The sequence below is a fragment of the Gobius niger genome, assembly GCF_951799975.1.
Source record: "Gobius niger genome assembly, chromosome: 16".
Taxonomy (NCBI): Eukaryota; Metazoa; Chordata; class Actinopteri; order Gobiiformes; family Gobiidae; genus Gobius; species Gobius niger.
The window spans coordinates 5,273,300-5,345,388 of record NC_136867.1 but is presented as its reverse complement, the minus strand read 5'-3'; the positions used below and the strand labels follow the sequence as shown (position 1 = coordinate 5,345,388).

Here is a 72,089-nt window from a genome sequence, read left to right as displayed (position 1 = left end):
TACAAAACTGATCTAAACGGATCTTGTTCCTCACGTTGTTGCCGTGTTGTCACTTTTTTCACGTTATTTTTTTCATCTAATTTCTACCAGTTTCTTGTTGCTCTTTTGTTGCTTTTTTATTGCACTTTCGTCACAATTGTTTGTTGAGTTTTAGTTCTTTTGCTGCCCATTCATCGCTTTTTCACAAAAAGTCTTCAATCTGACCCAAAATAAGGCTAAAATTGAAGTAAGTTGGGAAAATCATGACTTGTTCTGAACTTTTTGCACATTTTCAATTTGTGATGCGTATTTGTTTTTGAGCGATGTCGTGTGTAAGCCCTCTTATTTACCCAAACATACTTGTGTGTTTCCACTTCAATGGTAGAAGACACAAATATAGTTGTTAGCAGTACTTTCCCTGGTGGGTATACCCCCCCTCCTGCTTTGGTTGTCGCACCCACCGGAGTTTCCTTAAAGATTTTTTTTTTTTTTTTTTCCTTAACCCGAGAGCTGCACCGCTCACGTTTTGTGCTATATTTGATCTTGCGCAGGCTGTAATATACAGTACTTTTTGAAGTTACGGTAAAGTGCAGTGTGAGGAAATGCACTGGAGAGTTCCTTGTCTATGTTTGGGAACAATATGATGTTTCAGCGCGTACATCATGACAAACGGATTAGACGAAATAGCTGTGGCCTATAGATTTTTACACATGCTGCCTGATCAAAATAAAAGTCGCTAGAAAAAAAGGTCACGCCTTTAGCTTTGAATACTGCACACATTTGCTGTGGCATTGTTTCACTAAGCTTCTGCAATGTCAGAAGATCCCGTGTCGCATTAATTTTCCCCCAAGATCTTTGCATTGATGATGGGAGAGTGTGACCACTGACAACGGAAAAAACCTGGTCATTCGGTAGTCGGCTGATCTCATTCTTTGGGCACATAGTTTTGTTTTTGGTCAGGCTGTGTTGTAACGTAAAGCCAAACCGCTCATGCTTTGTGATCAAACTTTAAGAGAAAGCGCAGATACTTTGAAAAGTTACACTCATAGTCTACGTCCATGTCTAAATGTAAAGAGTTTTGAAATGACGTGCGAATGCTTCAATCCAATCCAGTCACATCCTGTCGCAAAATCCTCTGTTTTGCTGGCAGTCTCTCAATGTGCTGAGAGTGTTGACCCATCTTCTCAGAAACTTGCCAGCAGTGCAGTGCCTGGAAGTCCCGCAGAATCCTACAGTTTGGTCAGGAGAAGCTGAAGGCTGAGGTTTCATAGTGGCATAAATTGATCATTTGTCATTTAATAGGCCAACAACAAATCTGTATATTGTAGATACAGTAACTGGTGGTCAGGACATAAGCTACATGATTACCCTGCTGTGTGTGTTTTGGGTTGAGGCGGAAAAAAAACAACGTGTTTTGGAGGAAACTCAGCTAAACTCCCCACAGAAAGTCCCACTTAGACACTTGAAGTGTTTGTAGATATTTGTGTTAGAGAAATGGAGGTCAGTGTGGGGGTCTAGTAGTGTATAATGAACTATTTTTAGCGATAAACCCGGAAGCAGCACAGAGGCGTAAAACATTACTGTAATTTACTGTGCCACTCTGCTTTCTTTTGAATGGTGTGAAATATCCTATCGAGTCATCCCGGGGAAGAGGTGCGTGTTTGGAATGTGCTGTGATAGTTGGTAATGAGTTTTGACAACAATAAACTATTTAAAGTAAACTAGCATTGCTATGGTTTAAAAAAAATCATGTACAACCCCCAAAACTCGTATAGTAGATACAGTTGGCAATGCTTCCCACTATAGATACAGACGGCATCTCGTCATAGAAGGGGGCGTGGCTTCGCCGAGGGGGAAAATAGAATCTTTAGAGAAACACAATTTTTCACTCTTTTTAGCCATTTTCTGGTGGAATATCAACTTATTTATCACACATAAATAAAGTCAAGTGTAAATCGGGTCCATGTGGATATTTTGTCGCAACAGATTGTTCAGTAGAAGTGAAAAAACGGCAGTTGTAGCTAGCGCTAGCTAACCGTTAGCATTAGCCCGATGCTAACATGTAGCATCAAGTTAGCATTCTCCGTTATTCATGTATTTATGGGCTGTTGAACCACTTTGCTCCTCCCCATTTCTTTGTATCTTTATTTAGTAGAAAAATATACTCATAATACAGCATTTGTTACAGTAGATTTGTAGCCTGGCTAACACCAGACTAAAATCACAAGTGATATTTAGTCTGGGGACCACCAATTCATTTTCTCGTAGGAGAGGTGTGGTTTACGATCGTCCATACTCGTTTATTGGGCGATACGAAAAAAAAAAAAAAAGTCTCATGCGTCTACACGTAGCCACAGCCAATCGTATCATCGTATGAGATGACGTATGACGTACCCGCTGTAAACTTTTGAGCTAAACTATTTAGAACAAGGTCTAAAGCTTGATCGAACAATAGCATCGCGTCTGCTGCTGTCATGTTGGATCCGTAAATAAACTTTTTTTTTTAATCCGTAAATAAACTACAAGCTTTCGAATAGCGCGTCATCGTCTTGCCGTCCCTCCTCGCTCTGTGATTGGTTCCCAAATCCACCGGAAAATTGGGCCATGGTCTCCAGGCTGTTGTGCAGTTCGAAATAATTCGAGCGCACACAGCAGCATGGTGTTAGCCAGGTTAGGAGATTTGAATAATTAGAGAAAATTTACATTTTTTCTAAATTGTTTTCCCCCTTAACTGTTTTCAAAAATGACCATATATGGGCGATTCTAGAGATGCTGTCTGTATCTATGGGGAGTAGGTGAGGAAAAATGTTATGGAATCACTATTGTCCACTCTTTCTGGACATTTTTAAGTGGACAATAAGTGTATTTAGCGCCGTCAAATAAAGTCAAGTCAAAATCGGGTATTTATGAATGTTTTGACATTTTGTTTACATCAGAACATTTAGCAGATTTTCCAGTAGTTTAGTGAAAAGCCGGCACTCCCTGCTCGCCGCTAGAATGTAGCGTGCTACTGTTAGCATGATCTGTAATGTACTAATTTGGGCCGTTGACCCACTTTGATCCTCTCCTTTTCTCTGTATCTCGGTCTGGTAGAAAGTACATCCATAATTCAGCATTTGCTAAGGCGGCTGTGGAGCAGTACTTTGTGGGTGTTCCCAAAGATATCCTGTCTAATACCTTTTAAAGTATAGTTGTATCCTTTCTCGACCACACATTTTTCTTGATTTTTTTTTCCCCCTTTACATCTCCACCTGCTTAGCCCCCGCCATCAGCCTCCAAGTAATGGAAAAACACTTGAACATGAAAGGGGAACCCCAACCCTGCTCTTTTTTCATCTCCAGCTACTATCTAAACCATCTCTCTCTGAACTGTACATGTTTTCCTGTGTGCAAGGAGCATGTCACTTTGAAAGCACGATTTAGCTCAGGAGGAAGTTCTCAGACGACCTTTTTATTGAAACCGCACGGCCGTTTCGGTCGCTGCTGAATCTCGCTGCTCTCCCCGCTCCGGCGCGCCGCTTTGGTGTTGGCTTGGGAACAGGAAGACATTTGCAAAACAATGTGCAAGAGACAATAGACAGTGGAATTTTGACTTTGGTGAGAATATGGCCTTGGAGTAGTGGGATAGAAGCGGTGTGTGTAGTTGAGAAAGTACTAGCTATGCAGCAAAAACCTTGTGTAAACTACTTTTGACGCCTTCACCTCAGTAGTTTCTGTGTTCCACATTGTTTCATTGGATGCTTTTGTACATCTTTTCTGTGTTTTTGTGAGGTTCAGTGGACTTTTTACTGCTGGGAGGTCCGTACTAGCCATGAAGGACCCAGTTGTTGTTTTTTTAAAGACAACGAACACCTAGCTTTTGAGCTAAAAACATTCGACCAATAGCCCTCCACACCTGCAGCACAGTAGAGCTGCTACAGGAAACACAAAAGGGACAAACAAGGAGGTATTCGGGCAAGACTCGCAGCTAACCCACACAAACCTTCTATCCCTACACTGTAAAACATGTCCATGAAATTTACTGAAAATTTCGGTAAAATGGTGACTGAAAAAAATGTAAACGGAAAAACGATAAAACACTGTAATTACCAGTAATGTTTAGTTAGATGTTTAACCACACAAGACTGTTACTTTTAAAGGAACTTGATGTTAAAATAATCAAATTTCTTTGTAGTTTCAACACAGAAAAACTGCAAAACAAAAACCTAGCAAATACAGTTAAATGTACAACGGGAGTCTATTACTAAAAAACTTAAGGACTTGAAACTAATGTTTACGAGCAATTAACTTAACCATTACTCGTGTTTGACATTAATCATCAGGTAAATTGTACTGAAAAACGTGTTTTAATAACGGGGTGGTTTTAGTAAATATACAGAAAAAAACGGCCAAAATAGAAAGCAGTCAACAGTTTTATTATGTTAAATATACAGGTCATTCCGTAACCTTGTTTACATGTTACTGTATTTTTTACAAAGAAATTCTGGCAACCACAGCTGCCAAAGTTTTTTTGTAAAAACAACTGATTTTTTTTTAGTGTACTACAGTTCTGGCTAATGTTCGTTCACTGGAGAATAAGACCGATTCTATTCGTAATGCTATGCTCTTCCCAGAAGATACTGAAAGACAGAGGAAGGGGGAGGTGGCTGACCAGTGCAGGACACCACGCTCTGAAACGGGGAGAAACCCAGGAGGAGCCCAACGCCTGAACGTAGTTTTGTAAAGCACTGACTTAGAGTTCTTAGTCAAAGATTAGATCCCTCTAGCGCCAATAGGACTTTGTTATTTTCAAATGTAGTTCGACACAATCCCAGCAGAGGTCGCTAGTTTTGCAACCGAACTGCAAGAGAAGCAATGTCAATCTTGGGCCGTACTGAACTTTGACCCATGCTTCAGAGGCGCAGGGGGTATGATGTAAGGTCAATTGAAAATGCAATCCTCCAGCTGCTGATTCTGAATGTTTGGGGGCAATGTGGGAAACTGAAGCACCCCAAGGAAGCCTTTTCCAGCATGGTCATCTTTGAATATAATCCATTAACGAACCTGGTCATTCAGGATGTTCAGGTAGTCGGTTGATCTCATTCTTTGAGCACACAGTGTTCCCAATCCTAGACCTGACAAAACGCAGCAACCCCGGCTCAGAACAGTTGGCTAAATCCGGGTGTTGACTTTTTCTTTTGGTCCGTCTGTGTAGATTATTTATATGCTGAATGTCCCGGCATATCTATGGCTAAAGTTCCAGACGCACAATAGCCGTATATATTTAGGGGACGATTTGAACTGGCGTCCCTATGACCAAATGGTGACTGCTTCTGTTCTCAATAGATGACACACCAAAGAAACAATCCTTGTCCAAATGAAAGAACCATAATGTCGCAATAAAAACGATAATAATGTCACCACGATCAGCTTGCTCCCTGTGTGTTCACTGACTTTCCCGGGCCCGCCCCTCTCTGTGTTGTTTGTTTCCTCCCTGTTCTTCTTATTGTGCCCCTTCATGTTTTATTAGGCCGTGCACTGTTATTCTTAGCCGAGCAGGATGTTTATAGGATCCCTGTACAGAAATATGACTGGCAAAGCCTCCATGTTTATCTTTTTTCCGCACTCATCTGCTCAGGTCTTCACGCTCCCGCCTGGCCCAGCGTCCCATCTGTTTTCTCTGCACAGCCCACGGGACGACAAATCCGTGCACAATATCCTCCTCAGCCCCGTGTTTTTGGGATTTCCGGGTATTGTCTTGAGAAATGCGGACAGTGTTTGGGATTGTGCTGTAAAAGGTTATTATAGCTCCCAAAAAGAGCAAAACGACGAGGAGTATGTTGGTCTTTACCGTGTGGTGGAGTTGAGTATCTTCTGCAGTGGGACGTGTTATCAGCTCATCAGAGGGTGAACAATCCAGTGCCTGGTTAATTACGCTTGACAATGAAGGGAAGAGCCGAAATTGAAGGATCAAACGGCGAAGTCAGTGTGAGCGCATGGCCGCCACGAGCCAGTTATCCCCGGGGTAACTTTTCTGACATCTCCTGCTTAGAACCAGAAAGTCAGAAGATAAATCCATCTGAAAAGTACAAGATTGGATCTGTAGTACAAGATCTGTAGAAGCTACTAAAGCTACTTGGTTCATGCTACACATGGATACCAGACATGCCAATATTTGTGAATGTCTGGTATTTCTGGTCATCTCTGGCTCGCTTGCAGACAAAACGTCTTAAAATTAGCATTGCAAAGGGGGAGTTTTGGTCTCTTTTTTTTTTCATCTGACATTAACCTCTTAACTCCCGCTTGGAACTGAGAGGATCTTTTTTCTCGCGTCATCAGATTTTTTTTCATAATTTTTTTGTTGGGTAGTCAACTCATTTTTGTCATTTTTTTTGTCATTTTTTTGGGCAAATTTTAATCACATTTTGTCACATTTTTATAATTTTTTTTGTCATTTTTTGTCACATTTTGTCACATTTTTCTCATTTTTTTTGTCAATTTTTTTGTCAATTTTTTATCACATTTTTCTCTTTTTTTTTTGTCAATTTTTCTCATTTTTTTGTCACATTTTTCTCATTTTTTCGTCAATTTCTGGTGACATTTTTGTGACATTTTTGCTACTTTTTCATCAATTTTTTGTCACTTTTTTGTCAAAGTTTTCTCACTTTTTTGTCACATTTCCATCATAGTTTTCGTCTCAGCTTTGTCGCTATTTTCACAGCTTTTTTCCAGAAGCTTTTGGACTGGGGTAAAGCCAAACTGGAGAAAATGTGCTCGGTTCAGGTGGGAGTTAAGGGGTTAAAACCAAGATGTTAAGGGAGAAAACTAGCCAAAAAAAACACGTGAAAAACACAATGTTTTCACCTGCAGAGTCTGGCTACTGCTTTGTTATTTACCTGTGGTTTTTTGAGATGAGCTGTGATTGGCTAAGACGAGGTGCACTTGATCCAATCAGCAGCAAATATCCCCATAAAAGTCTGTCCTCTTCACAGACGATTTAAACCAGCGCTTTTCTATTGATGTTCCTGTCCTAACATTATTTACACTGTAATATCTTCATAGCTTCAGAATGAGAATAAGTAGGAACAGCTTGTGCCTGTGTCAATGTGCAGCTCAAGGCGACCCAGGCTTTTCAAACACAGAGTAACAAAGGTGAATTCTCCTCAAATGCCATCAGCTACTAATAGGTGCCAACCCTGCTTTTTTGCATTCACAATAAGAATAGCTTTGGTGTTTTGCTTTTGCATACTTGCGCCCTTACTCGTTTTTGTTTTCTCTTCTGTCCTTGGTTGTTTTCCTGTCTCCGCTCAAAATGCCGCGTCCCGTAAGATTTAAGACCATGGAGCAACGACGCTAACCCCGACCACAGTAATGGTTACCTTCAGTAAGACGGGGCCGTGCAATGAGTTACAAAGAGCCGTAAATTCTTCACTGCCCTTTCTCTCTCTCTCTCTCTCTGTAGAAGTTAGTGTGCACTTGACGTAAAGTCTCCCCATCTCCTGCCCTCATGCCTCATGGTAATGTCACTGTTACCTAACCGACTTTGCATGCCTTAAGTGCTTGTGTTTACATAATTGTAAGCCATCGCTTGGAAGGAAGAATCGCACAGGGCAAAGGTTTTAGTTCAAAGGGGATTTGAAAAGAAGTGGTGACCGGGGATGTTGGGTAATGTCTGTATCGTCGACTTTCAGCCAGGACTTCACATCTTTGTAGGAGTTGGTCTCCCTCAGACTTAGTCAGGACTTAAGTCAATTTAACTTCATCTGCTTAGGTACTGTGCTTGGGTAGAGTTTTTGAGGAAATGTACTTTACATGAGTCGTCTTGAACTTGCTGCTTTTACTGCACTTAATTTGAAAGACATTACTCTGCCTGGCCCCCCAAAAAAGCATCTGCAAACGATCCAGTGTTGCATTCATTTTAGGGCTGCAACTAACGATTATTTTATAGTCGATTAATCTGTCGAATATTTTTTACGATTAGTCGATTAATCGCTTGGCTGTGAATGGTGTGGAAAACTTTATTTTTTCCATTTTTTTTTATCACATTATAGCTTAAGTGGTGCTGTTTGAGGATGTGTTGATGGAGTAAACTAAAGGGAAATGTTTTTTGAAGGAACTATTCATGAAATTTACAATGTACAAAACACTACAGACCCTAAATACAAAATTGAAGTGAATTGAAGAAGGTTTTCATCAAAATTGCTAATTTTTTTATGTCATTTTTGCTCCACTTTAGTCTGTGTGAACCAGAAACCGATTAATCGATTACTAAAATAGTTGTCGACTCTTTCAATAATCGATTAGTCGCCGATTAATCGATTAATCGTTTCAGCCTTAATTCATTTTCACCAAAATCTTGTATTAATGATGGGAGAGTGTAACCACTGTGCAAATAATAATTATGCATCGGTTTTATATATTCAATTTCAATTCAACTTTATTCCGGACTCGGATATAGCGCTTTTCTGGACACTCAAAGAAGCTTTGCATTGCATTATTCGTTCACTCCATACTTGGTGGTGGTTAAGTTACTATTGTAGCCACAGCTGCCCCGGGGTTGACTAACGGAAGCGAGGAAACCAGTCTGCGCCATCAGGCCCCTGACCACCACCAACCACTCACTCACTCACTACATTCACCCAGGCTTCCAGGTGTTACCAAACGGTCTTCCCGTGTCATTCTGTGTCAGAATGTCTCCGGCTCCACTCTTTCACCATGTGAGCACGATGAATCCTGGCATTGTTATTGATGGAATAACCTGGTCATGCAGGAGGTTCAGGTAGTGCTGATCTCAGTAATCTCATTCACACAGTGTTGCTGAACCTAGATCTGATCAACCACATTCACTCCAGATCAGAACAGTTAGTTACATCTAGGTGGACACTTCTAGTCAACTACATGATTGATCTGATTTTCACTAGCGCTTGGTCGTGACGTATGTAATGCGCCCGAGTGAGTGAAGCAGCTATTATAACTCAATCATAACTCAATCATCACTCAATCATAACTCTATTATAGCTCTATTATAACTCTATTATAACTCTATTATAACTCAATCATCACTCAATCATAACTCTATTATAGCTCTATTATAACTCTATTATAACTCAATCATCACTCAATCATAACTCTATTATAGCTCTATTATAACTCTATCATAACTCTATCATAACTCTATCATAACTCTATCATAACTCTATCACTACTCTATCATAAGTCTATCATAACTCTTCAGGACGTTCCTTGCACATTCCAAGGCTTCAATTTTAATTTCTGGATATTTGGGAGCCGAGCCAGGATGTATTGAAGAGCTTCCATTACTTTTGTATCCGCCGCCATTGCCAAACTACAACGCGCAAATGCTTGATGTCATCTACAAGCCCCGCCTCCCCCGCTCCCTGAATGGTTGGTAGAAAGTCAACCGATGTGACGCGGCCACTGAGATCAAGCCCAGACGTACATGTAGGGAAATGATGATTGACCGGAGTTTACGAATGGCTAAGGCCAGGCTAGTTCTACCCAAATCTAAAAGCTTTTTTGTTGCCTTTTTTTTTGCTTTATCTTCATCTTTTTTTTTTTTTTGCTATTTTGCTTTTTTCAATACGTTTTTGAATATGGGTAAAGTCAAACTGGAGAAAATGTGCCCGGTTAGTACGTAAAATGTCCAGTCAGATGTATCCAAACTCCAGTTTCAACTTGATATCACCACATGTATTTCCCTCCCATTCAACTGCAGTGTCTCACCTTAAAAATGAATCAGTTGCACCAAACTGCACTTACCAACTGTGCTTTTATATCTTGCATGTTTTTGCTCCGACCAAAAATAAAACCCATTTCCACGTCTTTCCCCAAAGTGGGTAAAAAACTGGCCGGACGGTGCGCAGCGACCCGTCACACTGCGCGACGTGACTAAGCTTGTTGTTGTTGTCGCATTCATCTTTGTCCTTTTCCCTTTTCAGAAGTCAGTCGGGCTGGCGCACACACGCCGGGCCCCGCGGCCACTGACCAAGATGCCCTTTTCCCTTTAAATAGCTCTCGTGAGAAGACCCGCTGACGTGCCTGCGCAAAAACAGCCTATCCGTCATTCCGGAGGACTGGCTTCTCGGATAATAATCTCAAAAGTGGATGCTCTCCCACTTGGATAAACTTGGTCTAAAATGGAAAGTTTGATGGAACGGAGGACATTGTAGTCAAATACCACAGCCCGCCCCAGTGCTCTCTCTCACAATATGACTGTCGGGCTAATGCGAGGACTAGAGGGGAGCGTATTAGGCTCCATTTACAAGCACCTTATGTAAGCTAGTGTCTAGTAAAAAAAGGATGAGAAACTTTTGACTTTTGTGGTCGGATAGAAAGAGAAACTGAAAAAGCTTGCATGCATCTACGAAGGATACTGTACTTTGCAAACTGTTTACCTTCTCGTGTGTTTTTTTTTGTTTTGCTCTTCCTGGCACAGATGTCTACATTGTTGTTCGCTGCAAAGTGGCTTGAATGGAAATCTCTGATAGGCTTTTCTATTTATGTCTTATCTTTCACCAAGAGGCCACAAGTCACACTGCAGTGTTGTATTGCTGTTCAATAGGGATCAGGGCTGGACTGGAGGAAAAAAAATCGGCCCTGGACTCATGGGTCAAGACAGGCCCTTTAAAAAATCAGTCATAGGCGCTGATTAATGTTCAGCTCGGTGGATGCTCCCAAAAAAAAAAAAAAGAGGGGGTTTGGATTGATCTCACAAGCTCGTGGTTGTGAGCCCGGCGCTCTACCTATGGAGCTAAACGAGCGGCACGTAAATGAATGTTATGAACCACCCTGCGCTCGCGTTTTCATGTTTTCAGCGCAATAGTCGAGGTCATTAGCGTTACAATAAGTCCTTGAACTAAAATAGTATGAGCTACAAAACCAAGGACAACAGCTGCATGTTGTTTTTGCCGAATTCAAGCTAACAAAGCACTCACAACTTTAATGTTGTCGTTTACAACTTGCTGCAACATTTGTAATATGCCTGAACAATGTTGATATGCATGTTTCGTTAAAGAGGGGGTATTATGCTTTTTTCAGCCACATAGCACCAGTCTATAGCACACTACAATGATGACCAAACCTTCTGTTGGTCTGTAAATGCAGTAAATTAGAAAAACTGCCTTGTATGAAATTGCTCTCTCAAAATGGCTGTAGTGAATGTCTTGAAATAGGCCTCTGTCTCTTTAAGAACCTCTGACCCTTTCCGACACGCCCCCTCCACACGCTGTCTGTGGCATCAGTGGGGAGGGGGTTCTGCTGAGGAGCAGTGGTTGGTTACTCGGCTGGTGACGAAAGCTCGGAGGCGTCTCCAGGAGGTGGGGGCGTTCCTAGGAGGACTCAGGCAAAGCTCTCCCTAAAATGGCCGCCATCAGAGTTTTTACAGATTACTCACAAATACGTGAATGTGCCAAGGCAACACTTCAGGCATGTTTTTAATGAGGGAGTGACATAACAACATGATGTAAAGCTTGAAAAAGTCGATTTTGCATAATAACCCCCCCTTTAAGGAGGTTCCTCACGCAACTGCGACACAACTAAACTTCACAAAACCAAACAAATGATCACACTGTAGGTTTGGGTAATGAAATGGTCAAACTCACCACGGGGTTAGAGAGGTGGAGAGTGAAAATGGAAGTTCCTAAATGGCCAAAACATTGTAAATCCTTTCAATGGAAACCAGAAGCTATTTCCATACCGTTTTGGAACTTTGGCTTCATTACAGGTGTACAGAAAAAGGTGGAAGTGCACACTCTACTGGCCTAAACTATAACTGCATTTAATCATATCATCAAAACTATCGAACTATTTAGCGGACATAAGTTGTTTGAAGAATATTAAAGCTAAAGGGTGTAAAGCTGTCGCAAAAGCCTGAACAGAGCACGATTGTTGAACCAAAGAGAGCGCAGTTTGTCTCTTTTGTTCCCCATTGTCACTTCATCAGCTGACCGAAGTTTAGACATGGCAAGGACGGCTCTGAAAGACTGTAATGGAACACTGTTCAATAGTTGCGTAAGCGCCACACAGGGCGACGGTGTCATCTCAAACTGCTGAAGAGGCACTTACTGGCTGTTCAGCAACTGACAGCGTTTGAACCGTGCGCAAGAGAAGAGGTTTCATGTCATACTTGTTTGTTAGAAAATGAAGGAAATGCCGTTCAATTGCAGTCGCCACGGTTAACCTCTTAACTCCCACCTGAACCGAGCACATTTTCTCCAGCTTTACCCCAATCCAAAAGCTTCTGGAAAAAAGGTGTGAAAATAGCAACAGAACTGAGACGAAAACAAGGATGAAAATGTGAAAAAAGTGAGAAAAAATTGACGGAAAAGTGACAAAATATTTACAAAAAATGGACAAAAAAATGACAAAAATTGACAAAAAATTTACAAAAAACGGAGAAAAAATTGACGAAAAAATGGATGAAAAAAAATCTACAAATTTGACGAAAAAGTGACAAAAAATGTACTAAAAATGGACAAACAAATTGACAAACAAATGGACAAACAAATGGACAAACAAATGGACAAAAAATTGGACACAAAAATGGACAAAAAATTTACAAAAATTTGCAAAAAATTTACAAAAAACGGAGAAAAAATTTGACGAAAAAGTGACAAAAAATGTACTAAAAATGGACAAACAAATGGACAAACAAATGGACAAACAAATGGACAAACAAATGGACAAACAAATGGACAAAAATTAACAAAAAATTGACAAAAAAATGCGAATAATTTGACAAAAAAGTGGACGGGAAAAAAATTGAATAATTTGACGAAAAAGTGACAAAAAAAATCACGAAAATTTGACAAAAATGAGATGACTGCCCAACAAAAAAAGTGATGAAAAAAAATGTGATGATGTGAGGAAAAAGATCAATTTTAGTTTTGTAGGTCTTTCAAATGAGGCGTTACACTGGCCTACAGGATTTGGGTAAAGCTGAACAGGAGAAAATGCTCTCGGTTCAGGCGGGAGTTAAGAGGTAAAGTGGATGGGATTAAATAAGTCGCACTCCTTTCCACTCCTTTTGTGACATGTTCATTTGCGAGCTGTGCAAAATAGGTTTAGTTTATACTATAGCCTTGATATTGAAACCACCGTTTTCCGTGCTTGGATTCACCAGCTTGTATTCCGTCCAATTAGCTTTCAGGTTGAGTTCAAATGTTTTTTTTTGTGTGTGTTCTGACCTCTGTAAATCTCACTCAGATCCACGGAGACCAGTCTGTGTACAGAAGGTTAGAGCGTTGTTGGCCTATGAATCTCGCTCTGACATCATCCGACCAAAATTAGCCGTGACGCACTAGATGGCAAACTCTCTACTTGTATTTCACTGCGAACGATTTCTTAAGGCGTTTTTCCAAAAGTAATAAATCAACCAAAGAAGCTAAAAACAAAACAAAAACTATCATAATGTCGAATTTATGTGGATGAAAATGTATTTCCTTACCATGCAGTGTGTTGACGTTGTTGGTTAAAGGATGTTCTCTTTTTTTCCCTTCTCTACAGCCCAGTGTTTGTGCCCTGCCCAGACATGACTGAGGTGATGATCAACAGCCCCCCCATGGAGGACTGCAGGCTGAGCCCCGGCAAGGACCGGCTCCCCTACCAGGTACAAGCAACTGACTGACATTCATGGGCGTCAGAAGATTTTTGAGACGTAGAGACATGAAAAAAAAAATACAATTTAGATGTGATTTCCTGCATTCTGGCGTATTTTTAGATATTATATTGTTTTATATTTTGAGCTCTCTTTTTGCTGTCATTTACAGTTTTTTTGCATGATTGCATTGATTGATTTACAATCGATAATAATGCAAATAGAAACATAACTTTACTGAAGAGAAAATAAGTCAAGAAATAATAATCAGCGCTGTCAGATTAAACACACTTTTGAAATTTGATTCCTCACAGTCAATCGCGGCCCATTTCAATATCGTGTTGTGTTAAGCACCACAAGCCTCACATGTCACGAACCAGAAACAATTTCATAAGTGGTCTGCAAATATGTTCAGCTCCTCTTGCTGAGTTCCAAAATATGCCATTTGTGCTTTTAGAAGGATTTTTTGTTTCCAGGGGCCCCTCAGCAAATGCCCGGTTTGCCCACTACATATTTACGGCCCTGCCAATACGTAAAATGAAACCCAAAGCATTGTGTATGGTGTCTTATAAGATGAGGGCGGTCAGTGAACAGGTCACGGCATTCTTTATACTAAAATCTGGGGAATTATTTTGTCACAAAAACCACGTCTCTCCTGTTTCTGTTTCTTCACAGTCGCCTCCTGCTCTGCTCAATTCAATCAATGGCTCTGACGCACATAGCCGAGCTTTTCAGTCATACTTTTCCTAATTTACTTCCACTTCAGTCTTGTTTTTAATGTGAGACACTGCAGGTGAATACGGTGGTCGGAGATCTGTAAAAAATCATATTTCATCAAGGTTTTTTGGAGTTCAAAGATGAATCAATCACGCTAAGAAATAGATATTGGGGGGAAAAAAAGTCTACTGTCACCAAAATGGCCCAAGTGTGAATTGATTGAAGAACTGATCCTTTGTGACCTTGGCCAAAAAGCACGATACAAACCAAAAATGACAGTCGCTTCAGCGGGTTTTTCTGGAACACATGGACTCGAGGCACATGTGAGAGTGTAAGAAGCGTCTCATCAGTCAGTGCGTGGAATTATCATGGGCTCTGTCTGAAATTTCCACCCCAGCCCCTAAAATTTTATGGCCTGCACTAATTCTGTTGCCGATTCTGGCACAAAGCTCCCTAACATCTCCTTACCGCAGATAAAGTGACTCTGGCGCCTACTCTTGTTGCCACTCTTGTCGCCAACAGAAGGAGTGACTACATGTATGTTAAAGTTTGCTCCAATAATACATTTTTGTGATAGGGTCAGGGTGGTAAGGCGATCGATCATTTAACAGCCCAAGCTAATGGTAAGCAGCTAGCATAAGCAACTTTTTTTTACCGTAATGGTTCAAATTTAACCTCTTAACTCCCACCTGAGCTGAGCACATTTTCTGCAGTTCGACTTAAGCCAAATCTAAAAGCTTCTCGAAAAAACTTTGTCAAAATAGCGACAAAAAACGAGAAGAAAATGAGGATGAAAAACGGACAAAAATGGAACAAAAAAGCCACAAAACATTATAAAAAGTAAAAAAAGAAATCTGACCAAAAAATGATAAAAATCGGATAAAAAGGTGACAAAAAATGATAAAAAAGGTGACAAAAAAATGATGAAAAATTGACAAAAATATGTGGCAAAAACGCAATGAAACAAAATGTGGAAAAAAGTGACGATAAAGCGGCAACAATGCGAGGAAAAAGATCCTTCTAGATCAGTTTTGTAGGTCTTTCAAAAGAGGCGTTACTCTGGGCTATAATAGGCTGCAACCTTTTTGATTTGGGTAAGGCTGAACCGGAGAAAATACTCTTGGTTCAGGCGGGGGTCGAGAGGTTAAGTAATTTACTGATAAACAAAATGCGATGCGAAATAGAAACGGCATTTGCGACTGTTTTTCTTGATCAAAACCCGTCGCTTTCGGCTCTTGGCGCTTTCGGCTTTTGTCCTCCGACTCTCGCAGCGCATTGTGGTCGACATTTACCCATTTGGTGACCATCGTTGTGCAACACTTTTCAAGATGCATTATGGGAAGTTTAGAATGCGCTGCTTTTTCCCCCACTTCGGACATTTGGACACCACCACAAAATGGCGTGTCCACTTTATAGTATAGGGAGTGCATTGACGACTTTGTAATCTTTGTTTTTTGCCATTTGTGTGCATAACTTGGGTGTAGCTTTGGATGTTTGTTGTCATGGCTGACTATAAGTTCTGCGTCCATGTCATTGAGGCACCAAACAACAACCCATCAAGTCAGTTTCTCAGCATGTTTTTGTAGCAATCGCGCATTTCCTCTTCATTCCATGGGCTTTTCAGACGCCCCATTTGAGCCTCCAAAAGACCTCCCCCAAGCTTATTTCCTCCCACAGCGTTTTCAAGCTGGCCAACTTTCATTTACCGCCAATCCCCTCCGAAAGCGCCCAGCTGTATCCCACTGAACACCCATTGAAATGAGTGGACTCCCATACAAAGGATAAGGAAGTGTGTGACCGTTATCTCCAGTGGAAGTGGTGTGATTCAGACTCTCACTCCGAAAGGCTCCCAAAATAGCCCTCATTGTGTGGCGTGAAGTGTGGAAGGGTGGAAGTCAGACCGGCTGTGACAAGTGCGAGGGTCCAGGAGCAAGGGCACCGCTGTCTGACTGTCGGACGCATGGGACACGGAGGGCACGTGGTCGGAGGCGCGGACTTTTTGCAAAGAAATCGTGATCTGACCTTTTCCTGGCCCCAAATGTGCGTTATTTTATTGTACATATTGTTAGTGGTAGAGGAAGCCTGGTTCGCTTTTACATGTAAAGTCTAGTCCAAGGGTGTCTGAACGTTTTTCATTAGGGACCACATATTGAAGTGTATATGGTACAGAGAGCCACAGATCAGTGGTCAATGCAGTGAAAATTTGAACTCAGTGCATTCAGCAGAGTTTTAACCCGTGCCCCACTCCTTCATTTAGACTTGGAGCCTTAAAACCAGCTCTTTCCCACAATAAAATGTTGTTTTTAGTTTATGACTGCATATAATTATGAAACTTGTAGTAAATGTACTAACTCAAGCAATTTGTACCGATTCATCAAGAAGCCTGAGGGCCACAAGAAATTGGTCTGAGGGCCGCATTTGGCCCCCTGGCCGCACTTTTGGTACCCCTGGTCGAGTCCATAGCAGCCCAAAGTGCGACCTTGCAGCCCTCAGGCCAATTTTTTTAGGGCCTTCAGTCTTTCTTGTTGCATTGGCGCACATCACATTTGCAATTAGCATTTATGTAAGGGATAATGTACAGAACGCTGGTCATTATTAGTAAAATAAGCACCGACAGGGCGAACCGGACCCCGACGCGAAGCGGAGGGGTCTTGTTTCGCCCTAAAGGTAATGACCAGCGTTCTGTACATTATCCCGCTTATTATACGGCCATTTGCCAGCTGAACACACACAACATAAACTTCGTACACTTTTATGAAGGTCGAAAGGTTTATTTAATGACTTCCGCGACAAATAGTTCCCAAAAGTTTGCGTGTTGCTCGGCAACGTTTTGCTAGGCTAGAAGCAGCAAGGCTAGTGGCTAGCCTAGCTACTTAGTTGAAGGCGCAGTTGGAGAAATGGTGGTGAATCTCTGGGTAAGTTGAAAGTCAGACTCACGCTAACTTTACGAGCAATTCCCCGACTTCTCTCGCAGTGACGGGACAGATAGTGTCGCTACTACGTACGCGCGGAGTGATATGAAAGCATTTTTTTCAGAGGTCCTTTATCAGAAAATAATGACCGGTAGAACGTTGGGAAATCCCATTCAAATCAACGGAGCGTTCTACTTACGTTGTGAAGAGCCGTATAATGAAATAATTTAATGTGCAAAACATTTAAAATCTGGTTGACAATGTTAGTTTGGATACTGTATTTTTGATATTCAGCTTAATTTCAATCAAAAATTCATCAAATTCGATGTCAGAAATGTAAAAAGTATTGCCTCAAATCATCTTGCGACCCCCACTTCAGTGTCCCGCAACCCCCGGCATGACATTATGGTTCCAAGCCAAAACAAAGGTGTGGGGAACAGTGGGAAAACAAGATTCAGGAGAAGAGCGACATTGAGTCTGGCCTCCAGGCATTGAATTCAACCGTCTATCACTGAAACAAAACAACTGGACTCACTTTCCATCTTAGCCATGAGGAAGCTCCCGAGATGGGATGTGATGGGTAAGAATTGCTCACCACAAAACTGTCCAAACATTTCATTGGATCCAAACAGATTTCTATCTTTTTTTTTATTTTGGTCAATTCTCTGGAAAGAACGTGCGCTTGCTCCCATATAAATAGCTGCATACTTTTATCTGACAAATTGCTGCATTCACAGAGTATTTTTAGCCACATTTGTGTTTCTTCTGCCTCATCCGTCTCCTTAAGGAATCCATGTGGACACAGCTGGATCCTCTCCCATCTTCTCTCTCCCCGTTCTCGTCTTGACTCTCTGCATCTCTCCTGTCTCCTCGATCTCTTTATTCATCAGTCTGTCTCAAATGTGTCTCTCTCTTTCTCACAACGTCACTTCCTCTTTTGTAAGCCATGTCGGAAAAGCATGAGTCTCTATCACTATACCATTCCAAAAGTGCCATTTCGACCCCGTCTCTCTAACCCTGTCTCTTCCCCTCTCTCCCTCCCAGCTTCTCACACATCTCCCCCCCTCTCTCTCTCCGTCTTCTTCTCTCCCGTCGGTCGGCGCTGTGCCCAGACAGCGACACTGCCCCCTCCGCCCTTCATGTCTCGGAGTGAAATATGCTGGTCTAAAAATATGTCCTCCACTCTGCCCAAACAGCACTACAAAATGCTGTTCTTGGACGGGTCCAGTGGAAGTTTTTTTTTGTTTTTTGTTCCAGAGCTTCATGAGAACTGATGCCGGTGACCAGTCTCAGCCGCACACGTTTGTCCATGATGGAGCCTCTATTTTAGATTTGCTTTGCTGGTTTCTTACCATATGAAGCTATGTTACCAAGCCCTTTTCACTTCTTGGGTCAATTTCCCTGTTGAAAAAGCTGTATTTCCCATGGACTGAAATGTATGGTGATTTAATATTGGCATTACGAACTCAACCCAAAACATGTTTCACCATCCAGCTAGGTGCTCCTGCCCATGAACTCTTTATCAAGTCCAAACCATCACCAAATCCATTCTGAGCAGTTCTGCGCTTTAAGTTTGTTGATGATGGTGCCATGGGTTTGTTAGCATGCTGTTACTTAGCTAAAAGTGAAAGCTTGTGTTCACTGTTATCACGTTTCATTCCCAGTACCAGACTTGTTCCTCACTTTTCAATAAATATAGATTACAGTGGGGCAAATTAAAGGGACTAGATGCAAGTGGTCGTTTTTATACTCACTACTGCCATCTCAGGTCTTATGCGTAACTGCAATTTCTATATTAAGCTGAATTAACAACAACCCGAATTAGCAACTTTTTGAGTGACAGTGCAGGATTTTAGAGGCAGTTGTGGTGAACAGGGCTCATTTTACACATTAGGACATTGCTTGAACATGAAGGGGGAGGAAAATGAAGCCTAGGCGTTATTTCAACCTGGGAGACGATTTTCAGCATCACATACCTCCAGCCAATGATCGCTTCCGAGAGGGCCACACCTCCACCTCAGCCATCAGCGTAAGAGCCGCACCTCCACAGCAGCCAATCATCGCCCTCGGTCCCGCTTTTAAGCCCCAGCAATCATGGTTCGTTCGCTTCCCAGCTGCGCTGCGACCCGCCTCCACCCCATCTCCGCCTCTTCCATCCACGGCTTCTACCTGCTGCGGCTTCACAGGTCTTCCATACCACCACCAGTGTCCAGGCCCCGGGGGAAGGCATCCCTAACTACAACCTGTTCATCCATACTGACTTTCATACATCGATGTCTACCGCCGGGGTCTGATCGCCAAAACTAATATACATGTCAATAAATCTTCCTAATCGCTGCTTTTGTCTGTTTGAGTCCATCCAGGTTGAAATACCATACTTCCAAGTCCCTTGAATTTAAAATTCTTTTGACCAAATAGTAAACTGTTAGCTGCTCCCCAAAAAAATCAATATGGGTGCCATTTTCCAAGAAAAGAAGAATTTTCCAGTGAAATGTGTGCTGTAAAAAGGCCAGGTGTGAGACCCTGGTAGTCATATTAAGTTTGTTGACCTCTGTCCATTACAAGATCTTGATGTTTTGTCCCAGTTCTGCTCCGTTTTGTCCCGGGAACCAAAAACCTCTTTGGGACCTGCTTCATTCAAGGTCAAGGACTGTAGGCCATACACACACACAGACATTGTGACAGAGTTATGTGATGTGGTACAAATTATCCTGAGATACTAATTTAATCGCATTACTGGTTCAACTGTTGTTGTTTTTTTATGTTCCCAAATAACTCAACATTTTATGGACAGAACGAGCCTTCAAACCAATTTTAGCGCTTTTTTCTTCAAAATTAGAATTCGGAGAGAGAGTCACAATCCGGCACTTTATGTCAATTTCAAAAAAATGCACCTGTTTACCTGCAACCCCTTGGTAACGCGCTGCTTCCTATCCGTCCCCAGATCTTCCCGGACCCGTCGGACTTCGAGCGCTGCTGTAAGCTGAAGGACCGGCTGCCGTCCATCGTGGTGGAACCCACGGAGGGGGAAGTGGAGAGCGGGGAGCTGCGCTGGCCCCCGGAAGAGTTCCTGGTAAGCGAGGAAGAGGACGACGAAGAAGAGGTGTTGGAAGAACACGCCCATAACAACGGAAGCCTGCCAAACGGACAAGCCACGCAAATCTCCCAGCACTAAAGGCTCCGGTTTCCACGGCGGCCGCCATTTCGGTTTGCCCTCAAACCCAAAGACTACTTCTGAGACAAATTGCTACTTCAAATTGCTGTTTTGGTTACTTTCAGCAGTATTTTGTGAAGTTCTCCTTCTCCCCCACCCTTTAGCACTTTGTGAAGTTTCCCAAATTGTTTGTGTTTGATGGATTCTCTGGACGCAAATGGTTCTTCCACCAACTAATTTACTCGTCCACACCGGTCGCCATCTTGAATTTTCTCAAACCCAAAGACTTCCAAGACAAATTACCAGACTTCCTACTTCAGCAATATCTTTCTCCTTCTAAATTTGCACACTCCTTCCTCCCTAACAGCTTGTGTAATTTCTCTAACCGATTGTCGATACTGTTTTGACCATAACATCCATAGAAGACAATCAACATTCTCCAAACCAAGTTGGTTGTTCTGAAATTCTCTTCCAAGATCAGCAATGTCTTTGTCAAGTTTGTCTCTTTTAATGTTTTGTCTTCAATGGAATCTACCAACACTGGTTTGAAATTCTTCACCTACATTCTCCATGCAAGCAACAGTGGACTTTCGTGGACCAGGGGTGGACTCTTTGACCACCATTCAAAATTGTAACGGGACCATCAGTTCTTGACAGTTTTGGTAATGTTATGGATAATTGATGAACACCATAGCAGGACCTTTTTAATAAGCAATACATTCTTTTTTTGCAAAACCACCTGAACTGGCTTGACAAGAACTTTGCTCATGCGTCGCCTTCCACTGTTGTCAACGAGAAGAGATGGAAAAGTTCGGCGGCATTTTTTGTTTTTTTTTGCCTCATGGACAGAGTTTTACTGCTGGGCTTTGGGGGGGGGGGGGCGGCTGCTTCTTTACTGAACTCCAAAATGGCCTCCAAGTGTGTCTGTGACTTGCTTTCTGCACGCTTTAGATTGGGATTGGCGTTGCACTGACTGGAGATCCTATCAGTTCTCTTTTAGCGGCGGGATGGCCGGTTGGGTAAACAAATGCGGGGTTGTGTAAGCTACAGTAAGTGAAGGGACCACTTTGTTCCAACTGTGCGCACTAAACTGAACTTCAAGTGAACGTCTGTGTTTATCACTGCCCTTTGAAGCCTAATTGTTTGAAAGTAACTTTAATTTAGTGATTTGGAGGGAGCAAATTTATATTACATGACACTTACTAAATTTTATAAATATCAATGCAATATTAAGGCTTTATGAACTACTTTGAGCACTTTCTCCATGGTGTTTCTTGGATTTATAAATGAAGATGAATACATGTACCTTGAGGACTTGGTTGTAACAAATTGTAAGTATACAAACAACAAATGCAGTTCAGAGTGAAATCATTTGGAACAAGCTAAAAACAGTGCACATTTTAACTCAGATGTGATGAAGTGAATAGACTTTTATTTACCACAGACTAGCTTTGTGGATTACAACCTGCCAATTTAAGGCACACAATCTGAAGGCAGAAGAGGGAGATGGAATAAAATGGTAAATTAAAGGTGGGATTTAACCCAAAACCGACCTTTTTAGACATTTTGCCATGTTGCAATGTTACCCTCGTCAGACATGGAGATAAATGCGTTGTTGTGTTTGTAACCACTCATACATGTTTGAGTACTCTCTGAATCTTCTGCAGTGACTGTTCTTCGTGGTGCTACAATGCTCCTTTTTTTGGTCCCTTGGTGACATAGAAGCGCCTCCCATACGTCTTAATCCGTAGCACAGCTTCTCCCTCCATCACAGAGCACCGGCATGCAAAAGAATCAACCGAAGAGGCACTTCTACAAAGTGCTTCATTAGTGCACGTTAGAATGGCCAAGGAAAATCTTTAATAAGCTGTTTAACATCAAATCTTTGTAGTGTTTTCTCATCAACAAAGTGGTTGTGTTTGTAAATTATTACCAAACGCTTGCAAAAAGCACCAGATCCCTCGTCAATTAAACAAGTTGCTTTAGCTTGATATAGATACATGTACAATACATATGAAAGCAACAATTCCAAACAAAATTACATATTGTATTATATTGTGTGTATGTGTATTAACACAACAAAGGCAGTAGGTTTAAAAAAAAAAACAGTTAAACTAGTCAGAGGTCAAATTCGCACATGTATTACACTGAACCAAGTCTATAACTATTCAAATATAGATGCAGTAATTTAACTATTTATATATGTTTTTTTTGTTTTGTTTGTTTAAATGAAGTCAAATTTGTTAGCATTTACAGAACAAGGGGCAGTTGTTCCAAAGTTAAGCCAGTCTAGCATGTACAGAACGCTATCAACATCTGTGTGTAGAAAGTCATTTGTAACTGCTGTTTCGATTCAGTCTTTGTGATTTGTCTCGTTGGATCAATATTCTTTTTTTAAATCTGCAATAACTGTTTGGATTTTTGTTATTTGTGGCCTTATGTTACTGTTTTGGGTTGTCAACTGAAAGGAAGGCTATACCAGCATAATCTACCGATGTCTGTATGTATATATAAAAGCTGTTGCAAAACGTTCTGAAAAAATGATTAAATAGGGAAAAAATTGCAATGTACATACCCCGTGAAGAATAGATGTAAATATGTGACAGTGAAACTTGCTCTGGGCTGTATCTGAAATAATACATTACAAGTCTTCCTTTTTTGCTAACATTTATCATATATTGTCATTATGAGTGGGCAATATCTCCAAACAGTGTTATTTACCTATATTTTGTATTCACCACTTTGTTTTTTCCCCCTCATAAAACGTCTGTATGATTTGGTTTAGAAACGGCTAATAGTAGCAGAAAAGACTAGCATGAATGACGCCATGTCCACTCGAATGCGGTTTTATTTTGAAATGGGCCTATTTTAATTATGCTTGATCACAAACATAGATTCATATTTCAGAAAATACCCTTTTCATGAAGCAAGAACTAGCAGTTGCTTTTCTAAACACATTTGCAAACTATTCGCAAATGCCTGCTTCTGTTAGCTAGCGTCTTCCCGTACCTGTTAGCATTGAGCATTCTATGGCATTTATATACTGTCTGTGGTTTCTTCAGATGATCAGTAGCCATTGGATATGTATCCGGCCTCACAAAACGCAAAAACTAAAACTGAATATGACTTAGCATTTAGCTCTGAGGCCACTTTTATATGCTAATTGCTAAAGTAACATCTCAAAAGGTCTGTATATTTATGAATGATTTCTAACTAGGCTTGAACTTAAATGTGGTCGATGGTTGACGACAGCTGAAAAAATCTGGATCCTTTTTATAATTTGAGACGTTTGATGGCTAAATGTTAAAAGATAAAGGAAAAATACATTGAGTAGGTTAACAAACAGTTAGCCAAACAAGCTTGCTTGCCATCCTACATTACCCTCTCCCTTTTGTGATTTTGTGTGGTGGACAAGAAAAATGGCTTTGGTTATTAAACAAAGCAAGAAAAAAAAATGCACCTAAATAAAAAACCTCCCTGAATTTGTTGTTTGAATATAAAATTTGCATTTGAGTGGGCACAGCTAACATGCATCTTTGTCGTTGAACCCCCATTGTCCTGCATTAGGGCTTTTGTACAGAGCATCCCCTGTCTGCCTACACCTTACTTTTTGTAAAGCTCAGGGAGACAAGCCGCCATCTTGTTTTGTTGTTGGTTTTTTTTTTGTATCTAGAGCACTTTTGTGAGGCTGTAAATAAACATTTGCTACCCGACTCTCTGTGTTCCTCACCTGCGTCGACTTCCTGCTCTCTTGCATTTCTCACAGGCGACGGCAAAACCAAAGCAACCGGCAGCGCGGGTATAGAAACAGGCCACACGCTACTTCCTGTCTTTTGGTGGTGGCGTTTCTGCACAACGCTTCACATGTTTTTGTAAGTGGAGGTGTGCAAGCACGTGTACTCCGAATTAATAGGAGAGAAGTCAAATAGTCATTTTCAGTCGCTTCAACTTATCGATTTATAATTTTTGGCATTGAAAGTACTGAAGTATTTGCTATAGAAAATACTTCAAATAAATACTTTTGTGTGTGCTTCAGGGCTGTGAGTCATAACATTGGGGCCTCAAAGACGTTTAGAACGTGACACTTGTACGGCAACACGATGGAGACAAACCCTCCTTGTGAGTCAGTCATAAGGCAACTTTTTACTTTGAAGTTCTCGACAAAAATCAAGTACATTTATGTCACTGACCAACTCTGGCTTACCCTAGTATGCAGTAACAGTTGGCACATCTCCAGAGGTAAACGAGAAGTGTTTCTATAAGATTGCAAACTAAACTGTCGAGCGAGTGGTACGAGAAGAGAACAAATGGAACCATCGTTCTACATCGCAGTGATCTCTTTGAAAGTCATTGAGAGTCTGTTACGTTGAAGCTTTGAATAGAAAATAGGAACAACTGCTTCTGAGAAAACTATACATAACTAGTACGGTTAATAATATCCCATTCAGTAGATTTCTTCTTTGTAGAAATGGCTTGTTAAAGTGAGTGTGCTCTTCTTATTATCGGTGTGTGGGAGGAAAAGTGCTGAGGTTGGGTCAGACGGTGCTTAATATCACATGGAGAAGGTCGTAAAGCCTACCTCAAAACATCTACTGAAACGCTGCCTGTGGCCACGGTCCTGTGGAGTCAGGAGACCTTGGAAGAGAGCTCTAGATCAGTACATCATATGATGACTCATCATTTGGTCATTAAAAGCTGGTCATCTGAGAGTAAAACACCATATTTTGAGAGAGGAGACCTGCAGACCCGCTCCTTTGGCCTTTTATTCAATATATGCGTTGGAAGTTTAGACGTTTCAGTCTCTTTTTTATTTCACTTTTATTAGTCAACAGAAATATCTGGATATTTTAATCGTGGTCTCAACTTTAAATTGTGTTATATCAAAAAGCTCAATATTATGATTAAACATTTAATTGGTACAATTAACACTGATGACCTTCACAGTTTTATCTTCATTTGAAAATGTTATATGATTGAAATCATGCAATACATTTGTTAATCTGTCTTCAATGTACCAAAGTACCACCCTGACATGCTCGATCTCCTCAGATCTCTGTCCTGAGCAGGTCGGGCCTGGGTAGTAGCAGGGTGGGAGGCCATGCTATGCCCTGAAGAAGGCCCTGTTATTGGTTGAAACACATTTGAGATGGTCCTGTGCAATAAGCCCTCTTTCAACAGGAGCGGGACAGGATGGAGCGTTTTTGCTTGTTGGAACAGCTTTAAAGCATATACATTTATTTATATTATATATATTTATGCTATATATATTTTAAAAATTAAAGTGTGTTCCTGTTTTGTAAGTTTTATGAGATGATGTCTTGTTTTTTGAAACATTTAGAAAGCATCTAACGCTAGTTAAATCCATTGCACTGGAAGATGAGTTGTAAAAATGTAGCAGAAGAAGAAGTGAAATTAACAAAACCCTTCGTGAACGTCTCCCCACATTTCAAATGCACCTCCACCAAAACAAAGTGGTCAAAAGTGGCCTGTCCTGTTCTGCTCCGTTGAGATGATTAAGGACTTTTAAACTCACAGTTTGTTTTAAATTTAGTATAGCTGGTACACAACCCTCTTCTCCTTTCATTGTTCTATGGTGTGTGAGTGAGTGAGTGTTTTTTTTTGGTCGGTTGGATGGTTGGTTGGTTGGTTGGTTGGTTGGTTGGTTGGTATGTTGGTTGGTTGGTTGGTTGGTTGGTTGGTTGGTTGGTTGGTTGGTTGGTATGTTGGTTGGTTGGTTGGTTGGTTGGTTGGTTGGTTGGTTGGTTGGTTGGTTGGTTGATTGGTATGTTGGTTGGTTGGTTGGTTGGTTGGTTGGTTGGTTGGTTGGTTGGTTGGTTGGTTGGTTGGTTGGTTGGTTGATTGGTATGTTGGTTGGTTGGTTGGTTGGTTGGTTGGTTGGTTGGTACACACAAAGGTACCCAGGGGAAACCTTCCAAACACAAGGACGAACATAAATTGAACCCGGGACACTTGTTGTAGTGACACACCATGACACTTTAAATATACTACTGGTGATTGGACACATTTTTACACCAGATGCCCTGCCTGTCAGAACCAGAGCCTGGCTTGAGCAATTAAGTATCTTAGTCTACCCTTTTGAAACCGACTGCATTGTTAAACTGAAGCACCTGTCGAAACATCAACTCCAGACATTTAGAAACATGCTCTTAGACCACCCTGTTCTTCATTCATTCCAACCTGTCTATAAAATCTGTTTTTGCGGAGACTTTCTGACCCAAGACCCAATGAACTGTCGGTGCAGTTGTCCCACAGTGATTCATTTAGGTTACTGGGTCACTGCTTTGATGATACAAGGGGCAAGACTGACATATGTCCTTTGGTCGGCCGATTTAGACAACAGCCCAACTGCAGGACGTAAAACTGATGGATATTATCGCTTCAGCTCACATTATTAGCAAATACCTACAAAAAAACATAATGCCCTGTCTTTAAATAAATGCCTGATTGACAAAATGTTACTCATTAAGGTTGTGCTCTCCCCTGTCATTGAATGTAACTTGGGCTTCGGTTCCCCCTATCACCCAAAACATGCAAACCGGTGTAATTTATAGAGATGGGTCCCCAGGCGCTGCGTCGTAAGTACCTTTGAATATTCAAATATCACGACCTCACCTGCCCCATATATCCCTAATCTCCCCCGTACGTCCAGATGAGTGAAGTCACTGATAGCTCTTCTGGCCAATTCTTGGGATTCTTTCCGATGGAAACAATCTCGGGCTGATCCCAGTGTGTCAGCGAAGCCTGACCTGCCCACCCCCGCGCTCCCGCCCCCCTCCAGCAGCCTCCTGCTACACCCCACTGCCCCCAAACGCAGACATAAATCCACACACTCACGCCATGGATGGTCCTCAGCCTCTCCGGTGTCAAACAAAAACAGCCCGCATTCCGCCCCGCTTCCTGGCTGTTGTGCCGGTGGGTCTATTTTCCTCCCCTCAGTGCAGCAAGTGGCATGTTGTATGCGGCAGGTTCACATACTTACATGGCAGTAGAAATGTGCGCCGTGTTCCCACACTTATGTAACATGGAGCGCAGAGTAAACACTGACAATGCATGCGGGGCCCGGCGACTCGTAGATACAGTACATCCAAAAGTGTTTCTACACAGTCAAAGTTAAGGCTACACGATTCATTCTTGTTACCATCGGTTTCAATGGCACCGGCAGTTCAATTTTTAACCACACCGTCTGTCAGTCCACTGTGAACCTAATGAATAGCATAGGATAAAGATAAATAATAAAATACAGGCCTCTCGATGTGAAAGTACAGCTGCTCTTGGGTGAATGAGCTCCTCACTCTATCTCTGTGAAGGGAAACTCATTTCGGCCTGTATTGGCGATGTTGTCCTTTCAGTCACTACGCAGATGTCATGACCATAGGTGAGGGTATAGAAACGCAGATTGCCCCCGACTCAGCCTCCTCTTCACCACAACAGTCCGATACAGCGAGCTCTACTGCTGATCCGTCTGTCGATCTCACACTCCATCCATCCCTCACTGAGAACAAGACCGTCCGAGATGCTTGAACTCCTCCACTTGAAGCAAGAACTCTCCTTTTTCCGTTGTCGAAATATTATGATTTGGAAGTGCTGATTTTCATCCCAGTTGCTTCACTCTCGCCTGCAAACTTCCCCAGTGCACGCTGAAGGTCCTGATCATCAGCGAACTGCAGAGATGAGAGATGATCCCGAACTGGCCACGTCTAGGAATTCTGTCCATAAAAGCGATGAACAGAACCGGTGACAAAGGGCAGCCCTGATGGACACTAGGGATGCACCGACACCAGTATCGGGTATCGGGCCGATACCACATGCTTGTACTCATACTCATTCATGAGGTCCCGTTGCCAGAAACCGATACCATTTGACGACCTCTCAGCTGAGGAGATACACAATATTCCACATAGAGCTGACTTTATTACAGACTGCGCTCTCTAAATCAGAGTCTGTGCTGGATTTAACCAGAGCTTCATGTTCATGTTGTGCTGCAGTGTGGAGTCTGCAGTGTTTACAACAGACAGGCTAACGTTGTTAACTCGCAGCTAGCAGTTTTGGCCATTCTGACGCCGTTTTCTGCCCAGGGGTTTATTCATCTGAAAAACTGACCCAGCGACTAAAAAGTCCTCAGAAAATCCAAAATAAAGAGATACAGCATGTTTATATTGAGCGAAAATGAGCTGCAGCAAAACAATGAAAACGCTGTAGCTTCTCGCTAAGTTGCTACAAACACACGAGAAAATACACGGAGCTGAAGTAAAGACGAAAAGAGGCCATTTAAGTAACATCTCAATACAATCGTAAAATAAAAATACATAAATGAATAAAGCACAGGAATTGGGGAGCTTTTGGACATGGGCTTTTCTGTCTATGATGGACAGTGCAATAAAAACGTAAAATTTTATTGAATGAAAATGAAATAAATAAATAAATGGCATCAGCACAATTCTAATATAACTGCTCTTAAATGTGTCGCCTACTTTACTTAAGGAAATGTACATGAGTAACTTAACTAATTACAAACCAATCTGCTGTGAAAAAGTAAATATGTTGAAGAAAATGCCTTGCACTCGTATCGGTATCGGCGAGTACTTAAATCAAAGTACTCGTACTCGTATCGGTTTTAGAAAAAGTGGTATCGGTGCATCCCTAATGGACACAAACATGGGTGGTCTCTCTCAAGCGGTATTCGTCCAGTGTTCCTCTTGGTACAACCGAGTAGACTATTATCACGCAATGAGTCCTAAACTGCGTTGGGTTGAAGCGTGCAACATGGAAAAAAAAAAAAAAAAAGAGAGAGATATACAGCATGTTGCTTTCGATGTGCTCTCAATGTCCTTCAGTGAGTTTCCTTTGAACTTGCTTTGGAGCCACATTAAAAGACTGTTTTTTGCGCTGAGTTCACCTTGACCTTGACTCACTTGCAACATTGCAATTCCAGTGAGTTACCGCGGTCCTGGCCTTTGTGACCCCTTGCAAATGCAAACTACGATATGTATTTTTAAAACCTTGCAACAAATAAACAAGCCCTGGTGCCGTTCGAGCTTACGAGAAACGTCTCTTGTGTGGCCGTGTGCGTGAGCGAGGATTCTTTTCCCATGGCCGTTCCCCTGGTGTCTCCAGTGCGCTCTTGGAGCATAAAGAGAGAGAAAAAAAAAAGAGTTTGTAGTTATTTATAACCTGTCTGGAGACGCAGATCTGGCACTGGAATTATCCCCACCCCCCCAGGCTCCCCAGCGCGCTCACTGCAGGAGGAGGAGGAGGCTCCGGGGGTTAACTACAGGCCGGCGGAGGTCACAAGGTTGAACATGACATGCTTAGATAACTCAACACGGTGGAAATATCTGACACCCATAAGTCAGCTTTAAGAGACTGGATACTGACAGGACAACGGAAAGAATGGCATGTTAGAAGAAGTGGCGAAGACGCGGAAGATAAAAATACCATAGGGACAAAAGTGAGAGACATTTTGTGGAGGCACAACAACTTTCTCCAACTAAACTCAGACAAAATTGAGATCATTTTTTTTGGCCCACAGGCACAAAGACAAAGTGTTATCAGTCACCTTGAGTCTCTCTCTAAAACCAAAAAATCAGGTTAGAAATCTAGGAGTGATCATGGACTCAGACCTGAACTTAAACAGCCACATCAAAGCAATAACATCAGCAGCTTTTTACCATCTGAAAAACATGGCTAAGATCAGAGGAATAGTGTCAAAACCAGACCTAGAGAGACTTATCCATGCGTTTGTCTCCAGCAGGTTAGACTACTGTAACGGCTGCTCCCTGGCCTCTCTAAACGAGCTATCAGAGCTACAGTACATCCAGAACGCTGCTGCTCGAGTCCTGACAAGAACCAGGAAATACGACCATATTAGTCCAGTGCTCCGGTCTCTGCACTGGCTTCCTGTCACTCAGAGAATAGACTTTAAAACAGCTCTGCTCGTGTACAAGTCTTTTCATGGTTTAGCACCAAAGTCCATCTCTGACATGTTAGAGCCGCATGAACCATCTCGGGCCCTGAGAACTTCAGGGAGGGGCCTCCTGGTGGTTCCCAGAGTCAATAATAAACACGGTGAGGCTGCGTTTCAGTTTCATGCAGCTAAAATCTGGAACAGTCTTCATGAGGATGTGAGACAGGCCTCGACTCTGACAATGTTCAAATCCAGGCTGAAAACAGTTCTTTTTACCGATGCATATGACTGAAAGTATTTTATCTGCACTCTCGCCTTTTACTGTAATTGATTAATTTTATGTTGATGTTTTTATTGATTCTATTTCCTTTCTTGTATTTATGCAACTGTGAAGCACTTTGAATTGCCTTGTGTAGGAATTGTGCTCTACAAATAAACTTGCCTTGCCTTTTGGTTACAGCTGTGTCACGAGATCTGTAGGAAACTGAAAACATAAACAAAGGTGCGAGCAATCTCGATACTATGTTTTACCAAGTTGGTCATCAAAAATAAAGCATTTGGAGGAGCAGCTAATGCACTTAACCCTCATGTGCCATTGTGTTATTGATCTGTTGTCAAAGCAAAGCCAAAGCATGTACATGGGGACACGCTTGTGATGCCCTGCTCTCAGCAAAGTATATAAGTACGAGTGAGGATGTTTTCAGCAATGAATGCATTTGTTGTTGCACACTGCCTAATATTTTTGGACTATAATTTTGCCATCAGTACAAAACCTGCTCCCAATGACCCAACAAGAACACAAAAAATACTATTTTTGCAGTGGGTAATCTAAGAATGGATTTGGATGAGAACCTAACCTATTTAACCCCTTAACTCCCACCTGAACCGGGCACATTTTCTCCAGTTTGGCTTTACCCCAGTCCAAAAGCTTCTGGAAAAAAGCTGTGAAAATAGCAACAAAACTGAGACAAAAACAATGATGGAAATGTGAGAAAAAAGTGAGAAAACATTGACAAAAAAGTGACGAAAAATTGATGGGAAAAGTGTCAAAAATGTCACAAAAATGTCACAAGAAATTGACAAAGAATTTACCAAAAAATTACAAAAATGTGACAAAATGTGACAAAAAAATAACAAAAATATGACAAAAATGTGACAAAAAATGACAAAAATGCAACAAAAAAATGACAAAAATTTGATAAAAAATTGATGAAAAAATGTAAAAAATGTGACAAAAAGTGACAAGAAATTGACAAAGAATTTACCAAAAAATTACGAAAAATTGACAAAAAAAATGACCAAAAAATGACCAAAAAAATGACAAAAAAGTGACAAAAAATGACAAAAAAATGACAAAAACGTTGCAAAAAGGAGTTGAATACCCAACAAAAAAATGATGGAAAAAAAATCTGATGACGTGAGGAAAAAGATCCTCTCGGTTCAGGCGGGAGTTAAGAGGTTAATGGGTTCTAACAAGGCTGCGGCAATAGGCAATAATCCAAGCCTTTTTATGAAATCCATGTTAGATCAAACTTATCTGACTAATATTCATCGATAAATATGATGGCATCATTTGGTCTTTATTGCAGAAATCTATTACCGTTGTTTAGCTAACGTTTTAGAACATGTACTACTACACTTCCACAGATCAAGTGATTCTGTGTGTCAAAATAACTAAAACTATACCACTATATAGTACGTGACTGTATTGTAAATGAGGAGTTTGAGGCTGTAGGTGGACATTTGGACACGACGGCTACAAGAAGAGGCTGATTCCCCCACAGCATGCTTGAACTGACAGCTCCAGAACCACACAAAAGAGTTCATTTTGGATCGCGCTCGCCCTCTACATTTTGCGGTGCACTCGGACAGATGTGCTGTGGCGGTGCAGGTGTGTTTGCGCTGCTCTTGACATGTACATAACTCCCCCGTGGGAAGAAAACACAAGAGATCTCGGAATGCAAAGGCAAAGCTTTTGTAGGTCTAGTTTTTGATCATTTTTCAGGACTTCGGACAGCTTGTGCAGGTTGAGGAGATGCGGCTGCAAGCAAAACCTTTTTTTTGTCCCCCATTTCAAGTTTTAAGCCATTTTGCCTTCCACACAAATCAAAGTTTACGAAAGTGTGTATGTTAAGAGATCCACTTGGCCCAAACCCTAAAAATTGAAGTAATTCAGTTTTGCCTCTTAACCCCTTAACTCCCACCTTAACCGAGCACCTTTTTCTCCAGTTTGGCTTTACCCCAGTCCAAAAGCTTCTGGAAAAAAGCTGTGAAAATAGCAACAAAACTGAGACGAAAACAATGATGGAAATGTGACAAAAAAGTGCCGAAAAATTGACCAAAAAGAGGCAAAAATGTCACAAAAATGTCACAAGAAATTGACAAAAAATGACCAAAAAAATGACAAAAATGTTACAAAATGTGACAAAAAAAATTACAAAAAAATGACAAAAATGTGATACAAATTTGACAAAAAAATTACAAAAAATGTGACAAAAAAATTACAAAGATTTGATTAAAAATTGTGGAAAAAAATGACAAAAATGTGACAATATTTGACAAAAAAATGACAAAAATGTGATAAAAATTGGACAAAAAAAATGACAAAAATGTGACAAAAAATGTGACAAAAATGTGACAAAAAATGACCAAAAAAATGACAAAAATGTGAAAAAAATTGATTTTTTTTTTACTAAAATATGACAAAAATGTGATAAAAATGTGACAAAAAAATTAAAAAAAAATGTGACAAAAAATTACAAAAATGTGAAAAAAATTGACAAAAAAATTATTAAAAATTGACAGAAAAAAATGTGACAAAAAATGACAAAAATGTGACAAAAATATGACAAAAATGTGATTAAAAAAAATTGACAAAAAATGACCAAAATTCAACAAAAAAATGGCAAAAAATTGATTAAAAATTGACAAGAAAAATTACACAAATGTGACAAAAAAATTACAATAAAGTGATAAAAACTTGACAAAAAATTACCAAAAAATTACATAAAATGTGACAAAAAATGACCAAACAAATGACAAAAAGTTTAAAAAAAAATGAGTTGAATACCCAACAAAAAAAATGATGGAAAAAAAAATCTGCTGACGTGAGGAAAAAGATCCTCTCGGTTCAGGCGGAAGTTAAGAGGTTAAGTAAAAAGCATCCCTTGTCTTCACAGGTGTGCAATGCATCCTCAGCAAAGAGTTCAGTCCTCCATGTCCTCTGTTTCAACCAAGGAGCATGACCTTTCCATGGAAAAATGTACGAAAGTAATGAAAGTGTTATCAATAGCCGCAAAAACAAACTCCAACCCCAGTGTACAATGCCCAAAAAGGCTTGTCCAGAGGGCTCTCCAAGCAGATGTTGCATAAGGCCAATTCCCCTCCGCATTTATCATTGTTTTCAACCTCTTCCTTAGATCTTGGAAGAGGAACAACGCGTGCTTTTAAAACAGAGGATACAGTTCAGTTGAGTGTATAGGGGAGAGAGGTTACTTGTAGAAGTATCCACCCAAAACATGCACAATAAGCTAACCATCCAGCTTGGTAAAGGGTCAGTACTGCTCTGTCATAAATGGTAGTCAATGTTAGCTGTTATTCATTTATAAGAGATGATTCCATTCGTGTTTCAGTAAATGAATTTAACCTCTTACCACCCGCCTTAAAGGAACAGCTCACTGTTTTTATATACTGAGATGTGTTTTTTATATATATTTGGCCCCTCCCAAAGTATTCCTATGGCACCAAACGGGGGTGAAGTGAGCAGCGACCAAGCTCTTCCACGACCGCACACAAAGACCAGACAGGTACGCATCAACTCGTCTAAGCTCAGGCAAGAACATAACACAGCGTGGAAAAACGGTGGCCTGTTCCTTTAAACAAGTGCATTTTCTCTAATTCGGCTTTAAGCCTCTTCACTGGAGCTTGAAGCCTATAGGCCAGTGTAACACCTCATTTGAAAGCTAAGACCTGGAGGAAAACGATGTTATCAGATCTTTTTCCTTGCGTCGCTGCAGTGTGATCGTCACCTTTTTCACGTTCTTTTCAATCTAATTTTTGTAGCTTTTTTGTGGCTTCTTTGTCACCTTTCCCCCTGCACTTTCAACTCTTATTTTTACACTTTTTTTGCTGCTCTTTTTGTCACTTCTTTATTGCTCTTTTTGTCACTTTTTTGTGGCGATTTGAGTAAAGCCAAACTGGAGAAAATGTGCTCGATTCAGGTGGGGGTGAAGACCATTCCTTTTATAGAGACCATTTCAATTATGCTATGTAGTAATGCATTTTAGTCCCTTTTTCGACCAAGTGATTTGACATTAAAGAGGGGGTATTATGCTTTTTTCAGTCACATAGCACCAGTCTATATCACACTACAATGATGACCAAACCTTCTGTTGGTCTGTAAATGCAGTAAATTAGAATAACTGCCTTGTATAAAATTGCTCTCTCAAAATGGCTGTAGTGAATGTCTTGAAATAGGCCTCTGTCTCTTTAAGAACCTCTGACCCTTTCCGACACGCCCCCTCCACATGCTGTCTGTGGCATCAGTGGGGAGGGGGCTCTGCTGAGGAGCAGTGGTTGGTTACTCGGCTGGTGACGAAAGCTCGGAGGCGTCTCCAGGAGGTGGGGGCGTTCCTAGGAGGACTCAGGCAAACCTATCCCTAAAATGGCCGCCATCAGAGTTTTTACAGATTACTCAGAAATACGTGAATGTGCCAAGGCAACACTTCAGGCATGTTTTTAATGAGGGAATGACAGAATAACATGATGGAAAGCTTGAAAATTATTGCAATCCGTACATCCCATGCAGCCTCTTTAACCAGCGTAGACTGATTACTTTCCTGCATCCTTGTTTCTCTCGCCAACAGCATCACCTCCTCCTCCTCCACCACCAAGCATGACCTCAGCCAGCAGTGATGCGTGTCCTCGTGGAGCGTGTGTGTGTGCGTGTGCGTGTGTGTGTGTGTGTGTGTGTGTGTGGGGTTGATAGCGTCTGACAGACAGGGGTGAAAACGGCAACAAGTGCACTTACTCAAACTGCCCGGACGTTTTTTTCCATGACCTGCTGCGTGAGGCATGCGCTCTATCTCCACCGCGACTATAGCTTTATCAGCGTAAGCTTTTCAAGGGTCAAAGCATCACTTCAGAGCGAGAGCGGGGGGGGGGGGGGGGGGGGGGGCAATGGAAAAAATGGTTATGCATTTTTATCCGTATTTCCATCCGTCCGTGTAAGCATCACTCGGGCATTGGATCAGTTCTAATTATAGCCGTCTTGTTGGGGAATTCGAAATATGTGACGCTTCTGGACGGACTGGCTTGGTTCGCAATCCCGTAAGCGGGATTGGAAAGCACGCATGATGATGAGGTGGTGAGGAGGTGAAAGGGAAGTACGGTATATGAAACTCAAAGTACTGCTGCCGTCAAGTACGTTCATGTTTTTAAGAGCAGGCTCAAGACCCACCTTTTTAGCTTAGCTTTTAGCTGATATTTATTTATCTATTTTAGTAACTTGATATTTATTGATATTTCGATATTTATTTTGAGTTTCTTACTGATCTACACTTTGTTTTTAAACTTTTTATCAATGTTTTTTTTTACTGCTTCTTATATTTTTAGAATCTCCAGTGTTTCCTCTGAAGGAGCCCTCTTCCTCGGGCGCGGTGACTGGCTGTGGCGGTGTGGGTGCTGTCCTGTGGGTGCCCAGGTGGAGGTGTGGCTGTGTGGGTGCCCAGGTGGAGGTGTGGCTGTGTGGGTGCCCAGGTGGAGGTGTGGCTGTGTGGGTGCTGTCCTGTGGGAGCCCAGGTGTAGGTGTGGCTGTGTGGGTGCTGTCCTGTGGGTGCCCAGGTGGAGGTGTGGCTGTGTGGGTGCTGTCCTGTGGGTGCCCAGGTGGAGGTGTGGCTGTGTAGGTGCTGTCCTGTGGGTGCCCAGGTGGAGGTGTGGCTGTGTAGGTGCTGTCCTGTGGGTGCCCAGGTGGAGGTGTGGCTGTGTAGGTGCTGTCCTGTGGGGGCCCAGGTGGAGGTGTGGTGTCTCTGTCCTGTGGGTGCCCAGGTGGAGGTGTGGCTGTGTGGGTGCGGTCCTGTGGGTGCCCAGGTGGAGGTGTGGTGTCTCTGTCCTGTGGGTGCCCAGGTGGAGGTGTGGCTGTGTGGGTACTGTCCTGTGGGTGCCCAGGTGGAGGTGTGGCTGTGTGGGTGCGGTCCTGTGGGTGCCCAGGTGGAGGTGTGGCTGTGTGGGTGCGGTCCTGTGGGTGCCCAGGTGGAGGTGTGGCTGTGTGGGTGCTGTCCTGTGGGTGCCCAGGTGGAGATGTGGCTGTGTGGGTGCGGTCCTGTGGGTGCCCAGGTGGAGGTGTGGCTGTGTGGGTGCCCAGGTGGAGGTGTGGCTGTGTGGGTGCTGTCCTGTGGGAGCCCAGGTGGAGGTGTGGCTGTGTGGGTGCTGTCCTGTAGGTGCCCAGGTAGATGTGTGGCTGTGTGGGTGCTGTCCTGTGTGTGCCCAGGTGGAGGTGTGGCTGTGTGGGTGCTGTCCTGCGGGTGCCCAGGTGGAGGTGTGGCTGTGTGGGTGCTTTCCTGTGGGTGCCCAGGTGGAGGTGTGGTGTCTCTGTCCTGTGTGTGCCCAGGTGGAGGTGTGGCTGTGTGGGTGCTGTCCTGTGGGTGCCCAGGTGGAGGTGTGGTGTCTCTGTCCTGTGGGTGCCCAGGTGGAGGTGTGGCTGTGTGGGTGCTGTCCTGTGGGTGCCCAGGTGGAGGTGTGGCTGTGTGGGTGCTGTCCTGTGGGAGCCCAGGTGGAGGTGTGGCTGTGTGGGTGCGGTCCTGTGGGTGCCCAGGTGGAGGTGTGGCTGTGTGGGTGCGGTCCTGTGGGTGCCCAGGTGGAGGTGTGGCTGTGTGGGTGCTGTCCTGTGTGTGCCCAGGTGGAGGTGTGGCTGTGTGGGTGCTGTCCTGTGTGTGCCCAGGTGCAGGTGTGGCTGTGTGGGTGCTGTCCTGTGGGTGCCCAGGTGTGGCTGTGTGGGTGCTGTCCTGTGGGTGCCCAGGTGGAGATGTGGCTTTGTGGGTGCCGTGTGTGTGTGTGTGTATTGTGATAACTGTATATATTGGGAGGGTTTGCCGGGCGATAATGTTTTTAATGTCTTTTTTAAATGTCAAAGCACTTTGCGATGCACCTGTGTATGAAAAGCGCTCTGTAAATAAATAAAGATCGAAGTACTTACAGCCACTATTTGACATCGTTGACACTGGTGCCACAACTACTACTACTACTGTACAGTGCTATATTCATTGATTGATAGAAGTGCCGTGCGGCTACTGTTACTTTATCATTGCCGTTTTCTATTACTTCAGAGTAATACGGCCAAAGGAGGTCATGGTCCAGCAGCAAAGGTTCTCAGGGGCTTAACTGAACCTTGCCTAAACCTGAAAAACATCTCATTTAAACTAACTTGCAAGATGAACAAATGAAAAGCTTGTAATAAATGTTCAACGTGTATCTTTCACTGCACCGCGATGTGTTGTAAATTTATGTTTTCTTCCAAAAGAGTCATCTCTTGCAAAAAAAAGGCTGCTGAACTGTCTGCAATTGACCCATTTTTTAAAGCAGAACTAAGTAACTCATGCCGAAAGAGGCCAAAATATCTGCAGGTGTCGAAGAACATTAGATTTTTTACTCATTAATTGTCCGTGAGAGTAAATACTACACTGACAGAAAAGACTAAGGGAGAGAGGGATATTGTACATCCAATTACACAATGGAGATCATTTTTTTTCACTCAAACTTGGCTATAAATACTGTTGCCCGTAGTTAGCTTTGCCAGTTAGCGTGCTAGCTTCTTCTTCGTGATTCCATTATTGTGTATTGGTGACTCCTACCCAGTGCAGGGAAGTTGCAAGGGTGGTTTTCTGGCCAGAGACACCAGGGGGAGATGAAAGACCCTCCAATCATCCCATTACTTGTATTACTTGTACAATGAAAAGGATTTATTGAGGTAAACAAGTTGCGTAGTACTTCTTTAAAGCTGCTGGGGTCAACCAGTCAGGAGCATTAGGCGACCGCAGTACAGTGATTTAAGTTGAAGGCACAGGGTTAACATGCAAACACAGAATGGCTAACATCAGGGATTCAGGGATTCTGGCCCAGGAGCTTCTTGCTGTGACTGTTAAGAATCTGACAAGACAATTGCAAAAAAAAAACCCCGTCACTTTCATTTCAAAATCTCAAAACAATAAAGGAGTGCTAGAGGCATCTTTCAAGATGTGAAATTTCCAGATATTTTCCCCAGGGACAACAAGATCCAAATGGCTGTCTCAGACCGTGTGAGGGTTTTCTGCAGGTTTCTCTTGATCTGGACATGGGTCCGCAAACAGTGCACTGTGGCTGCCCACGGCACACGTCGAGGTAGCCTCAATTCATTTCTTAACCTCCACCTAAACTGAGCACATTTTCTCCAGTTCGGCAATACTTAGATATAAAAGCCTTGAAAACGCAACAAAACAGTGGCGAAAAAGTGGCAAAAACGTGCCGGAAAAGCAACAATTACTGGCCAAGCTCTCCAGTCGATGAACTTTGAAGAGGTTAAAGGCAGAGAAAGGCAGAGAACAATTTAAAAACACGATTGTTATTTGGTTTATGAATGTCAGTCGGCATGGTCTGTGGAATCCCTATCAAACATGTAATGCTAAATGCTACCAGCAAGTACCGCTACTCTCTGCAATTATACTCAGCTTTCAAACAAGCTAAAACGTACCATCATTCTTTATAGAAACAAACATTTGAAGCTTGAGATCTTGAACTAATCTAACTAACGTATGTACCACGCTTTCACAAACAGTAATGCTTCATGTTCGAAATATTATTGTCAATGTTCTACACCCAGCCCGTAGAAACTCTGTTAAACGAACAAATACCGTTAAACGATTCCAGTTTGGTATCGGAAAAAAAGTTTAGGTGCTACTTAATGTCATTACAATGGGAGTGACGATCCGTGGCAAAAAGAGGCAAAAGTGGGCAGGGCGGGATAAGGGGAATCGGTATCGGAAAAAGTATTGTTCAGGTATCGAAAAATTGTAGCGGTACCCATGCAGCCCTACCAACCACTAACCTCAAGAGAATTAAGGTCATGTGGGCTTCCAAGACCTTTGATTAGGACCAATGGGGAAAAGGTTAGTGTATTGAATTGAGCTGCGGTAGACTTTAAAGGGAGGGTATTATGCAAAATCGACTTTTTCAAGCTTTACATCATGTTCTTATGTCATTCCCTCATTAAAAATATGCCTGAAGTGTTGCCTTGGCACATTCACGTATTTTTGAGTAATCTGTAAAAACTCTGATGGCGGCCATTTTAGGGATAGCTTTGCCTGAGTCCTCCTTGGAACGCCCCCACCTCCTGGAGACGCCTCCGAGCTTTCGTCACCAGCCGAGTAACCAACCACTGCCCCTCAGCAGAACCCCCTCCCCACTGATGCCACAGACAGCGTGTGGAGGGGGCGTGTCGGAAAGGCTCAGAGGTTCTTAAAGAGACAGAGGCCTATTTCAAGACACTCCCTACAGCCATTTTGAGAGAGCAATTTTATACAAGGCAGTTATTCTAATTTACTGCATTTACAGACCAACAGAAGGTTTCGTCATCATTGTAGTGTGATATAGACTGGTGCTATGTGATGAAAAAAGCATAATACCCCCTCTTTAAGGAGCCTGCCTGGAGCTAATCTGAGTAATTTACTGCATCAACAATAACAGGTACACTACAGTCCGTACCCGTTCCCGTAAGACAAAGCAAAAATGCCAACCAATCTTACTCATGCTTTCCGGTGCTGTCAAAATGTTCACACCTTTTGAGACAGACCGGTTGTCATGTTTGATTTATTGCCGATTATAATTAGAGGCTTAAAATGATAGAGTAAAATATGTGTGCTACTTGTACTAATCGTGCATTGTTTACATAATCAAATGGAATAAAAGGTTACGATGAAAAGACATTGTACCACCGAAACAAAACTAGATCTGTAAAAGAACCCTGAATAATTGTTATTCCAGGTAAGACTGTCACCTTAAACTTAGCACCGAGTTATTTTCTCATAACTCCCGTACAGTAAACAACCTATTGGTACATGACAAAAGCTAGCTCGTCAACTGACCCGCACAGTGCCCATTTGATTCACTTATTTATTATCACCTTGCGATTTTCCAGATGCGCAAAGTCGCTTTACGATGTCATGCATAATTCATTCACTCTCCATGCTCAATGGTGGTAAGCTACATAGCCCATGTAGCCACAGCTGCCCTGGTGCAGACTGAATGAATCTATGCCATCATTAGCAACTCACTCAGAAGCTGCATTCATACAGAAGCTAAAGTGTTTGCTGATCTTAATATTAGCTTAAAGGGATAATTCAGGATTTTTGAAACAGAGCCTCATTTCCTAGTTATCCAGAGTGATGTTGATTCCTGGAGATTTAAAAAAAAAAATATTTCATGCAGTCCTTATATTTGAAGAGTTTAGTGGCGCTAGGCAAGTGCATGTCTATGGTAACTAGTAGCCTGCATTAAAAACAGTCTAACCCATGCACAGTGCACCTGAGGCAAATCACTTATAACACCAGACTACCGATATAAATGTCTGTGATGACTGAATATTTTTGAAATATAACCATTTTGCATTTAAAAGCGGCATCAGCTTCCTGGTTGTAGCTACACTGCGGCGCAGTGCTCGGTTCGGTTACTGGATCTACAGTAGTTTGTTTACCTGCGGCCGGCATTACTACACGTGGAATTCACAAAGAAGCTTTCTACAAATCAGATATGGCAAAGATTGGAGGACGACCCCATGATTTTGAAGAGGTTTTTAATGCTAGTTACCATAGACATGCGCTAGCCTAGCAGTAGCCTAGCACCACTAAACTCTTCAAATATAAGGACTGCATGAATCAAAACAAATATATATCTCCAGAAATAAACAACACTCTGGATGACTAGGAAATGAGACCCTATGTCAAAAATCCTGAAATATCCCTTTAACCTCTTACCCACTTATTTTTTTGTATGTAGCTAATGTATTTATTCAATTATTAACATGGATTTAAGGCAAGGCAAGGCAAGGCAAGTTTATTTGTAGAGCACAATTCATACACAAGGCAATTCAAAGTGCTTCACAGTTGCATAAATACAAGAAAACAAGTTTTCTTGTATTTAAGCTTAAAAAGTTATTGTAAGTATAATGAATCGACTATTGCACAGTCTTGTGAAAAATATGTATTATAAACAAATAATAATAATAATAATAATAATAATAATAATAATAATAATAATAATAATAATAATAATAATAATAATAATTTATATATATATATGGCTTGCAGTAGTAGCAGCAGCCCCCCCTGTCTTCCTGGAGGTGCATGCGCAGGTCAGGGGTGAAGAGTTCAGAGTTTGAGCTGCTGCTGCAAAACAACAACATTATTAGTTTAGTCGTATCGACCACAGAGATTTTCCGCCTTTTTTTTCTTTCACTGTGACGACTTCAACCCATGTGCCGATTAGTTCCGACCCGGTGCCAACAGCTGTCAACTTCAAGGAACCCAAAACAGCGTAAATGTTTAGCACACAGCATGTTGGCTGCGTGCTAACAGGCTAGCTAGTTGGCTGCTATTTGCTGCTGCTATGTCGCAATCAAGTGGCGTGTGGAGATAGTTTACTTTCTACCTCAAGACTACATTAGAGAAACACGTGCACAGTGAGTATTCTGGTCATTTTATGTCCTTGTCATCGTTGCAGCATTGACGATTTCTTGTCCATTTCCTAACTCCAAAAGTATACACGAAGCTAACAAGTTTGTTTGTAGCTCGACCAACATCTCGACTAACATCGCTCAGAACAAGCATGTTGGTCGAAATCAGCTCCAATAACTTTTATAATTCTTCTTTTTCTAGCCTGAATTGTCCTGATTGCTAAGATCAAGTTGCAGGCTTTCCTTTAAAATACGGCAATAGCATCTTAGCATTAGCTCGGATTAGCCCTGTTTCATCAGCGTTTGACAGCTTGTTTACGTTAGCTAAAACCACGTGCACGCTAGGATTCACCCTCACGCATCTGATGAATACACGGATTTATGGCCAATCAAGTAATCTAAAGAGGAACAATAAGAAATTGTCCTGCAACACAGCTCAACAGTCATTAAAGTCATATCCTAATAATAGCAAATACTTACTTACAATATGCAATAGAGAGTTGTTCTGTACGTTTTGGAGGATTCAGTTTTATATAAGTTGGTCCAAATTTTGGGAATATAAATGTAATAAATGTATTCAATAATTCTCAATAAGAAACAAATTAGATCAAACTGCCCATGTTGTGTGTGTGGGTCTTCAGATCGTTTGAAAACTATGACTCGTACAATACAGGTATAATGATTTTTCCACATACACTTGTGCTTTTTCCAGTGAAATAGCTGCTTTAGTGATCATACCATGGCATGGCAGTGTAATCTAAGGCCTTAAATAGCACCTACATGAGTTTGTTGCAGCACAGTGGTTTCATAGTTTAAATATTTGGCAGGCTATAACTGTTAAATCATGCAACATTTAATTCCCTGCTTACCAATATCAATAACAATACACCTACATTTATTCCAGACGGAGTGCTACACAAGTGCTTTAGTGAGCCTAAAAACTGCCATTTCTCAAGAAAGAACTACGACGTGAGACAGATGAAATCATCCCAAATCCAAACATGAGGTTGTGCATGTGGAGACGATGGAGAGCGACAGGTGTCACGTGGACGTTCCCCCACTCAACATATTTGCACAATAACTCAGACAGGAGGTAACCCCTGTCGCTGTCCTTGTCTAACTCTGTCCACAGCACCTGTAACGTCGAGTGCTAAATTAGTGACTAAGTCACTCACTCTTTTCTTTTATTACATTCATTATGTCTTCTTATTTTCAAATGGTCTATAGGTTTTTTTATTGAAAGACACTATGTCTAAGTCTTTTGTTATACCTAGTGTCTTTCAATAAGAAACCTCTAGACCATACGTCTATCACTGTTGAAATATTATGGAGGGGCAGAGCGATGCGTGGGCTAAATTCATCAAAAGTCGTCCTAGAGCGATTCACCACAGACCCAGCTCTTTCCAAATCGGCCAAAAGCCGGGTAGCAGAAACCCAACTTTTTGATCCATTGGGTTTTTGAAACTGCCCGGAAGGCCAGGCGGGTTGCAATGTGGGGTGTTTTCAAACACGTACAATTCTCAAATAGGCTGTATTGGCTGTAACACATTAAAGAAATGACAAAATAGCAGCTGTTGTTTCTCTTTATAATGTTCAGCTAGTGCATATCGGGCTTGGTCCTATTTTGCGGGCCGGATTGAAGGGCTAGGTGGCTCTGGGTCTTACTTTGTCCACCTCTGCTTTGCACCTACAGTAGTCCACATAGACTGGAACAAACCTTGGAAATGTATCTAATTTATTATGAGCAAACCAGCATTTCGTAAAAGCCATTGTTTTTGCCCAGACTTGCCCACTGCAGTAATACTGTGTTTTTTTTTGTCTGTGGGTACACTATGTTCCTGTGACAATGTAAACATAAGTCGAGCTTTAAACAGACCGGTGACTTGCTTGTCTCTTTCTGAATGAATTATATCGCATGACGTCTTTTAAAATCCACAGTTTTCCATAAGCGCACCCTTTGCCCTGAACTCATCAATAACATGCATAATACTGGAATCTTTGCTCGGGCCCAAGGCTCTGGAGCTCTCTGTTTGGACTGGACATGCTTGTGTGTGTCTACTGGGATGTTTGGATTGTGTAATGATCCGAGCTATGATGAGTATGCAGCGATGTGTTGCACTAGGACTAGGTTATTGCTTCATTTCTCAGGATTTTCACTTGATCGTTTTCTTTCTTTTTACTGTAAGTGTCGCAGATTACTAGCATTGTTCAAGCAGTCATTTGTTGCCCAACCAGACGTGCAACGACCCATGATACTATTTGACTTTTAATCCTTGAAAATCCTTTTTGAAAGCATCTCAGAATTGAAAGCATTCCATGATGTCTAACCTGAAGTTTATTTGGAAACGTCCGTCTCATGAACCACATTAAGCCCAACTCGTCATAGATTACAGAGTCACCCACTGTCCCATCACTGTGAGGCCCTCTCCGAAAGAGATACTGACTTCCTCGTGCCAAGAGAAGTATCAAATTATAGCCCCCTGAATGTCGCTTAATCCGTGCCATTCCTTTCGATTGGAGCTGAGCAGTTGTTGGGTCTGACATAAACTGAAATGAACTATTACCTGTTTCTATTCCATTCTATCAATATTTGCTTGAAACTAAAACTCGCCTCAGTCGCCTAGAGTTACTGATTACCCTTCATCTGAGGCTTGGCCATGATGAAGTTCTCGAATAGAATGATGATGAATGATGTTTGTTGCTGCTCGTGTGCTTGGAAACACATTCGCCGCCTTTAGCTTGTTTGTCTTAGCATCTGTCCAAGCCCTTCACACCCTGCTGAGTCGGTGTGTTTCCTCACCTGTCACTTTTTCCACGGAAGCGCTGCGCCTTGAACGCTCCTCCAGTACAAGACACTGACACCAACAAAGCCGCTGCCATCGTGGAGGGGCGGAGGTGTCAACAAGGGCGAGCTAATGCCAGGGTGGGGGCAGCCGGCGTGTATGCAATCATCGCACTGAGATGAAATTACATATGGACAGTGAGAGGATTGCACACCTGAGTCTGACAACGGCCGTGTCAGCAAGGCCAGGTTTAGTCACAAATCTAACCACAAAACACATGATTAAAGTCGAAACGCGCAATCTTTTTGGTGCAAAAGACTGCAATCATTTATGGAGACGATGTTGTCTATACTATAGGCGGCTCTATTTACGGTCCCCACTAGTTCTTTTGACTGTCAGTGTTCCTGTCAGTGTTCCATGCTGTTTTCAGAACACATTCTATTACTAGGGCTGCAACTAACGATTATTTTGTAATCGATTAATCTATCGATTATTTTTGCGATTAATCGACTAATCGCTTGGCTATGAATGGTGTAGGAAAATTGTATTTTTCAATTTTTTTTAATCACATATAGCTTAAGTGGCGCTGCTTGAAGATGTGTTGATGGAGTAAACTAAAGGGACATGTTTGTTGGAGGCTCTATTCATGAAATTTACAATGAACAAAATGTACACAGACCCTAACTATATACACAATGTAGGATTTCATCAAAAATACTACATTTTTATGTCATTTTTGCTCCATTTTATTCTGTGTGAACCAGAAAACGATTAATCGATAACTAAAATAGTTGTCGACTATTTCAATAATCGATAGTCATCGATTAGTCGATTAGTCGTTTCAGCCCTATATACTGTTTTACCAAAATGTTTGCGAGAAGTTCTGCCTCCCCAGTAGGGCTGTACCACAGTAACACAGTATCATAACCCTCACTGTTACTTGTACTTCTTGTTTCAGCCGATGTCTTTTCCAGCTATATAATAATATTAGGAAGGGCTGACACTAAGCACACAACAGAAGCACTAGATGGCTACTTAATATGCGTAAACTAGGGCTGCACGACCCCTCCTGGAACCGCCACCTTAACGTGGTGGAGGGGTTTGAGCGCCCAAATGATCCTGGGGGCTCTGTTGTCGGGGGCTTCGTGCCCCTGGTAGGGTCTCCCATTGCAAACAGGTCCTAGGTGACGGATCAGACAACGAGCGGTTCAGAAGCCCCTTATGAGTGACCAACAGGACCGTTTAACCGTGAACCCACCACCTGCACGAGGAGCCATAAGGAGCTGATGCAATGTGATTTGGGCAGCTCCAACAGCTGCCCCCATGACCCGGCAATGGAAATGGATGGATGGATAGGGCTGCACGATTTTGACAATAAACCTATTAGCGAATTTGCGATTTCCATATTTGATACATTTAAAAACAAACTAATGAGTGAAGGAAGTCATGTAACTGTTACTGTATGTACTGTATGTCAAACAACATATATAACACATTAGAACAATACACAATAATAAACCAATGCAGTCGCCTCTTATGAAAAGAAAATATGCCTTTTATATGTCTGTTCCAAAGTCAGGCGACTATCCAGGCGAGCTAAACCTTTATATATTGTTGTTACTAAACAAATTTCGTGTCTTCCAGTTCATTTCACTCACAGCTGAGCCCACGTGAGCCGACGCTTGTACAAAGCGAGCGTGAAGCGCGTCGGGATGTTTAGCCTCTGCCATCCTTAAAGAATGCTCTTGTGCCGATCTTTCATTCTCATATATTACCGGTGTTGTGGCATCACTGTGCTGCCATGGACATTCTTACCATTCTGTGCATAGCTCCCCCGCAGCAGCGCTTGATTTAACGTCGGTATACAGACTATTAGTTATCGGCGGTCAGGAGGACTCCCCCTATTTACATTCCACTGGGAGAAGGTCTGCTCTTTCCACTGTTCAGAAGGAAAATATGATACATCAACCGCGCTATCGGCTTTGTTATTGATGAAAGGGCGGATAAAGTCGGTTTGGAGTCGTATGCATCAAAGTAACTGTATGGTTGTACATCGGATTCATGTCTGACATCTCATTCTTCTCCCTCAACATACCAGCCCAGCTCTCCTCATAAATCATTGTACTGGTAAATAAGCCTATACTTGTACTTGTTCATTATTTTTAAGTTTCTCCATAATATATATTTGTTTGTTATTTCTATCCATTCTGGAGCTTTAAAGCGCGTCCACATTCAGCCCTTTTTTACATTATCGCCATTTTGATTTGCCTCAGATGCATCTATCCTCCTCTCTTTGTCCGATTGGTTTATTTCCAAGGTGACAGTCTCCTCCAATTGTAATCGTTTAATTCGTTTTCATATTTCTAACCACGTCTGTCCAATTGGGGGCAATCTTGGAACATTTCCAAAAATGTGAAAGTGTCCCGCTGATATTCGTCCTTATTTCCCTCCCTTAGGGCCACTATTAGAGACACTCTCAAGACTCTAAACCTGTCACGCCCACAGCTGATGCAGAATGTGTCTTAAACCCACAGACACGGCGCATTTGGCAATCTTTTGCAAACCGTCATTCATTTTGATTGCTTTGTCGGTCAAAAGGGTGAATAAACTACAACATTTCAGACCACTTTTCATGCTTCCACACAAGTGGATTTTATTTTCATTTCTTAACTCCCACCTGAACATGTTTTCTCCTGTTCTCCAAATCTAAAAGCTTCTTCAAAACAGCGGGGAAAAAAAGAACAGAAAATGAGGATGAAAACGCAACAAAAAAGCACTAAAAAGTAACAAAAACTCAACAAAAAAGTGACAAAAGAGCAACAATAAGTGACAAAAATCCAGCAAAAAATGACAAAAATCCAGCAGAAAAATAACAAAAATGCAGCAAAAAAATGACAAAAATCCAGCAGAAAAATGACAAAAATCCAGCAAAAAATACAAAAATCTAGCAAAAAAATGACAAAAATCCAGCAGAAAAATGACAAAAATCCAGCAGAAAAAAGACAAAAATGCAGCAAAAAGAAAGACAAAAATCCAGCAAAAAAGTGACAAAAATCCAGCAAAAAAATACAAAAATCCAGCAAAAAAAGAGAAAAATCCAGCAAAAAAGTGACAAAAATCCAGCAAAAAAATACAAAAATCCAGCAAAAAAGTGACAAAAATCCAGCAAAAAAGTGACAAAAATCCAGCAAAAAAGTGACAAAAATCCAGCAAAAAAAGAGAAAAATCCAGCAAAAAAGTGACAAAAATCCAGCAAAAAAATACAAAAATCCAGCAAAAAAGTGACAAAAGAGCAGCAAAAAAGTAATTAAAAAAGTGACGACAATGGCTCGGTGGGTGGTAAGAGGTTAATTGCAGATGCGTCAGAAATGCAACTTTTTTCGTTGGTGTCTTGATCTTTGTGGGCGCTCAAATCATTTCGGGGACCGTAGCTGAAATCTTTGCATGGATTTGCGGACCAATCACAGAATGAGGAGGGACGGCAAGACGATGACGCGCTATTCAGCATACGGAAGCTTGTAGTTTGTTTACGGATAAAAAATGGTTATGGTCTGTTGACATTTTTAGCTACTTTTCTCCCTTAACCTTTTATTTATTAATGTCGAAGTAGAAAATAGACAAATCTCACCCTGTATGATATTTATTTTGTGACGTTTTGTTGAGTGTCAATTCGGACCTCGTCTTTCCCACGCATACATTCACAAATATTGACCTGTTTGGTATCCACGTGTAGCACAAAAGGCGACCGAGATGATGCTGTGATCGAAACATAGCAATTTCCTAACATTGAGTCAGCAGGGGCCACGGCATTAAAGGGCACAGATGTTAAAAAACTTTCTCCAAATGAGGTTTCTTTACACTCTTGCAACAACATCTCTACTTTACAGACTCCAAACTTTCCAGTCTTGAACTTTTAAAGTTTTTTTCAGTTTATTATTTTTTTTTCTAATAATGTATGAGCAAAATAAAACCATAAATCTAAGTTTTGGGTCAATCCTTTAGATTTCCTAGCTGCAAACATAGGCCATTTTAATGTATTTTTACTCTCTATCCACCTGCAGCGTCTCGTCTTCAAAAGCGTCTTTTAATATATATATATTTCAATATCTGCTCTGTGTGCGTTTCAGATGGCTGTGTCGCTGAGGGGGCTGTACTTCATCGTCACCCTGTTCTTGGGGAGCTTCTTTGGGAGCGTCTACATGTTGGGTCCCTTCCTGCCCCTCATGCTCGTGTCTCCTGCCTGGTACCGCTGGATCACCGACCGCATCGTGGCAACATGGCTCACTCTGCCAGTTGTGGGTACCCAGCTCTATACGCGCAGACGTTTTTGATTTAGAAAATATAAGGCGATGTCATGAAAACTAAAACGTCAAGGGAGACCTGACCTCGGCAGGAATCCCTCGCTTGATAAACCAGTCCTTGCTGATGTCCTCATTCCCTTTCTGTGCGTCAGGCCTTGCTGGAGCTGGTGTTCGGGGTGAAGGTGGTGATCACGGGAGACGGTTTCATCCCCGGGGAGCGCAGCGTCATCATCATGAACCACCGCACGCGTCTGGACTGGATGTTCCTCTGGTGCTGTCTGCTCAGGTACAGCTACCTGCGCCTGGAGAAGATCTGCCTCAAGGCGGGGCTCAAGGCCGTGCCCGGCTTCGGTACGTAAGGGGGGAAAAAACACATTCACCGTCCAATGGTTAGGCAATGAAGCAATACAATTATAACCATAAAATTAAAGGTCCTATAACTGCTTTTGATGAACCGCACATATTTAGAGAGGCTTTTATTCTGGTTTCATTTTGAATATATAATAGATATCTTTAGTCTTTTTTGTCAAAAGTGTAGATATTTTTTGCCCTAAAATTATTTTATGTTTATGTTATGATTATTGCGACTGTTTATTGAATTTTCTTTATTGTACTTTTGTGGCCTCCATTAGCTGCAAATGAAGAATAATAAAGTTGTTCTTTTACATTGATTGCAACAAGTGTTCATTTACAAACTCATTGGTTTAAAGGGAGCCTAATCCTTTGGGGCCCCCTTCAACTTGGGGCCCTCCCAAAATACCCGCTTTGCCCATCTCCTAGTGACAGCCCTGCCAAAATCCATGTTATTGCTCTACATTGTGATATTTATTGCTCATTTACTACAATATTACTGCCATCCCCTCACACACCACTGGTCAAGTCAGCTTATGTCACTTTGCAAAGATAATCTGGGTAAATGTAGTAAAGTGTTTTCCATTTTCTTTCCTTGTTTTGAAAGGTGTGCACTTCTGTATAATGAGTGCTCACATTTATACCCACTGGGCACTCAAAGACCCTCAAATGAATCCCACAGCCAAAAACCTGCTGAACGGGCCTCCTCAAGATCATCTGTCTGTATTCCAGGCTGGGCCATGCAGGTGGCGTGCTTCGTGTTCATCCAGCGGCGGTGGAATGAGGACAGGAACCACTTGGAGAACATGCTGAACTACTTCTGCGACATCCGAGAGCCCCTTCAGCTGCTGCTGTTTCCTGAAGGCACCGACCTGACAGGTCATTTGTTTTTCATTAAATTGAGTCAAACCACAAAAACAAGGCTAAATGGAACTACATCGTCATTAAAACTCATGTCCTTTTGTTTTAGACTGTTAGCAAAACAATAGCGAAGGGAGGGGCTGCTCTGTTCTCGTTAAATACTGTAGGTCAAGAAAAGCATGAAAGTGTCAATACCTGCACAAATGAACATCTAGATATGTTTAGATACTACGGTAAGCATCGATTAGTATCTGGGTATCAATGTTCCCAATTTGTATCGGCCGAAAAAAATGGTACATACAATAATATTGAACCTAAGTCAGTGACTGTGTTTTTGAGGATGTCATAAATATATAAAAATGACAGCTATTTTACAAAGTGCAGTTGAACCGCACTGGAAATGCTGGGCTTTTCTCTCTTCATGTGTCATCAAATTGTCCAGGAGAATGGAGGTCTACTGGTATGTTTACTCATTTAAGAGCCGAGGCGCTGTCGGCGCAGCGGCTCCTCCCAGGGGTCGGCAAGTTTGCGTTGAGTTGGGCCAATTTTCATCATCGCCAAAACACCAAGGGCCGAACCTCAACATTGTAGCCAAAAGTAAAGAACTTTTTTCTGCAAATGCCAAAGTTTTACATCAGTGGTTCCCAAGTCCAATGTTACCCTCGGATGACAGGAACAAATAACCCAAATAAAACCTTAATTTGTCATATACTGTACAAAAAACATGTTTTCCCACACATGTTTTTTTATTGAACAGGCAGTAGATATGCCTTTAAATCTGAAATTCCATGCAGTTTCAGATGGAACATATTGAAAAAAAGTTTCCTATAGACTCACAACCCACTGAAAAAGGTTCTGCGACCCACTTTTGGGTCCCGACCCACCAGTAGATATTCACTGTTTTACTGTAGGACCAAGTGGGATATTCTGCCAGGGCATTTCTTGAATACTGACACTACTTCTTGCATTTTTAGAGTACTGTAAAAGCAATTTGATCTCTTATTTGCATAACAATGTTTCTCAAAATCATTTTGAGGGCCAGAGGTTCTGTGCTGGAGGGCCAGATTTGGCCCGCGGGCCTGACGTTGCCTACCCCTGGTCTAGCGGAACCTCTGGACGGGACAACATTCCAACACGCTTACGAGCTTTAAAAAAAAAAGTATTTTGTCACTTGAACACTGGGAGAGTCAGGATTTAATACACGCATTTACAGATGATGCAGCAAGACCAAAATCCCCTGCCGCCTCACGCTGGAGTCCTGCGCAGATCCAGGGAACGCTCGGATCTTTTCCATCCACGGATCCACAGCTCTGTCGGCTTACCTTTAAGCCAATCAAAAAACGGAGGAGCTTAGCCCTTAGGAGCCGGTGATTCATGCAGACAGGAGTTATATCATGACTAACCGGACAACTGTGGATTCATGTGTTGCACTTTACATGTTTCTGTCATACCTATATTGGTCTTTTACTAAAAATGCTGCAAAAAAAAAAAAAAAAGAAAGGAAAGGGCCTCATTACATTCTAATTCAATGCCCATGTATAAGGTTCAGTGCTGTGTCGTCCAAGTTTGGCTGAAATAATACAAAAGCAAAGTTGACTACTGGTAAATGTATAATATCACTCCGTTTTTGTCATTTGTTTTTCAAGAAAAGACCAAAGAGAGGAGTGACACTTTTGCCGAACAGAACGGCCTGCCAAAGTTTGACTACGTCCTCCATCCGCGCTCCACGGGCTTCACCTTCATCGTGGACATGCTGCGACAAGGCAAGTTTCATGAGAAGGAAACCGTGAGGCTGAATTACAAAGGCTAGTAATTATCACCAGGTAATGTTCTACTGTCTGATGGAGGCTAAAAAGGCGTTCCATCCCCATACAAATGAATAGGGAAGCCTGGTGCCTATAGTAACGTATGGGGAGGTGTGTTTTGTCCTTTTCATGGCATTTATATCATTTCAGTGGTGTGATGTTTAGTGGCCATTGGTTGTGTATCCGACCCTACAGAAAGCAGAAACTTTAGCTGAATTTCAGTTAGCATTTAGCTCACTTTTATGGTACGCTAATTTGTATCTAAAGTAAAATCTCAAAAGGTCTGTACATTCATTAATGATTTCTAACGAAGAAGAAGAAGAGCTTTATTTGCAGTTTTATTTGGTAGAGCTTTGACCAGGGGCGGACTGGGACTGAAAAACAGCCCTGGACTCTGACCAGCCTGGCCTAAATTAGCGTAAATGTGCACTTACCACCGCCTTAACGGAGCGCATTTTCTCCAGTTCGGCTTTACCCAAATCTTAAAGCTTCTCAGCTGGAGAGCAACAATGTAACACCTCATTTGAAAGCTGAGACCTACAAAGCGATTGCAACTTTTTGTCAAGTCGCCGCATTTTTTGTCATAGTTTTGTTGTTTCTTCATTACTTTTTGTGGCTTTTTGTTGTGTTTTTGTTACTTTTTTGTCACATTTTTTCTATTGTTTTTTTTGTTATGATTCTGTCTCGTTTTTGTGGCCTTTTCGTTGCTTTTGTTGACTTTTCATCACATTTTTTGTCACTTTTTTTGATGTTTTTCCGGCACATTTTGTTTTGTTTTCATCCTCTTTTTTTGTTGCTATTTTGATGCTTTTCTTTATAGCTTTTAGATTTGGGTAAAGCTCGGTTAAGGCGGGACTGGTGGCTCTAGAGCCAGTGGCCCTTCTGTGCTCTTCCAGAATGGACATATGGCCAGTCCGCCCCTGGCTTTGACCTAAATGTGGTCAATGGTTGACAACTCTGGATCGTTCATAATATGCTATATTTGGTGGCTAATGCTAATGGCTATAGGAAAAATACATTAGGCAGGCTAATAGGCTCTGAAAAGTCTCTCAGACTAGCATACTTGCTAACTGTTTCATCAAAAAGAAGTAATTCTCTTTACACGGTTTTGAATAATCCCGGTCGTTTCTTCTTCTACTGCTAAAGCGCTCAGTTAATCTGAACTTCCCTGGTTTTTTTGCGTCATATGAAAAACACAAAACTGTCCTCCAGATTTTTAGAACCTATAATCCAACAATGGATCGGTTCAGAGCAATTCTGCGCTCAAAGAGTGTTCACTGCGGCTCCACAAAGCTCCTTACCATGCTGTTCGGTCAAAGTTTGTTTTTACATAGTCATTCCCGCTGCTGCCTGCGGGGGGAGCTCCAGGCAAACAGCTGCCCAGCCCTTACAATGTCATTATTTCAAATCATAAAACGTAAAGTATCAGTAGTCCGGCACAGAGCAATAATACTATGTCATTCTTGCCTGTTTTGTTTTTGTCACATTTAATTGCCAATCTTTTTGCTGCCTTAACGGTTTAAAATCAACACCTTGCCAACACCAAGCCTTCACCTAATGCTGTGTATTCCACTGGCATCGCTAACTCCTCCAGGGCACCCATTATTGCTGAAGCTCCTCTGCTCCTGTGCGTCACGGCACTGTCAGTCGTCACAACGCTCATGTTTCCATATGAGCTAATCCTGGCACCTCTCCAGAGTTTTGCTGTCTCTCTCTCTCTCTCCTCTTCCTCTTGGCAGGTTTGCCCAAGCAGCCATGACGTCACTACAGACTTGTTCAATCACGCTCAAAAGGCCCGGTGTCCCGTGCATGTATATTCAGGAAGTCAAAATCCTTTTCAAAATCTCCATAGACGTTTCAAAATTCAGATGTTAAACGTTTATAGGCACAATGGAGGCTAATCAGCTAAGTGCTAACTACTGACTATAGCGTGGATGTTTTACAAGAAAGGAATTGCCAAATAATTTAAAATACGCTGAATCCAGAATTGCCACCATTTTGAATGTGAACTTGATGTGTGTTTTAGTGTTGATGTAGCAGGACAAAACATAAAATAATGTGAAAATTCTGACGTTTCCAAACAAGACGGAACATTTCAAAGAGGACTTTTATTGTAGACAGCCTTAGTGCAATATTCATGCGTCAAATGGGCGGCACGGTAGCGCAGCGGTTAGCGCTTGTGCTTCACAGCTAGAAGGTCCGGGTTCGATTCCCACCAGGGACGGGGCCTTTCTGTGTGGAGTTTGCATGTTCTCCCCGTGTCTGCGTAGGTTTCCTCCGGGTGCTCCGGTTTCCCCTACCACTAAAAAAAAAAACATGTACAATAGGCCAGGATGAATATGAGTGTTTGTGAGTGCACCTGGGGGATGACGGATGGAAATTCGCCCAAGGCTACAATCCGGTGTGGCTTGTTTACATGTATGAGACCCATGTATGTTCATTAACATGCACTGTCCCTACCAAATAAACCATAAAAAAAAAAATCTGCATTTTGATTTGCTACATTTGTGAGGGGGGATGAATTCTCTGACAGCTGTGTAATAAAGTCAAAAGTGGCTCACATATAGGCTAACGTGTTTAGCTCGCCATTGGCCTATATGAGCATATTTTCCTAGCTAGATAAAGACGTGATGTTTTGTCTCCATAAAACTTTTCCATCTTCAAAATGAGGGCAGCTGGTAGAATAAAGATTGGCAACAGCACAGCAACAAACATACGGAAGCCCATAAGGATCTAAAATAAGACAACAAAAAAATCAAGCACATTTACGGAACCCCTCCACTGTCAAAGTGCAAAAAAACAAACAATGTTCACTTAAAATAAATGGAGAATATCCGCAGATATGACATAGAAGGTCAGGTTTTTTACGTTTATAGAAGCCTGTACATTTCACACCATAACATGTAAAACAGGCAGCACAAAAGCGATTGTGATTTTGAGGAACTTGAGAAAATCTTTTATAAAGTCCGAAACCTTATTCGTTTACCTACAGCAAATTTAAAATAAAATTCTGCAAGAGTAATGTCTCAAATACCCTTCGAGTGTTCAAACCTAGAATATCTCTGTATCACAGCCCGCTTCCTCCGGACATGCTATCCGCCCCGCATGTTTAGCTGAGCTCCGCAGAATCTGGCGTGCGCAGGTGTCACCCTGCATCCACCGGCGCTGTCAGTCACCTCTGGGGTAGGACACTGCGGTAATAACGGCACCCGGGTCCACAGGGGCGGCGATGATGCATGCTCTGCGTTAGCTCGTAATTATAGCACTGTAGCCTAAGTTTAAGAGCAGGGACTGACGCAGGTGTGACCGGTTTAACCACAGCTGTGCATCATGGAAAAGCAGCATCACGCTACGCCAGTTGTTTGTTTGCCTTGCTTCGTCTTCAACCTCCGGAGCTATTGTGAGTGGCCACTGGTGTTTTACATTCCGTGTTTTACATTGAGTGTTTTTTTAAGTTCATCCAGGAGCGTTTGAGAGAAAGGAGAAAGATGAACTGCCAAACTGTATTTCAAAACATGTTTGGGGAGGTGTGTCCATAATAAAAAAAAAACTGTGGGTGTTTGCACTTTGGAGAACAGTGTGTTAAAATAACTGCAGCGCTTGCATTATGTAAAAATGCACTGCCCAATCAAAAGTCACTACAAAAAAATAGGTCACATGCTTTAAAGAGTATTCTGCTTTTTTTCACTCACATAGCACCAGTCTATATCACACTACAATGATGACAAAACCTTCTGTTGGTCTGTAAATGCAGTAAATTAAAATAACTGCCTTGTATAAAATGTCTCTCTCAAAATGGCTGTAGTGAATGTCTTGAAATAGGCGTCTGTCTCTTTAAGAACCTCTGAGCCTTTCTGACACGCCCCCTCCACACGCTGTCTGTGGCATCAGTGGGGAGGGGGTTCTGCTGAGGAGCAGTGGTTGGTTACTCGGCTGGTGACGAAAGCTCGGAGGCGTCTCCAGGAGGTGGGGGCGTTCCTAGGAGGACTCAGGCAAAGCTCTCCCTAAAATGGCCGCCATCAGAGTTTTTACAGATTACTCACAAATACGTGAATGTGCCAAGGCAACACTTCAGGCATGTTTTTAATGAGGGAATGACATAATAACATGATGTAAAGCTTGAAAAAGTCGATTTTGCACAATACCCCCCTTTAATATTTAGTTGGACAAGCAAAAAAATCCAGTGTCTCGTTCATTTTGCATCTTGTGTTGACGATGGGAGAGTGTGACCATTGCACGGAGCTGTCTCCTGCACACCCCAAAGGTTCTCAGTGGTGGCCTGTTTGTGAAAATGATGTCTCGTGTTCCATGAACTACTCTTGAGCCCGTTGAATCCTTGAACGAACAATTTGTAATTTGCAATTTCAATATTTTGAGGTTCCAATAATCCCTGACTAAATTGAAAAGTTTGTAGACATAAAATTGCCAGCCTCTCCTGTGCTGGGAGAGTTGTAGAACCACTTTTGGCCATTATTGACGGTAGTTGTCTCATTAACATGCATGATGGCTCTCTTTCATAGAATAGAAATCAGTCCCATTGTAATTTCGGATCATTTGAATCGAAAGACCCCTCCTGTAACCGCTACCTTAACGTGGTGGAGGGGTTTGAGCACCTGAATGATCCTGGGGGCTATGTTGTCGGGGGCTTCGTGCCCCTGGTAGGGTCTCCCATGGCAAACAGGTCCTCGGTGACGGGTCAGACAAAGAGCGGCTCAGAAGCCCCTTATGAGAGACCAACAGGCCCGGTTAATCATGAGGCCGTCCTTCTGTGGACCCACCACCTGCAGGAGGAGCCATAAGGGGCTGGTGCAATGTGATTTGGGCAACTCCAACAGCTGCCCCCACGACCCGGAAACGGACAAGTGGAAGAAAATGGATGGATGAATCGAAAGAGATATCTTATTATATCGATCGTGCCAGGGGTTATTCAAATTTAACATTAAAAATAGCCAGTCTTTTGAGAGGCCCGAATGGATCCCAAAGACTCGCTTAGAGCCGCCAATCCCATAGATTAGCATGTGTGTCGATACATCTCACTGGTGTACAAAAGGAGGAAGTCTGCCCTCTGCTGGCCTAAATATAATTGCATTTTATTCTAAGAGAAGAATGCATTCGGTTTAGGCGGGTGGTAAGAGGTTAAAAAACAAAAAATAGTTTTAACAGGCTCAAATAGTTTTTCTGAACTGCCTGATTCTGATTTTGGGTTGCTGCAGTTGGTCAGGTGTTGGTTCAGCAACACTATGTGCCCCAGATCAGCAGACCACCTGAACATCCTGAATGACCATCAATAGATTTCTTCTTCCCTGATGGCAGGGGGCGTATTCCAAGATGTCAATGCCAGGATTCATCAGGCTCATATTGTAAAAAGAGTGTTTCTGCTTGAGACGTTATTTTCACACATGGATTGGTGAAAAGAGTTCAGGTCTTGACCCCATTGAGAGACTTTGAGTTGTGCTGGAGAAGGTTTTTGGCAGTGGTCACACAACACCAAAGGGAAAGTGCGCCGTAATCAAAGCGAAAGCCGGTCCAGCCAAATATTAAAGCAGTACTAAGTAACGTGTTTACCTTAATAAATCCTTTCCGTAGTCCCTGTGGGGGTAATACAAGTGTTTATGGGATGATTGGAGGGTCTTTCATCTCCCCCTGGTGTCTCTGTCCAGAAAACCATGTTTGCAACTTGACTGCCACCGGTGCGGAGAAAGCAACACACACTAATGGAATCACGAAGAAGAAGCTAACAGGCTAACGGGCAAAGCTAACTGTGGGCTAACGTCACTTTAAACAGTATTTACAGCCAAGTTTGAGTGAAAAAAAATATTTCCGTTGTATAATTGGATGCACAGTAACCCTCTCTCCCTTCGCCTTTCCTGTCAGTGTAGTATTTACTCTCCAAGACAATAAGTTAAAAAATCGTAACTTGCTACGACACCTGCAGTTGCGCTTATGGCCTCTAGGGGGAAGAGTTACTTAGTACTGCTTTAAAGCTTTGTCAGGCAGAGAATAATTCCACCCCCCCCTCTCTGCATCTCCAGGGGACAACTTGGACGCGGTGCACGACATCACCGTGGCCTACCCCAAGAACATCCCGCAGACGGAGCGCCACCTGGTGATGGGTCAGTTCCCCCGCGAGATCCACTTCCACGTGCAGCGCTACCCGGTGTCCTCGCTGCCCTCGTCCGCCGCGGCGCTGGAGGCCTGGTGCAGGGAGCGCTGGGCGGAGAAGGAAACCCGCCTCCGCGACTTCTACACGGGCCAACCCCGGGCGTTCGACAGGGACGGGGTGGCCCTGGTGCCGCCGTGCAAAAGCGAACTGCGGGTGGCGCTGATCAAAGCCGCCTCGCTGGTCTACTGGACGGCGTTCATCGCGTTCTGTCTGGCGGGGCTGTGGCTGTGGGCGCCGTTCCGCTGGTACTTCCTGGTCGTGGTGGGGGTGTTCATCGCCCAGCAGCAGCTCGTGGGAGGGATGGAGCTGCTGGAGATGGCCTGTCATCGGTACTGGAAGGCCAAGGAGCTCACGGCCAAGATTAAGTAGCCAGTAATGTTAGCGGCCGTGCTAATGTGCTCAGGCTAACGGGGTGTAGCGTCCCTTTTTCTTACGCACTGAGGAAAAATGGCTGGATTTGAGCGATTTCCATGGCTAAATATGCATGAGGGGGGAGATCCAAGCTGGGGTATGGACATGTATCTGATGCCAGGGGGGTTAAAATTCTAAATCTGTTTCCAGATTTATTAGTGGAGTTCAATTTGTTTTAGGAGTCAGGGCATCATCCAAAATTAAAAAAAAAATATAACATTTCTAATTTCCATGCTCTTGGCCAACGACGCACTTACATATTTCCAACTCAAGTATGTGAGGATTGGAACAATAGTAACATTTTTGATAAAGAAAAATCGGAAAAGGGGTGAATAGAAAACGTGCGATCTTTTATCGTGCAACTTTTTTTTTAATAGGAAAATAATATGTCTTAAAGGTAAATTTGTGTAAAGCATTAGGCCTGATTTGTTTCTCATGTTGATCTAGATTTAGTTGCTTGGATATGGCTCCTTTGGGCATCAGTCTCATAGCTTTGATCCTCAAAGTCAAACTCTGCTCACACAGGGACCAGGCCATTTCTTTTTTTTATATTTTAAGATAGAACTTAAACGCCATAACAGAGGCTTTGCCTTAGACCGAAGCCAGAGTTGAATTGAATGTAATGTTATAGCAGATTATTTTATGATGTTATCCTGTCGATATATATGTTTTTGTTTTGTATCATCCATTTAGCTGGACATTTATATGATGTCTCTTTAGTTTAGGTTTCACATTGTCATGAAACAGTGCTGTGGTTTTGTTGCCATGTTATATTTGTGTGTCATAGATGATAACTCAGAGCCATAGCGCGAGTGTACAGGGACTGAGCACTTACCACAATCACAACACTATCCTTATCACAAATAAGGACTGACTGAAGAAGTTTGTGGTGGATTTACCATTTCACATTTCACATGAAATGCTCAGTTGTTGTACTGTTTACTGGGATGTAAATGCTGTTGTGTTTGCACATACAGGCCAAAGGTGAAGCTTATTAGAGTGAGGTGGTGGATGCACTGTGGATAGGCACTTATACACAGGCACAGTCCTGTGTCCTTTCAGGGACTGAGCAGTGGCCATAGTCAGAATAAGGTTGTCTGTTGGGACAACAGTCCTCCAGCCTGAGAGCAGGGTCAACAGGACCACACTTGGAGTGGAAAACCAGCTCTGGACCGTCCTAATCCAAAAATCCCCATAATGCCCTGCTCCCCTGTCCTGTTCAGAGGACAGGCTGGCCAAACCTAATTAGAATATGACAGCTGACCACACTTTTCCAAATGTGCCAAAAAGTCACAAATCAAATTGGATTGTGTAATCAGGGACCTGAGCTGCCATTCGTTCCCCCCATTATGATTCTGATGAAAGTAGTGGGTCTGACTGAGTCTGCACAGAGAGAGCTTTCCTCTCATCGTCATGTCTTATGTCTGTGCATCTGTGAACAGCTACAGCCTGTTGATTTGCTGTCCTCATGTTATTTTCATATGTTGTATGCAGATGCTGGACCTTCCAATGCTCTGTCCTCAGGTATTTACAGTGGACACTGTAACAGCTGTCTCAAAAGGTAAACATAGGTAAATAAATATATCAGCAACTCAAATGGTCTTTTTTCTGCCGCCACTTTCTGCACTTGTGTTGTATCTTTTTAAAGGGCATATGAAAGGTTTGACAAGAAATAGTTCATACAATCATATTCACCATTGTGTATAACCTAATTCATACCTCTCTCTCTTTCTTTCTGTGGTTTGACCTTTTGTCTTGTTGTTTCACTTCCTTATTGGACACGGGCACAGGAAGGTAGACTTTCCATTAATTGTGGGTAACAGTGGATAATGCAGCACATTTAGGCTTGTTTAAATATATTATACTCTGCAGCATCGAACATGATTTATTTTCTGATCCAACCTGACGTTACGTTACACAACGCGACACCCTTTCCCCTGCTCCTGTTTAGCACACGGGCGAGCATCAACCAGAAAGGTCAGGAGCTGTGAAGGTGAAGCGCCGTCGCCATGGTAACACCTGTTGACTGGCCCGTCTCCAGGCAACGGGATGTGGAGTGAAGTCAATGGAAAGCGTGCTATTTTCTCCTGCTGACACGATGCCGTCACTGCTTTGTACGATGAGCTGCAGCTATATTCTGCCCCGGCGCGGCGCCCTCCTGTGGCCCCGGAATCCAGAGAAGATCAGGCGGAATAACTGAGGGGCCCATGAATCATCAGGTAGTGACACATACGCGGAGGCTTTTTATTAACCTTTCACAAGGTCAACGTCTTTTACCCGCTGCATTTGAAACAGAAATACAACACTGTCTATTCTCTGACTCAAAGACATGAAATATTTTCTGTGCATAAGGGACAAAAGAGCCATTTCTCTCAAATATTGACTTTGTTTTTAGAAGGAAACCATGGGAGCACAAAACAAAAACTAAGTCCACGACAGGAAAGGCTCGTGGCCCCGTCACAACAACCAGGGGGTAACACTGAATGACCAATACGTTGTTGAGCCCTATGCCTTCAAAAAAAAAAAAAAAAGTTGTTGCTGTCAACACGCAGGATTCTAAAATAAAACAATGCAGCAGAAAAACAGAACTTCTAAAAAAACTGACAAGAATATTAAAGCTTACATGTTAGGCTAGAATGGGAAAAAAGTGACCCGTGTAATTCCTCCCGGTGTAAATTCGGCGTAAGTGGACAATAGAAGTACGTTATATATGACAGATCATTTGAAACCAAGATTTTTTATTCTTTTAACATCCATCCATCCATCCATCCATTTTCTTCCGCTTTATCCGGGGCCGGGTCGCGGGGGCAGCAGTCTCAGCAGAGATGCCCAAACTTCCCGATCCACACACACTTCCTCCAGCTGTTCTGGGGGGACCCCGAGGCCACACCAGGCCAGCTCAGAGACATAGTCCCACCACCGTGTCCTGGGTCTTCCACGAGGCCTTGTCCCACTAGGACATGCCTGGAACACCTCCCGCGGGAGGCGACCAGGAGGCATCCGGAACAGATGCCGGAGCCACCTCAGCTGCTCCTTTCGACGTGAAGGAGCAGCGACTCTACTCCGAGCTCCTCCCGGGTGACTGAGCTCCTCACCCGATCTCGGAGGGTGCGCCCAGCCACCCTGCGAAGGAAACTCATTTCGGCCGCTTGTATTCGCGATCTTGTCCTTTCGGTCATTACCCAAATCTCATGACCATAGGTGAGGGTGGGAACGTAGATCGATCGGTAAATCGAGAGCTTTGCCCCGACTCAGCTCCCTCTTCACCACGACAGACCGATACAGCGACCGCATCACTGCTGACGCCGCACCGATCCGTCTGTCCATCTCACGCTCCATCCGTCCCTCACTCGTGAACAAGACCCCGAGATACTTGAACCCCTCCACTTGAGGTAAGGACTCCCCACCGACCTCTAGAGGGGAAACCACCTTTTTCCGGTGGAGAACCATGGCCTCAGATTTGGAGGCGCTGATCCCCATCCCGGCCGCTACACACTCGGCTGCAAACCGCCCCAGAGCAGCTGAAGGTCCTGGTTTGTTGAAGCCAACAGAACAACATCATCTGCAAACAGCAGAGATGAGATCCTGAGGCTCCCAAACCGGACACCCTCTGGCCCCTGGCTGTGCCTAGAAATTCTGTCCATAAAAGTAATGAACAGAACCGGTTCTTTTAACATAATAGGAGCGGGAGTGGATGAACATCTCACCGCATGGACCATCGACTACCTCACAGACTGACCACAGTATGTGCGGCTGCGCAGCTGTGAGTCTGAGGTGGTCGTCTGCAGCACCGGGGCCCCTCAGGGCACCGTCCTCTCACCGTTTCTCTTCACCATCTACACATCGGACTTCACATACAACACGGACAGTTGTCATCTCCAGAAGTTCTCCGACGACTCCGCCATCGTGGGCTGTGTGTCTAAGCCGAACGACCTGGAGAACCGGTCAGTCATCATAGACTTTGTGGACTGGTGTGAGCGCAACCACCTGTGCTTGAACATCAGTAAGACGAAGGAGATGGTGATCGACTTCACGAGGAAGCCACTACCGCACACACCGCTGAACATCCAGGGGGAGGACATTGAGGAGGTGGACAGTTTCAAGTACATGGGTGTTCACCTCAACAATAAACTGGACTGGTCCCACAACACCAGCGCCCTGGACAAGAAGGGCCAAAGTCGCCTCCACCTTCTGAGGAGACTGAGGTCGTTCGGAGTGAGCAGGCCTCTGCTCAGGACTTTTTATGACTCTGTGGTGGCCTCTGCTCTCCACTACGCTGCCGTGCAGCACAGAGCGGGACAAGAACAGACTGAACAAGCCGGTCAGGAGGGCCAGCTCCGTCCTGGGCTGCCCCCTGGACTCTGTGGAGGAGGTGAGGGACAGGAGGGTGTTAGCCAAGCTCACTTCCATCATGGACAACACCTCCCACCCACTGCACGGGACTGTAGAAGAGCTGAGCAGCTCTCTCAGTGGCAGACTGAGACACCCTCAGTGCAGGACGGAGCGCTACCGCAAAGCCTTCATCCCCACTGCTGTCAGACTGTACAATAAGACTGTGAAGTAACGCCGACTGTAACAAGTGAATTTCTCCTTTGCAAGATCAATAAAGGTTTATCTATCTATCTATATAATAAAAGCGTTGTTGTTTTTTTGCGTGATTCATATTGAATCAAATTTTTCCCCATTTGAAATATTATGATTTATATTCTAGCCAAGTTTTGGTTTTGGGGACTTTCACTCAAGAGGATGTCTCTCAGATATTGTTCACGAATCTGTCTAAATCTGTGTTAGTAAGCACTTCTACTTTGTGAGAGAACGATGGAGGCGAATCAGCAATGTGCTAACTACTGAACACAGCACAGATATTTTATGAGAAAGAAAATACTTGAAAATATAGCGAAGTTCTTTTATAACTTTTTGTTTTATAAAGTATTGGGTAAATCTTCACTTTAAAATGTTATTTTATGTCCATGGCCTTCACTCGGCTGAATGTTTCACTGCTTTGACCTGTGATCGTGACCCCCCCCCTTCATTTTTAACCTCTTAACTCCTGCCTGAACCGAGAGAATATTTTTCCTCACGTTACCAGAGTTTTTTCCATCATTTTTTGTTGGGTATTCAACTCATTTTCGTAACTTTTTTGTCATTTTTTTGTCACATTGTGTCACATATTTGTAATTTTTTTGTAATTTTTTTCACATTTTTGTCATTTTTTCGTCCATTTATTTTCAATTTCTTGTGACATTTTTGTGCCATTTTTGCCACTTTTTCATCCATTTTTCGTCACTTTTTTTGTCAATGTTTTATCACGTTTTTGTCACATTTCCATCATTGTTTTCGTCTCAGTTTTGTTGCTTTGTCACAGCTTTTTTTCCCAGAAGCTTTTGGACTGGGGTAAAGCCAAACTGGAGAGAAAATGTGCTCGGTTCAGGTGGGAGTTAAGGGGTTAAACTTGTTTTGTCTTCACAGTCCACCTTTTGTTTCCAGTTTCTCCCCGCGGCTGGCAGAGGGATCGCCTAGTTTGGTCATAAAGCCGGTTTTCTTAAGGAGGCGTTCGGAGGCCGAGCTCCAAAGGGAAATTTGTGCTCATCCCCAGGGTGCGCGAGATTAGTTTCCGACGGGCCACGAGGGCACGGAACAGCTGGGAGGAGGAAAGATGCTGCAATCTGGGAGACGAGGACAAAACATTCAGTCAGATATTCAACAACATCAAAGAAAACATGAGATGATTTAGTTGAGGTTTTTAATAATCTTACATAATATAGCTGCTACGCTTCTACCCTACAACCAGATGGCCCGGGCGTGTTCCAGGGTGGCAGTGCCAGTGTTCATGGGGCTCACATTGTGAAAGAGTGGTTCAGGGAGCATGTGGGGGATTGGCCGCCACAGTCCAGATCTCAACCCTTTCCCTCTGAGAATCTTTGGGATGTGCTGAAGAAGGCTTTGCGCTGTGCTCACACTCTCCCGTCGTCAATTTGAGATCTTGGTGAAAAATGAACGCAACACTGGATCCTCTGCTCGTCCAACAAGATATTAAAGAGGGGGTATTCTGCTTACATCACATGTCACCAGTCTATATCACACTACAATGATGACGAAACCTTCTGTTGGTCTGTAAATGCAGTCAATTAGAATAACTGCCTTGTATAAAATGTCTCTCTCAAAATGGCTGTAGTGAATGTCTTGAAATAGGCCTCTGTCTCTTTAAGAACCTCTGACCCTTTCGGACACGCCCCCTCCACACGCTGTCTGTGGCATCAGTGGGGAGGGGGTTCTGCTGAGGGGCAGTGGTTGGTTACTCGGCTGGTGACGAAAGCTCGGAGGCGTCTCCAGGAGGTGGGGGCGTTCCTAGGAGGACTCAGGCAAACCTATCCCTAAAATGGCCGCCATCAGAGTTTTTACAGATTACTCAAAAATACGTGAATGTGCCAAGGCAACACTTCAGGCATGTTTTTAATGAGGGAGTGACATAACATGATGTAAAGCTTGAAAAAGTCCATTTTGCATAATACCCCCCCTTTAAAGCATGTGACCTTTTCGGTGGCGACTTTTTTTTTGGTTGGGCACTGTATTTTTACTTCATATAAGTACATTTGACTCATTGTAAATGCTGCAGTTGTTAGAATACAATGTTCTCCAAAGTGCAAACATCCAAGGCTGTGCGCTTGTGGTCAGACTCTCAAGATCTTGGTGGAAAATGAAAGCAACAGTGGATCTTTGGACGTTGCAGAAGCTCATTGAAACAATGCCAGAGCACAGATACTAGAGAGAACGTGACCTTTTTTTGTTTTTGATCAGGCTGTGTATATAGTCGGCCTCCTTGCATGTTGCCTATATTCATCATGGCTTACACCACATGTGTCAAACATGCGGCCCGCGGGCCACATGCGGCCCATGAGATGATTTAATGTGGCCTTTTGTAGAGCAACAATTTCTGAGTATGTCAACAAAAAAAAGAAAGTACGTCTCTCGCTCATTCCTGTGTGGATTTTTTAAAAAGAAATAACCAGTTTGCAAACTCCAACCACTAGGGGGCAGCTTAAATTTGAAAAAGGAAAGAATTCCCGACGTGTCCAGCAGAGGGAACTGACATAATGAGAGATCAGGATATAAAAAACAGATTAAAGCCATGTGGTAAATGGTCAGTCCTGCCCCAGGGCATCGAGTGTGATGAAGCACAATAAGTGTAAGCCGTCGTTTATTTGGCTCGCCCCACTGCCTAAAATGACTTGGACACCCCTGGCTTACGCTGTATTTGGATTGCAACTATTGTGGCCACACCCCGGACTATAAAATTAAGAGTGGACTTATTGTGGCCCACTACTTCCTGTAACCATATGGAACTGGCTCCTTTCCATTGAAACGTGTTTATTGAACACAGGCTTGTCAATCTTATGTGTAACTTCATCTTAATTTTATCCTTTTACTCTTTTTATTGTCACTCTATTCTAAATAATGGAGCTGGCTCCAAAACCCAGTCAAATTGCTAGCATGAACAAGCATCAGTTAGCCTTGCTCCCTCAGTCCATTCTTAATTTTACAGTCTATGGGCCATCGTCATCATTGAGGTCGTGAGGCGACCCCGCTCTGCCGTCTAAGCCAATATAGAAAAGTCTTATTGTGACCGAACTGAGATATTTCCGTCCATTTATTTTTGTTTTTTGTTTCCCAAAGCCTTCAAAATGACATGATTTGCTGATACGTATTCAATTAATGCGCTCGTACCAAGCAAGCACTTCTCTTCCCCGAGCTCCCGCGTGGCTAATTGTTTTGGTTTCGTCTTCGTCATGTCCACACTTCCCTCTCCCCAGACGCTTCCCTCGGAGCTTTTCCAAAGAAAGGGGCATCCTAACGAGTTCCCAGGCCGACCAGCCGACAGCAGCGTGACCCAAGTGTGGCCTTTACATGGCGGGACATGCCCGAGAACGCCGTCCCCCGGGAGCAGTGCACTTAACAGGCCAGTAAATCAGGGACTTATCCAACCCACTGCTTTTCCCCTTCCACTGTTACACGGCATGTTCTGAAGTTTACACACGCCTCTGGTTTACACACCCCTATGTTTAATCCCACATGTTTTTATGTACATGTGTGTTATTAACCATGAACCAAGTCAAAAATGGCACTTCCATAGTCATTTTGATGTGACATTTTGTTTTGTCTCATGTAAAGCGCTTTGTGACCATGTCTGTGAAAGGCGCTATATAAATAAAGATCTTCTTCAGCTTCTTTTTCTTTTTCTTTTTCTTTTTCTTTTTCTTTTTCTTCTTCTTCTTCTTTTTCTTCTTTTTCTTCTTTTTTTTCTTTTTTTTCTTTTTCTTCTTTTTCTTCTTTTTTTTCTTTTTTTTCTTTTTTTTCTTTTTTTTCTTTTTCTTCTTTTTCTTCTTTTTCTTCTTTTTCTTCTTTTTTTTCTTTTTCTTCTTTTTCTTCTTTTTCTTCTTTTTCTTCTTTTTTTTCTTTTTCTTCTTTTTCTTCTTTTTCTTCTTTTTTTTCTTTTTCCTCTTTTTTTTCTTTTTTTTCTTTTTCTTCTTTTTTTTCTTTTTTTCCTTTGTTTTCTTTTTTTTCTTTTTCTTCTTTTTCTTCTTTTTCTTCTTTTTTTCTTTTTCTTTTTCTTCTTTTTTTTCTTTTTCTTCTTTTTTTTCTTTTTTTTCTTTTTCTTCTTTTTTTCTTTTTCTTCTTTTTCTTCTTTTTTTCTTTTTCTTCTTTTTCTTCTTTTTTTTCTTTTTCTTCTTTTTTTTCTTTTTCTTCTTTTTCTTCTTTTTTTTCTTTTTTTTCTTTTTTTTCTTTTTTTTCTTTTTTTTCTTTTTCTTTAGAATTAGCTTGAACTGAACAGGCCGAGGTCAGAAAGTACATCGCTATAGATTGGCCCATTTGCCGACCTCCACCAGATGATGGAAAATTCAATGTTAATGGGAAAAGGCAAACCTTTTAGAGGGAACAGTGCTGAACCAAGCCTGTCCTGTGGAAAAGCTATAATCGGTCGGAAAAGACAGATTTTTTTAAAAACTGGCTTGGAACAATAGTTTGTTCGAGGACATCGTCATAATAATTTCAACCACTAGGGCAGGGGTAGGCAACGTCAGGCCCGGGGGCCAAATCCGGCCCATGATTGCCCAAATTAGACAGTACTTTTAACATTATTAGAGTTAAATGGGAGAAAGAAAGGTAGAAATACTGTCAATAAATCTACTTTAATGAACTGATTAAATCTAAGGTTTGAGTAGATTTGGTCTGGTCTTAGATGAGATAAAACCTATAGTAGTAGTTATTCTCTTTTAGTGTCATTTCAAGTGAAAAACAATTATTTGTCTGATTTCAAGTGGGTTTTATTCTTGTTCCATTGGCGCTATAGCATTTGTATCTTGGATTAGTTCAAACCGACTCAAATTCAACATAGAAGAACTTTAATTCAAGCAATTTTAAGTCATTTCTCTCCTTTAAGATGGTCATGTTTCCAGTGTTGTGCTTTACTTTGGGCTAATAATCAGTGGCTTCGGCCTTCGGTCTATTTACAATAAAGAAAATCGGCCCCTCCGCCAAGGAAACTTGCCTACCCGTGCACTAGGGGTCAGTAAGCTAGTTTATTTGTTTGAGTTCTTCTTCTTTTACTCCTGTCATACGAGCGATCGCGATGTCGTCACATCCGTTGGCCGTGGTCGGCATTTTACGTCTTCATATTTGATAAAAAGTTTTGTTCAAATCCTATGATTGGCAAAAACAATGTCCATAAACAGGGCATTGCTTCTCTTGCGCTGTAACAGATCTATCATTTTATAAAACCGAGTTAAAGACCTGGATGCCTCAGCTGTTGCCGACCATTCACCAAAACATCCGAAGCAAAAAAAAGTAAAAAAAAAAAAAAAGAATTGGCAAAAGCATGACAAGAAAGACAAGAAAGCAACAAGAAAAGCAATGAAAAAGTAACAAAAACTGACAAAAACGCTTAAAAAATGTGACAAAAACGCAGCGACAATGTGACAACAAAGTCACTTTTGTAGGTCTCGGCTTTCAAATGAGGCATTACATGGTTGCTCTCCAGTCAAGAAGCTTTTAGATTTGGCTAAAGCTGAACTGGAGAAAATGCGATCGGTTCTGAACCAAGTGCATTATCTCCTGTTGAGCTTGACAGCCTATAGGCTCATTTGAAAGCTAAGACCTACAAAACTCATCTAAATGGATCTTTTTCTTCAAGTTGTTGCCGCCCTGTCGTCACTTTGACATGTTTTTTTTTTTTCATTGCTTTTTTTGTCACATTTTTGCCGTTCTTCAGTGGTTTTTTGTTGCATTTTCATCTCTGTTCTAGTCCCGTTTTTGTCATTTTTTCGTCACTTTTTTGCCATGTTTTTGTCACTTTTTTATCACTTTTTGGGTCACTTTTCCATTGCCTTTTCATCATGTTTTTGTCACGTTTTTGTCCCTTTTTTGTTACTCGTTCATCACATTTTTGTCACTTTTTCATTGTTTTTTTGCTATATTTTTGTCACTTATTAGTTTCGTTTCACCCTAATTTTTTGTTTAAATTTTGAAACTTTTTTTTTTGCCGCAAATTTGACGCTTTTAACCAGAATTTTTTATTTGGGTAAAGCCAAACTTACGAAAACGTGCTTACTTTTTTAATTTACATTTTAAAATGTTAATTATAAACTTCTCTTGTAGTTTATTGACATAGATATTAGAAAGATGTTTTGGTGTTAACATAAATGTGCATAAATGTGGCGAATAAATCTCATTTTTCAGACCTCGTTTAATTGTTTGCAATGATGGCTAGGTAGAGCATAGACCGTAAGGAAGAAGAAACTGGGCTGGATCGGGTTTCGCATTGACAAGCAGCACCCCCTGCAGGCAGAGGCTGGAACTGCAAGCGATAGAACACTGGATACAAGCTTTCACTTTCATCTAACAAGGGGCGGGCTGGCCATATGTCCATTCTGGAAGAGCACAGAAGGGCCACTGGCTCTAGGGCCACCGGTCTGGCCTCTCACTTTATACCTTACCCTAACCCCCGGGGCGTAACTGAGCTTTACCCAAATCTAAAAGCTTAACCTCTTAACTCCCGCCTGAACCGAGAGGATCTTTTTCCTCACGTCATCGGATTTTTTTGTTGGGTATTCAACTCATTTTTGTAACTAATTTTTTTGTCATTTTATGGTCAAATTTTTATCACATTTTTGTCACATTTTTTTTCTTAAATGGTCACATTTTTTGTCATTTTTTTGTCACTTTTTGTGACATTTTTGCCACTTTTTCATCAGTTTTTCGTCACTTTTTTGTCAAACTTTTCTCACTTTTTTGTCACATTTCCATCATTGTTTTCGTCTCAGTTTTGTCACTATTTTCACAGCTTTTTTCCAAAAGATTTTGGACCGGGGTAAAGCCAAAACTGGAGAAAATGTGCTTGGTTCAGGTGGGAGTTAAGGGGTTAAAAGAAAAGCATCCAAAAACAAAAATGTGCTGGAAAAGGAAAAAAAAAAAGGGACAAAAAAGGGACAAAAACACAACAAAATGTGACAAAAACGTGACGACAAAGCGATGAAAAAAGCGATGAAAAAACAACAATAACATGAAAAAAAACCCTGAAAAACAAGAGATGAAAACACAACGAAAAAGTGACAAAAAGTGACGAAAACACGCCAAAAAAGTAATGAAAAAGCAACAAAAACATGACAAAAATGCAGCGACAACGTGACAAAAAGTTACCATCACCTTTCTAGATTTGAGCTTTCAAATGAGGCGTTACAGCGTTGCTCTCCGGTCAAGAAGCCTTTAGATTTGTGCAAAGCCGAACTGGAGAAAATGCTCTCGGTTAAGAGGTTAACGTGTGTATTTGTGGCATCTAACGGCATGCAAACAAATACATGGTGTCGTGATGAGCTCGCAACGGGGTGATTTATGGGCTGTAGGAAAAAAAAAATACTATAAACCTCCAAGTTACCAAATTGAGTGTATCTTCTCGTCTCTACCGGGTTAACGAGAGTCTTCTCCTCATTTGCTCATCTTCGTCAAGTAGGTCTGTGTGACACACCAGCAGCTTGCAGCAGGATAAGGGCTAAAAATAACTCGGGCTCCAACACCGCACATTAGTGGCTGGATTAGCATCGTCATGGTCTGTTTTAAACCCAACGCAATCAGGTCTGCTTTGTATGAGGATAACTCGACGGGCCGGATTAGAATGGAAACAGTCATTTGGATTACATGTCGCTGTAATTACATGTTGGTAGTGATTTGTTTTGCTGGTTAGTGCTAAATATAGCGCCATGTTGATCTCATCCAAATTTTAAAGCCTATGAATGTTCCTTAACCTCTTACCACCCGCCTGAACCAAATGCATTCTGTCCACTTTGGCCATTATGTAGGTCTGTGTAACAGCTCATTTGAAAGCTAAGACCCACAAAAGTGATCATTTTCCTCGCGTTGTTGCTGTGTTGTGTCACCTTTTTTTTTGGGTCACATTTTTGTACTTTTTTTTGTTGAGTTTTTGTCACATTTTTGTTGAATTTTTGTAACTTTTTTGTTGAATTTTTGTCACTTTTTGGTTGAGTTTTTGTCACATTTTTGTTGAATTTTTGTAACTTTTTTGTTGAATTTTTGTCATTTTTTTGTTGAATTTTTGTTGAATTTTTGTTACATTTTTGTTGAATTTTTGTCACTTTTTGTTGAATTTTTGTCACATTTTTTGTTGAATTTTTGTCACATTTTTGTTGAATTTTTGTAACTTTTTGGTTGAATTTTTGTCACATTTTTGTTGAATTTTTGTCACTTTTTTGTTGAATTTTTGTCACTTTTTGGTTGAGTTTTTGTCACATTTTTGTTGAATTTTTGTAACTTTTTTGTTGAATTTTTGTTGAATTTTTGTTGAATTTTTGTCACTTTTTGTTGAATTTTTGTCACATTTTTTGTTGAATTTTTGTCACATTTTTGTTGAATTTTTGTAACTTTTTGGTTGAATTTTTGTCACATTTTTGTTGAATTTTTGTCACATTTTTGTTGAATTTTTGTCACTTTTTTGTTGAATTTTTGTCACTTTTTGGTTGAGTTTTTGTCACATTTTTGTTGAATTTTTGTAACTTTTTTGTTGAATTTTTGTCATTTTTTTGTTGAATTTTTGTTGAATTTTTGTTACATTTTTGTTGAATTTTTGTCACTTTTTGTTGAATTTTTGTAACTTTTTGGTTGAATTTTTGTCACATTTTTGTTGAATTTTTGTCACATTTTTGTTGAATTTTTGTCACATTTTTGTTGAATTTTTGTCATTTTTTTGTTGAGTTTTTGTCACATTTTTGTTGCGTTTAAATCCTTGTTTTCTCCTCATTTTTTGTGGCTATTTTGGTGCTTTTTTCCCAAGAAGCTTTTTGATTAGGGTAAAGCCAAACTGGAGAAAATGGGATCCGTTCAGGTGGGAGTTAAGAGGTTAAAAGTACTCGGATGTAATGTTCAGCAAA

General features: G+C 42.0%; 3 protein-coding genes across 3 annotated transcripts in view; all 3 read left to right on the top strand.

The window, feature by feature from the left end:
* The window catches only part of lbh (LBH regulator of WNT signaling pathway), a 22,707-nt gene extending 1,922 nt beyond the window's left edge, over positions 1-20,785 (top strand). Inside the window, exons 2-3 of the mRNA XM_079573671.1 lie at positions 13,482-13,584; positions 20,146-20,785. Coding sequence (XP_079429797.1) covers positions 13,482-13,584; positions 20,146-20,376 — 334 coding nt within the window. The 3' untranslated portion in view covers positions 20,377-20,785. The remainder of the gene's footprint in view (positions 1-13,481; positions 13,585-20,145) is intronic.
* A 6,428-nt stretch (positions 20,786-27,213) lies between these two features.
* On the top strand, positions 27,214-38,657 carry LOC306976287 (uncharacterized protein; the record flags this gene model as incomplete). The annotated part of the gene is made up of 6 exons (XM_079574209.1): positions 27,214-27,288; positions 36,086-36,297; positions 36,488-36,725; positions 36,768-36,843; positions 36,966-37,315; positions 38,589-38,657. The coding sequence occupies 6 exons, from the start codon at positions 27,214-27,216 to the stop codon at positions 38,655-38,657; spliced, it is 1,020 nt and encodes a 339-aa protein (XP_079430335.1).
* Positions 38,658-41,665: 3,008 nt separating this feature from the next.
* On the top strand, positions 41,666-60,244 carry lclat1 (lysocardiolipin acyltransferase 1). Its single transcript, XM_079573243.1, has 6 exons — positions 41,666-41,984; positions 48,889-49,056; positions 49,215-49,413; positions 50,146-50,292; positions 51,921-52,037; positions 58,112-60,244. The coding sequence occupies exons 2-6, from the start codon at positions 48,889-48,891 to the stop codon at positions 58,609-58,611; spliced, it is 1,131 nt and encodes a 376-aa protein (XP_079429369.1). The 5' UTR covers positions 41,666-41,984; the 3' UTR covers positions 58,612-60,244.
* The last annotated feature ends 11,845 nt before the right edge of the window (positions 60,245-72,089 follow it).

What these genes read in the sequence shown, in the direction of transcription:
- lclat1 (XM_079573243.1), top strand. Translation starts at nt 48,889, where the DNA reads ATGGCTGTGTCGCTGAGGGGGCTGTACTTCATCGTCACCCTGTTCTTG. An exon ending in CATGGCTCACTCTGCCAGTT is followed by an intron (nt 49,057 to 49,214) that starts GTGGGTACCCAG and finishes TCTGTGCGTCAG; the next exon opens with GCCTTGCTGGAGCTGGTGTT. An exon ending in TGAAGGCACCGACCTGACAG is followed by an intron (nt 50,293 to 51,920) that starts GTCATTTGTTTT and finishes TTGTTTTTCAAG; the next exon opens with AAAAGACCAAAGAGAGGAGT.